At 44.3% G+C, this 60,647-nt stretch overlaps 9 protein-coding genes across 12 annotated transcripts; 6 read left to right on the top strand and 3 right to left on the bottom strand.

Annotated features, from left to right (window-relative positions):
- The first annotated feature begins 3,829 nt into the window (after positions 1-3,829).
- Positions 3,830-5,519, top strand: LOC119554680 (galactose mutarotase). The gene is made up of 2 exons (XM_037865681.1): positions 3,830-4,244; positions 4,420-5,519. Exons 1-2 carry the CDS (start codon positions 3,918-3,920, stop codon positions 5,203-5,205), a joined length of 1,113 nt encoding a protein of 370 aa, XP_037721609.1. The 5' UTR covers positions 3,830-3,917; the 3' UTR covers positions 5,206-5,519.
- A 1,358-nt stretch (positions 5,520-6,877) lies between these two features.
- On the top strand, positions 6,878-8,254 carry LOC119553890 (galactose mutarotase). Its single transcript, XM_037864555.1, has one exon. The coding sequence runs from the start codon at positions 7,012-7,014 to the stop codon at positions 8,113-8,115; it is 1,104 nt and encodes a 367-aa protein (XP_037720483.1). The 5' UTR covers positions 6,878-7,011; the 3' UTR covers positions 8,116-8,254.
- Positions 8,255-8,723: 469 nt separating this feature from the next.
- Positions 8,724-10,461, top strand: LOC119553200 (copper transport protein ATOX1). The gene is made up of 3 exons (XM_037863452.1): positions 8,724-8,913; positions 9,004-9,079; positions 9,903-10,461. Exons 1-3 carry the CDS (start codon positions 8,908-8,910, stop codon positions 10,034-10,036), a joined length of 216 nt encoding a protein of 71 aa, XP_037719380.1. The 5' UTR covers positions 8,724-8,907; the 3' UTR covers positions 10,037-10,461.
- A 2,267-nt stretch (positions 10,462-12,728) lies between these two features.
- On the top strand, positions 12,729-36,183 carry LOC119554884 (ankyrin repeat and BTB/POZ domain-containing protein 2). 2 transcript variants are annotated; one of them, XM_037865973.1, is made up of 8 exons: positions 12,729-13,364; positions 20,270-20,492; positions 30,262-31,674; positions 32,020-32,707; positions 33,315-34,083; positions 34,747-35,110; positions 35,274-35,601; positions 35,665-36,183. In XM_037865973.1, exons 2-8 carry the CDS (start codon positions 20,368-20,370, stop codon positions 35,905-35,907), a joined length of 3,930 nt encoding a protein of 1,309 aa, XP_037721901.1. In that variant the 5' UTR covers positions 12,729-13,364; positions 20,270-20,367; the 3' UTR covers positions 35,908-36,183. The 2 variants fall into 2 exon arrangements, with proteins under 2 accessions (XP_037721901.1, XP_037721900.1); XM_037865972.1 differs by lacking the exons at positions 12,729-13,364; positions 20,270-20,492 and adding an exon at positions 27,237-28,266.
- A 172-nt stretch (positions 36,184-36,355) lies between these two features.
- Positions 36,356-37,131, bottom strand: LOC119554196 (endocuticle structural protein SgAbd-6). 3 transcript variants are annotated; one of them, XM_037864992.1, is made up of 3 exons: positions 36,983-37,131; positions 36,830-36,897; positions 36,356-36,763 (listed from the first exon to the last, which is right to left on the bottom strand). In XM_037864992.1, the coding sequence occupies exons 2-3, from the start codon at positions 36,839-36,841 to the stop codon at positions 36,362-36,364; spliced, it is 414 nt and encodes a 137-aa protein (XP_037720920.1). In that variant the 5' UTR covers positions 36,842-36,897; positions 36,983-37,131; the 3' UTR covers positions 36,356-36,361. The 3 variants fall into 3 exon arrangements, with proteins under 3 accessions (XP_037720920.1, XP_037720922.1, XP_037720919.1); XM_037864994.1 differs by having other exon boundaries at positions 36,991-37,131; XM_037864991.1 differs by having other exon boundaries at positions 36,830-37,131.
- A 4,560-nt stretch (positions 37,132-41,691) lies between these two features.
- LOC119552994 lies at positions 41,692-44,035 on the top strand. The gene is made up of 2 exons (XM_037863012.1): positions 41,692-42,267; positions 42,534-44,035. The coding sequence occupies exons 1-2, from the start codon at positions 41,799-41,801 to the stop codon at positions 43,997-43,999; spliced, it is 1,935 nt and encodes a 644-aa protein (XP_037718940.1). The 5' UTR covers positions 41,692-41,798; the 3' UTR covers positions 44,000-44,035.
- Positions 44,008-50,852, bottom strand: LOC119552993 (alsin homolog). Its single transcript, XM_037863011.1, has 5 exons — positions 48,258-50,852; positions 46,094-46,712; positions 44,900-46,033; positions 44,661-44,812; positions 44,008-44,601 (listed from the first exon to the last, which is right to left on the bottom strand). Exons 1-5 carry the CDS (start codon positions 50,584-50,586, stop codon positions 44,378-44,380), a joined length of 4,458 nt encoding a protein of 1,485 aa, XP_037718939.1. The 5' UTR covers positions 50,587-50,852; the 3' UTR covers positions 44,008-44,377.
- Positions 50,853-51,311: 459 nt separating this feature from the next.
- On the top strand, positions 51,312-54,675 carry LOC119554370 (interaptin). Its single transcript, XM_037865250.1, has 4 exons — positions 51,312-51,456; positions 51,562-53,722; positions 53,834-53,962; positions 54,025-54,675. The coding sequence occupies exons 2-4, from the start codon at positions 51,569-51,571 to the stop codon at positions 54,259-54,261; spliced, it is 2,520 nt and encodes an 839-aa protein (XP_037721178.1). The 5' UTR covers positions 51,312-51,456; positions 51,562-51,568; the 3' UTR covers positions 54,262-54,675.
- LOC119554371 lies at positions 54,581-55,416 on the bottom strand. Its single transcript, XM_037865251.1, has 3 exons — positions 55,376-55,416; positions 55,024-55,318; positions 54,581-54,966 (listed from the first exon to the last, which is right to left on the bottom strand). Exons 2-3 carry the CDS (start codon positions 55,136-55,138, stop codon positions 54,680-54,682), a joined length of 402 nt encoding a protein of 133 aa, XP_037721179.1. The 5' UTR covers positions 55,139-55,318; positions 55,376-55,416; the 3' UTR covers positions 54,581-54,679.
- Positions 55,417-60,647: the final 5,231 nt, after the last annotated feature.

Genomic DNA, 60,647 nt, shown 5'->3' with positions numbered 1-60,647 from the left:
CCAATACATTTCAGTTAAAATTTGTTATATAGCATAAAAATTGTGGGCGCCACAGGCTTGGGCGGTTTGTGGGCGTTAGAGTGGGCGTGGCATATTCGCATAACAAACCTGCGCTGTGTACAAGGCTACGGAATCTAAATCTGAAATCCCAATACTCTATCTTTGATAGTTTCCGAGATATCCGCGTTCATATTTACGGTTTTTTGAAGTTTGTGGGCGTTAAAGTGGGCGTGGCAAACTTCTTTTTGGGTCAATCGATAGGTATTGATGAGAACAATTCATTTCAGTTTAAATTTTTACTCTAGCATCAAAACTGTAGAAGCCACAGTTTTGGGCGGTTTGTGGGCGTTAGAGTGGGCGTGGCACTCTACTGAAACAAACTTGCGCTGCGTAAGAAGCTCAGGAATCTGCTCGCCAAATCTCAATAGCCTAGCTCTCATAGTTTCCAAGATCTCAGCGTTCATCCGGACAGACAGACGGACAGACGGACAGACGGACAGACGGACATGGCTAGATCGACTCGGCTAGTGATCCTGATCAAGAATATATATACTTTATGGGGTCGGAAACGCTTCCTTCTGCCTGTTACATACTTTCCGACGAATCTAGTATACCCTTTTACTCTACGAGTAACGGGTATAATGATTTCTCCATGCGTCAAAGTAATTAAACAAAAAAAAATTGGGTCGAAAAAATTGATTGAAATTGATTAGAAATCAACTATTAACAAGAAAGGAAGTTAGCTTCGGCAAGCCGAAGCTTATATACCCTTGCAGCTATAATTATTAAATTTAAAAACACAAAAAATGATATTCCCAATAGTATAAGATAATATGTCAAAAAACACCGAAGCTATAATTTGTTTCATATTATTTTCCTACCAATTTTCCGATCGTTCCTATGGCAGCTATATGATATAGTCGTCCGATTTTGATAAAATTAAATTCGAAATTCAGAAGTAATTAAAAAATGTTATTTCCAAGCGTTGGAGTTTATATGTTGAAAAACACCGAAGCTATAATTTGTTTCATATTATTTTTCCACCAATTTTCCGATCGTTCCTATGGCAGCTATATGATATAGTCGTCCGATTTCGATTAGTTAAAAAATGTTATTTCCAAGCTTAGGAGGTAATAAGCTAAAAAACACCAAAGATATAATTTTTTTTTATTTTTTTGTCCGATTAATCCTATGGGAGCTATAAGTTATAGTTGTCCGATCCGGCTGGTTCCGACTTATATACTACCTGCAAAAGATATAAGAGTTTTGGGAAAGTTTCAGCCCGATAGCTTTAAAACTGAGAGACTAGTTTGCGTAGAAACGGACGGACAGACGGACATGGCTAGATCGACTCGTCTAGTCATGCTGATCAAGAATATATATACTTTATGGGGTCGGAAACGTCTCCTTCACTGCGTTGCAAACTTCTGACTGAAATCAATATACCCTCTGCAAGGGTATAAAAATAGTCACGTATATTTTATTGTTTGGTTACTATTTAATATTAAACTACCACTAATGGGTAAGCAGTGAGTATTTTATTGTTGAAACAATTGTTATTTTATTGTTAACAATTTCATGAGTTGAGCTTTTGTATTTGTAAATTTTACCTAAAAGTTTTTTTTGTGTACACTATCTAAAATTAACTCATTCGGCCCGCTTCATGAAAATATTTAGGGTTCTACCAACACAAGTATTTTCTATTGTTGCCTCTCGAATTAGTAAATTTTAGATAGTGTATTAGTTTAAAGACCTGTAAAATCGTTTTGCGTCACAAATCGTTAAAAATTAATATCAGATCTTTTGTATGTTGAAGATGAGATAGTTACTACTTTTGTACCATGTTAAGAGGTGTTTTGTTTGACATCAAACGTTTTTAAATAGACAATTAATTATTTGCAAATAAGTTCAGTTGGCTAGCTGGGTAATGGGTCGAGAGATTCGACAAACGTGTTCTTTATTGTTTTAGACTATGGCATTCAAAAAAATTGAATAAAGTATTAAAAAATACCTTTTGGTTCAGAAGTTATGGTGTTTTGAAATTTAGCTATTCATAGCTAAACACATTTTAAATGGTTCCATGACCCTAAATTAGAGCTTGGATACATACAAACCCTGAAAACTGACCATTTTGTTGATTAATTACTTTCAAACGTGACTTTTTACAACAATGTGTTGTATATCAAAAGTAGAGGAATTTTAAGGACTATACAGTTCTGTGCTGCCAGCACTTATTTTAAAGAATCATGCCAGATCATCAAATGAGTGTCGGCCACTTAGTAACGAATGTGGAATGGTGGAATTTGGAACAGGGCGGCTCATTATAGTTTTGAATTTTCTCGCTATTTGGGGACCTAATCGAAAAATCTAAAGTGCAAAATTGTTTAGAATAAGAGATCTAACAGTAGTTTGGGGCAAATCCGAGGCCTTTTAATAATTCGAAAATGCATTTGAAAATTCCCTTACAGAGGTTGTGCCAATATGCACGATAAGCCAGGATATTAAAGGTTAATTCAAACTCCTTGTCTGAAAGTTTTGAGAAAATTATTGTTACAGAAAGCTACTTGTACAATATCGGATTCGGAGTCTCGGATAATGAGTACTGGATCAATGTCGCGAAACTTCATAACGGAAACGTAGGCGATGCCCGTCGAGTTCTATAGCAATTGGAAAGGTGTTTAGATAGTTAATTTTTAATTTTTTTTTGGTGAGGTGGGTTAACATCTCTTGAAAATTGTAAAATGAGCATAAGACAAATATTTGAAAAAGTTGATTTCTAAATAACTGAATTAAAGATATTTTTAACAAAATATCACATAAGTTTATCTTCTATATATATGTCTTTGAGCTCGATAAGTTTCTTTTAAAAATACCCTTATGGATATGTGATCAATTTTAAGAACATTTTGTAACAGGCTACTAGTAGCGGATAATTTAAGTCTAAGAACTAGATATTTTCCCTAATATACCTGTTACTAGTATACTCAGAGAAAAACACCGTGCTAAAATCAAGTACAAACATCCTTGATTTAAGAACGTTCGTGCTGAAAAAGATTTTTTTATCTGTCAACTGTTTATTCTAAAAGTGCTCGGTAACAAGGCGCATAAACTGCGCGAGAGCGGAAAATCGTACGTAAACTTAAGAAATTTATATTATACTGATATACCTCGATTATTTCAGTTTCCAATACTTATTTCTATTTCCCAATTTCTATTTCTGCATGCCAAGTCTACAACATTCTAGCTCTTATGTTTTCCGAGATCTCAGCGTTTATGCGGACAGACGGACATGGCTAGATCGACTCGACTAGTGATCCTGATCAAGAATATATATACTCTTTTACATACTTTCCGACGAATCTATAGTAAGGCATTATAGTAGTTCATAAGAAACTTAATCTATTTTTAGTCCATTCAGTCCTTAAATACATATGGCCATTTATATAGCCCTTTTTAGTCCATTGTTCCTCAAATAAAAGTCAATAGACTAAAATCAAGGAAATGTTTTTTTCTGAGAGTCTACAAACAAATTCCAACAATTCTGTGGGGAGTGGGTATCTCGTAGTCGGGGCACGCGGTCTTTCTTTGGTATGTGCTTCCCAGTCAGTCGCGCCCCTAGGGTAGTATATATTCTTCCTAAGTGGCGATTAGACTGCTGCTCTCTCTGCCCCTTCTGATAACGCTGACGCTGACTGTTGTGGGCGGTAAAAAGGCGGGGGATAGACAATCGACTTCTGACAAGCTGATTGCCCGGTTTGACTTTGAGGGAGAAGCTCGCGACCCGAACGACTTTGGCTAGCTATAATCAGTAGTAAACTTGTAGTAAACAGAGGTGTGCCGGATCGGTGCCTCACTGACAGCCAAGCAGTTGCTGTCAACCGTTTTAGGGGGAAGGAACGAAACCGAGAAGCACCGAAATGTCGATTACCCTTGAGGAGGAGATCTTCGGCCTGGCCGTGAATCCGTTCACCAAGTCCCCGGAAATGGTGCGCCGGTTTACGCTGAAGAACTCCAAAGGAATGACCGTTTCGGTGATCCAACTGGGGGCAATCATCCAGAGCGTCTGCATGCCTGACGCCTACAAGAAGGTGGATGATGTGTGCCTCGGGTTCGACGACATCGCCAGTTACGTGGCCAACAAGGGAGCATACATTGGAGGAACCCTCGGACGAGTGGCAAACCGGGTGGCGAACGGCGAGTACACAGTGAACGACACAAAAGTCTCGGTGACGAAAAACATCCAGGTAAATATTTTAGTTTAATCTATTTTGTAGTATTTCTAAGACCTCGATTTTCGAAACTAAAAAGGAATCAGTAAAAGCAAAGACATATAAATGTTATAGAAAAACTGAGTAATTTCCTGGCACAGGACATTGTTTTTAAGTATACCTAACTAATGTAGAAATTTCATAATTTCAGGACAAATTCCAGTTACACGGTGGTTTCGTGGGATTTGACAGCGTCATCTGGGAGGTTGTGCAGAAGTCTTCCGAAGGCGTGGTCTTCCGACACGTATCGCCGCACGGACACGAGGGCTATCCGGGCAAGCTAACATGCTTGATCACATACCAGTTAGACAATGAGAATCGATTGTGGGTCAGGTACGAGGCTACCACAGATCGCTCAACTATGGTGAATCTCGCGAGTCATGCTTACTTTAACCTGGCGGGTCACGGATCCGGAGCTAAGGGTCTGGCGGAGCACACGGTGGAGATTGCTGCCGATCACATTGTGGACACGGACGAATTGCAGATCCCCACTGGGAAGTTAATCGACGTTAAGGACACCGTCTTCGATCTCAGGTTGCCCGTGCTGATGCGCGACCGTCTGATGCAGTTTGAGGACCGTTTGATTAAGGGCTACGACAACTGCTTCGTGGTAAACGGAGGACAACTGCAGAACAGCGTCGCCAAGGTGGCCAAGATTGTGCATCCGCAGTCTTGCAGGGTGCTGGAGGTCTGGACCAACCAGCCCGGCATGCAGTTCTACACCGCGAACAATTTAACCTCGATAGTGGGCAAGAATTGCACTCAGTATGTGAAACACGGCTCGTTTTGCGTGGAAACGGAGAAGTTCCCCGATGCCATGAACCACCCGGAGTTCCCGTCGATCAGTCTCGAGCCGAACGATAAGTACCGGCACGAGGTCCTCTACTGGTTTAAGGTCGAGGAGTCCTGGAAGTGCTGCTGCAACAACGACCCGTGAGCGTTGCCGTGATTTCTCTTAAATAAAAATGGATAAATACCCTGGTTCCCAACCCCAAAGTCTATAGATTTTTTTATACTCGTTACTCGTAGAGTAAAAATTATCGATCCTTTAAAGTATATAAAAACATATGTTCTTGATCAGGATCACTAGATGAGTCGATCTAGCCATATCCGTCTTTTTGTCCGTGTGAACGCTGTTGAAACTATAAAAGACAGAGAGTTGGGATTTTAGATTAAGATTCCGTAGCTTTACTATTATTAATTGTTAATATTTTGAAGTAAAGTAGATAAAAATGTCAACGTCGAAGTGAACATTATAAGAGCGTGTTTTATGAGTCTCTTGGTTCTTGAATAAATAAGAATGATTCTTAAGCCCTGTCAGATACTTTCTCTACAAATCGAAAACATAATTTCAAAGAAATCGTTGCTCCACAGTAGTGCAAGGCACCTTACACTAATTTTGTAAGAATCTTCATAATAAGTGATAATCTTTAAGATTTAAGGTCTAATTCGAAAATATAACTTTAATGAATGTAATGTTTTTGGATGTAACTACCAAAAATCAATATATTTCTAAAGTGTAGAAGCAGAAAGTGGCTTACATCTAATGAGCATATTCTTATAAAAGATCGATGGTAAAATTTCAGAGGAGTAAATACTCCAGCTCTTGGTGTAAGCCAATAATTTTTTTCACTTTCAAAAGCTGTAGGGGAAGGTGACGAACTGATAAATACACACTAAAACTCTATGCAGATATGAATATTCTATTATGTCAAAATGTTTGTCACGATAGGTACTGGTTGGAAATATAATGGTGCCACACTCATAAGGCGTAACAGAAAAAAACACAAAGTACCAAAAACTGTTGCTAAAGATCTTATTAATACTTGTATATACTTATATGACTTGGTTTCTCACAAATCTTTGCTTTGCTGCTGAAACACATATAACACATGCACGTCACATTTGAGAATTAATGAGTTCGTCACCTTACCCTACTCGTCACCTTGCCACCAACAGTCCCCTATTTTTAGTACCCTCCCCTTCCCTTCCATTTTAGTATTTCAAAATATAAAAATACCTATCAAAAAGCCTGACAAATAGCGTAGAAAAAGCGTATCAAAAAGCCTAGGAAGAAGGCTTGCAAATAGCCAAACAATACTCCTAGCAATAAGGCAAACAAACAGCTTAGCAGACAGACATTCATAAACCCTAGAAAAGCCTAGCAATGGGGCTACCAATAAGCCTCGCAAAAAGCCTAGCAAATAGCGTATACAAAGCGTATGAAAAAGCCTAGGAAGAAGGCTGGCAAATAGCCAAACAATACTCCTAGCAATAAGGCAAACAAAAAGCTTAGCAGACAGACATTCAAAAACCCCAGAAAAGCCTAGCAATGGGGCTACCAATAAGCCTCGCAAAAAGCCTAGCAAAAATTGTAACAAGCCTAGCAGTTAGAGCCAGGAAGAAGCCTTGCAAAAGGCCGATAAATAGTAATAACAAAAAGTTAAGCAACAAGCCTAGCAGAATGCCCTGCCCAACAATAAGCCCAGCAAAAAGTCAAGGAAAAGACGTACCGAAAAGCGTATCAAAACATAGTAAACAGCCTAGAAGCAGCAGCAGATTGTGCAGATTGATGATCTCCACCACGATCTTAGTAGTCTTGGACCTGACAGAAGAGCGTGTGTGCTATTTGAAATTATCAGATACATAAGTCGCCGCAGCAACGCAGTCTAAATTTTAGTAATTTTCCTCTAGGCATTTGGCGAAATCTCACCGAATCCAGCAGCCCTGCAGGCACGTCAGGATGGTGCGAGTGATCGAGGACATGTTCGGCATCGCCGTCAACCCGATGACCCAGAAGACGGACCGGGTGCGGCGCTTCACGCTGAGCACCGAGCGCGGGATGTCGGTTTCTATCCTGACGATGGGCGCCATCATACAGTCGCTAAAGGTGCCGGACTTCAATGGCAAGCTGGAGGACGTTTGCCTGGGCTACGACGACGTGGCAGGTTACTACCGGAACCAGCCCAGCTACTTCGGGGCCACAGTCGGCCGGGTGGCCAACCGGATAGCCCACGGGCGGTTTAAGCTCTGCGGCAAGGAAGTGAGTGTCAGCCGGAATGTGCGGGACCGGAACCACCTGCACGGCGGATTCGTGGGCTTCGACAGCGTCATCTGGGACGTGGTGGGTGTGCACAAGGACGGGGTCACTTTGCAGCACATCTCGCCGGACGGCCACGAGGGCTACCCCGGCGAACTGACCACCAACATTAACTTCTCGCTGAACGAGACGGGCTGCTTTGGGATGCGGATCGAGGCGCGGACGAAAGCCACCACGGCGGTGAACATCTCGAACCACAGCTACTTCAACCTGGCCGGCCAGGGGGCGGGCAAGGATGCGCTCTACCAGCACATGCTGATGATCAAGGCCCAGAAGATCGTGGACGTGGACCAGGAGCTCCTGCCCACCGGCAAGCTGATGCGCGTGCGCACCACTCCGTACGACTTCTCCAGCCTGGTCAGTCTGGGCAAGCGGCTCAACCAGGTGAGCTCGTGCCCGCTGGGCGGCTTCGATAACAGCTTCTGCGTGGACGTTCCGCCCAACCGTGTGCAGTTGGTCGCCAGGGTGGTGCATCCGTGCAGCGGACGGTTCATGGAGGTGCACACCAACCAGCCAGGCTTGCATTTCACCACGGCCAACAATCTCCCAGACGAGGACTGCGGGGACATCCCAAACGTGGGCAAGGACGGGGCCCACTATGTCCGCCAAGGGGCCTTCACCCTTCAGACGGCGAAGTATCCGGACGCCATGAACCACTGCGACTTCCCGCCGATCGTGCTAAATCCCGGCCAGCTGTACGACCACCAGGTGGTCTATCGCTTCGGCGCCTGTCCCAAGCGCGTTTAGGAGCCTATGGGGGGCGAAGAAACAGCACGCCCACTACATTTTGCCACCTTAAATTTAATTAGAAGTGTCGGTCACAGCACGTACATATTTGGCAAGCTTTAGAAATGTAAATAACATATTCTTTATTATTTTATAATAACTAGTTGTTTGATTCAAATCGCTATAGTCGAGGCACTCTTAACCAATTTATTAAACAATTTCATAAAAGTATCGCCTGGCGCCAGGGGCTATTGTGTTGGCGCGGTAAAAGCTTATAGTTTTCGAAATCTCAACTAACGCTCCCATTTCCTATAGCTACTAAAGGAAACAATCGTGCTATCCATTAAACAGAATTTTATTTTCACCGTTAAATATAGCAGATTTTGGCGTGTATTTGTTACACTTTCTTTCGAAAACAAACATGTTTTTTCATTTAACTATAATTTGTAACACGGTACTTCGAACCCAATATGCACATATTTTCCAGTGAGTCTTACGAATTTCGGCCAATGGGCAGCACTGGCATAACAAATTGGGTTGAGTCTCCGCTAAACTTCTATCAAAGTTTCCCCCCTTATCGATGAGTATTTCTAGTTTATTAGGGGGATACTTTGATGGCATATTTTAACGACAGAAATACTTGGTCGCTCTAAAAAGGCAAATAAAATAAATATCTCAAAAGTTAACTGCAAAAGAAAGGTTTTTGTGTGCCACGTCCGGAAGTCATCGACAAAAGCCGTCAAGCTGTTCAACCTACCGCAAGTGTACAAGCACACGACCGACTCCAGAAGTCACAGCAGCAGCAGCAGCAGAATGCCAGTGGGTCCCACTCCTTGAGAACACTCTAAAATCGATTGGGGTGTTTAAACCTTCCATTTTCCACCGTCTTGACTTTCCCGCTTTTCACAGGTGCACGAATTCAAGGTGGAAATGACCTGCGGCGGGTGTGCCAGCGCCGTGGAACGTGTCTTGGGCAAATTGGGCGGTACGTAGCATTAGTGACAGGTATTAGGTTAATTGATGCCTTCTTATCGGTAGCTACGTACAGCCATACGTACATATGTGGGTGAACTTATTTAAAGCCATTGTTCCCCGACAAGCACATTTGTGACTCAGATGTGTTAAAAGTTGTAACTTAAATCTCAACTGACAAATTAGGTAATCTATAATATTTGGTTTTATTACAGTCTTTCGGAAAAGTTAACAAAGGAAATTGAACAACTATTTAAATCTTTATTTTTATTGTTGAACGCGGTGGTGTCATTGAAATCGCTTTCTGTAAAATTCAGGGAAACTTGTATTGATACTTAACTACATTTCCCCGAGCTTCTCGCGAAGATATTTCTGTTACACCATCGACGGTGTGTGGGTACTCCACGTCCAAGAGTTGTTTTACTTCTGTAATTCAAGTAAACGTAAACTGGACAAATAACAATCACTCCTATTTTCTTGTTACAAAATTAGAATTTGATTTATTTCTGTCTACAAACCTTTAATGTAGCTATATACCAAAATAGTCAGCTTCATTTCTTTAAAATCAAATTTGTAATGGAAATATGTACATAATGACAATAGAACTTAAAGAGATATGCATAATATAAAAGAAATTTAAAAAAGATACGTTAACTTTTTATTCATTGCGAATCTTAATTATACTTAAAACCTATGAATATAGCAAATAACAAAATGATAAGAAGTTTAGGCATAATTTAAATGGTACTTTTTATTAGTCCCACCATCGGTTATCAGTTGCGGTTGCCTTCCTTTCGGCGGTTAATAACTAAAGTATGAATTTTGCCACTCCGCAGATAAGGTCGAAAAAGTCAACATTAACTTGGAGGATCGGACGGTGAGCGTGACGTCGAACCTGTCGTCCGACGAGCTAATGGAACAGCTGCGCAAGACCGGAAAGAGTACCACTTACGTCGGAGTGAAGAAATGAGACGAGTTTCTCAGCAAGTTTCAGAAGTACGGCAAACTGAAACTTGAAGTCTAGGGTCTGGACCCTAGAGGATTGAGGGATCTTCCACATTGCCGCTCCGGAACCATTCGGGTTGGGTCGCTGTTCAGTGATATTCATGAGATACATACAAATTTTACTCTTAACCAAAATCAAATATAGGATTGATCTACAAATTTTACACTAGTATTTGCTCTTGCCCAAATTGTATGTAGCTCGTAGTTAACCAATTGAAGTGTTATTATATTATGCATTACTTATGCCTAGATGAAGAATTTCAAATTCAAGTTTAACTAATCAATCTTAAAAGCCAACGTTTTGCCTAAATAAGTAGGTGCCGTATTTAGGGGTACTCAAATAAATCCAATGTAGTTGCCAATAAATGATATACGCCAATTGCCCTCTTATGACTAATCATAATATTACAAATTTTACCATTTTAAAATATCAAATATATACAAGTATGTTTTAATCTAAACAAATTACAAGGTGTTATTCCTTTTATGTGACCATTATAGTGGAATTCTTTCCAAAATGTGGGTTTTTAACGAATATCACAGGGAATTTAGAAATCAATGAAGTAAGTTATTTTCCCGTTAGGTTTATGGCTTTAGAAAACCCAAATATGTTTTACATTCCGATATGTAGCATGAAAATTGTCTCATTGTCGGTCCTAATCTCCACATCAGATGCGGGCACTTAGCATCAGCCTGTGGTGTTCGGAGTCCCAGCGAATCTCACGGCGACAAATAGCCGGTTTATGCCTTATAACGATCGAAGAGGCAGCATGAACACGTCATAAATCTTTGCTTTCGGAAACCCACACTTATCAAATTGAATATTTTTTATTTTTGGTTTTCCATGTTCTGTTTCAGTCGTTTTCTGTAATTTTTTGTGGGGCATGTTCGAGGCGTAACGAAATTATCAATCAAATGCCACCTTGGCATGCAAAGAATGCAGCGCACACAAAGAGCCCAGGCGACTGCACTAATTGAGCTCAGTGGTGGACGTTTGGAACTTTATGTCGTCTTCGGCTACCTGAGGCAGCGGCTCTTGTGCGTTTCGAGTTGCGAGTCTCCTGTTGATTTATGCCCTAACAACGCAGCGCCCAGCGAGGGACGCTCCGCCTGTCACAACACCAGTCACATCCCATCCAGAGACACGTCCTGGCCCCTGACCGATTATAATCCCTCAAGTGTGGCCCGTTGATCAGTTCCAGATAGGAACTGAAGATCTGAAAAGGTTTTTGCTCTTACGCAGTCTCTGTTAGGATCGCATTACCGTTCAAATGGGTATGGTTAGATAAACAGTTAGAACGCCCATTGTTTGCGATAGATTGGAATCTATGTGTAATTAAGATAATATTTGGAAAATCTTAACTGCGGAAGTGGAAAAACAATATTAGATTTTGGAGAAGGTAGCCATTGTGACCAAACTGTAATATTGAGTTAAAGTGCCACTGCATGCTCTTTTCAAGTGCTGATTGCGGAGATCTCTTATTGGATACAAATTTCGCTAAAACGCAGATCTGCGATATAACTATTTATGTACCCTGCTAACGCAACCGATCAAGAACATGTCAGAATTTGGCCACGCCCCACTCATCGCGCCTTTCGGCGGACCAGTCTTCCCGTGTTTTGTTTTCATTCTCTGGCGATTTTTTGTTGATGTTTTTCTTTGCACACTCTGGGCATTGTAGACATTCCGAAAATCGCTGGCGAAATTCTTTGGCGCATGCTTGGCAGCAAAGTGGCCAGTTGCAACCAGTTGGCCGCTCGTTTTTCGCCTGGTCAAGTGGCTGGTGCGTTGGGGCATTGGCAGGACAGCATCCGACGGCCGACTGGTTTGCCATTTGGCGGCCTTCTTGTTCTGCCGATTGTCATGGGAGATGTGAGGCGGACCGACCAGAACAATGGCACACTAAACCGAACTTAGGGCCCAGTTTGGGCCATAAATTCCGAGGCAAACTGTGACGTTTGTGCGGCAAGCAGCCCTCAAAGATACACTCACACAAGGTCGTTCCACTGGCAGTCGCCGTGATTAGTGCGCTTGGCTTCTGGCTCGGCTCCTTGCTGGTCATTGAACCATTAGCGACTCCTACGCTCCTTGGCCATTTGGGGAAGCACAGTAGCCAACTTCGAGCAGTGCAAATTGCAGGGGGAAGCGGAAGGCGGGCGAGGAGGGCCAAAGCCAAACCTGTCGACGCCATGGAAATTCCTACGCCCGAGCTCCTCGGCTGCGATTCGGGCCAGCGTGTGCCAGGCCCACGAGCTTCGTTTCGGCCATAACGAGAGTAGGGCCCACAAAAAGTACAAAATCGCCGAGCGTAAATAACTCATAGATAATAATGGCCGGGCATTTGCAGTCCATGCGCGCAAAACAAAAGACTTAGGACACGAACTGGCCGAAGGAGTCGGCAGTCGTAATGTAACCAGGCCCAAAAAAACCAAAACAAGATCAACTGGTTTGAGATACTCACTCAAAGTGGCTGGCTCTCCCGAGGCCCCGAGAGCTATATGCGCAGAGAGACGAACTCCAGACCTGTTGAGTCCGAGTCCAAGACCTCGTCTATTGCGCGTGCCTTCGGTGGATCGCTGGCTCGCTGGATCGCTCGATCGTTGCTCTGTAAAAATACTTTTCCCCAAAGAAGTCTCAGTTGTGTTTTTGACTTTTCGCCGTGCAGAACGATTCTCCAGCGAGCGGTCGGTTGGTTCGCCTCGTTGGCTGCTGTTTTGTCTCGGCTTGGGACTCAGTCTCCTCATCTCTCTCGCTCCGATTCTCTGATTCTCCGATTGAGCGTGGCCGTGTAATATGCGCGAAAAGTTGTTTTCGGTATATAGGCAGCGTCCGCATACATTCGCAGAGTCAATTTTCCTGTTAGCCGAAAACCTGCCAAAATAAAAAAGAAAAGAATTCGAGGAAAATATAAATAACTGCAGCCGTGTGTGAGTGCGTCTGTGTTGTTGTGCCAGTGCTGTGCGAGTGTGCAGAAATGCCATGCAAATGTTGATTCTGATGCCAATGCTGCTCGCAACTCAGCAGTAGGTGAAAGTAAAGCAATTTGTTTAATTAATTGCACGCAAGCAATTTCCCAAAGTGGGCCCAGATAGGCAGAGCCAAGCGATCACTGTGCCAAGTTTGAGTTAGCAAGCCAAATTAACTGAATAATCGCTGGCGATGGCCTGCCAGTTAAGTCGAGCTTAACCGCCGTCTATCATACTTTGTGTGCCTATTTGAAAACTACTCTAATTTGGATTATTCACTGCATTCGTTGAAAAGGAGAGCTATAATAATTGGGAATATTGGAAAGGTAAGCTGTCGTTTGAGGCACATTCCATATTTAAGACACTGGAAATCCCATAAATTTGTTTTGTTGTTTCGGTTAGTTCTGCAAAAATGAAGTCAAGTAGCTTACCACACCTAAAAACGGAATCCTAATGGGTTCATTCTTGCGCTAAACTGTTCATAAAAATATTGAATAAATTCGCTAATAAAGAGCTACCTATACATATCGGTATGGAATAAATCTATGCAAATGCGAGCGTCTTACAGCGGGTTAAGGGGAAATTATGTTAAAGACCCGCATGGAAAGATCATTTTTGGCTTGTATTTCTGTGTCGCAACCCAATTTCAGTTCGGATTGGAGTTTCCGAATTTGTTTTTTTTGTAAATAGCTCTGACAAAACATTTGGCAATAAGCTGAAAATATGTGTATCTTGCAGATACATTTGCTAGTTTTTCCTTGTTCTGGTTTAAAGTGGACAACCAACAAGCTCGTAAATAGTCAAGCACACAAACACAAACAGCACACAAATGCATATTTATATGTTTGTACAAGTTCGAATGGGCTTATGTATGTTCACCCATGGGTAAACTATTTTTATTGACTTTAGCTTTGGCGTTTGACACCTTTGCGCCTTTGTTTACGATCTGAATGGAATCACAAAAGATAAAGAGAAAGAAAGGGGGGGGAGGTAAAATAAACTCTATGCTAAGCGGTATAAAATTTGTTTGACCATCTCTGATCAACAAGGCATATTACTTGTAAAAGTGTTGCAAAAGTAATTTCATATTTCTGAAATAAAAAGAATGGGGCGAAGTAATACACTAAACAACTTTACTGAAATATAAAATATGGTTTAGCTAAGCAACATTTTAAGTGCCAGTAGCAATTGTCCCTGAATAACAGCCTTTGAACTGGGCCCTATTATTCCTACAAGCGTGTAAAAACGTAATCTATCGATTTATTTTTAAAAACCTATTCGCTATCCCACCCGAGTAATCATATCACTCCAATGTGCTTGCAATAATTTTTTAAAGATAATTGTGAGCATCATTCTTTGATATTTTTGTATTAAATTGCTAAATAAAAAATGTAACTATCAATATACAAACATTAATATGGTTCATAAATCAAAACAAATGCATGATTTGCACTTTTCTTACTGTTTATTCTTTCGATGGTATAGGGCTAAGGATCGATGGTATTAAAATAAAAATATTTTGAAGCGATACATAGATTGTAGCCCTCACTTAACTAAGAACAGAAAAAAGACTAGTTAAGTAATTTTTTTTAAAACAAATATTTTTGTGTCGGAAAAAATATATAAATTGAAATAGGTTTCATTTGATCGACAACACCCAGCAGCGTAGGGTATAGAGTTTTATGGCTTAAATCAGCGAATCAACTCGAGAAGTAGGCTTAGAGACCTACGACCAGGCACAGCTGCCTCGAAGATTTGTGGGGAGCAGGGGAGATGTGGAAGGGCGAGGCGGAGGTTCAGGGGGCCTACAAAAGCCGCTCGTGCCGACACACCTGACAAGCGAGTCAAAAGCAATGGACGGACCACATTCTGTGGCCTGACATTATTGATACATTATAGGGCTGTTTTATAGGGCCTCCATCAAAGAAAAGGGCATCGCAGGGCCGTATTTGTTAGATAGTACGATAGAGAGAACGACCTCCGGCCAAAGAGTGAGCCTGTTTTAATTACCAAATGTTTGTGGGGAGTGTGAGTGGGTTTTGGCCCACTTGGGGCTGTCACTGTCACTTGGTGAAGGGAATGGCCGGGGGCCGGGTGGGGGTCAGGGCGTGGCCTCTTGTCTCCCGTTAAGCCAATTGTCCATTAAGCCCGAGATCTGGGCTCTCTGGTTGCATAAGCCCGGCTGAGAGTATTTTATTTCACTGTCAGTTAAGATGAAAAATTGCTTTTATTATTTTCCTCCGCTTATTGGTATTTTGCCCCTCGCTGACATCACGTGACAACAACAACCACGTCGGCGAACGCTGGTTCGGTGGCATTTTTTCGGTTCGAACAAATAATTTAAATGTCAATGGGCGAGAGGCCGTTCGAGTCCGTCGAATAACCAGCTGCCTGGCCCGATCCAGGCCCGACTTCGAGAGAAGTCGAGACCCCAGACCCGAGCCGCAAGCCCAGTACCCAATATCAACCAGGTGACCCAATTCCAAGCTGGCACTGCAGCAGCCACGCCAGAAATCACTTTCTCTCCGGCCATCAAGTTCTGGCCGGGGCCCCAACTTCGACCTCGTCTCGTTCGCAATTAAGAGAAAATTTAATTTTGAATTTATTAAGGTAAATAAGCCAGAGATGGTAGCCGAAAATGGCGTTCGTGTCTTGCTTTTGACATGAATCAAAATTTTCCACATGCAACCAAACTCAGAACGCAGAGCAGCTCCGGTGGAGATAATTACGGCACTCGACAGTTCTTCAGATGCCACAACAAGATCTCAGGATTGGCCTTGGGTACTTGCCAAAAGAAATTCGAAAATCAAATTAAGATCAACAGGTTCTGGATCCCGCCCTCGGGCAACGAATGCATCTGGTTCGAACAGGTAATTTAGGATGGCCTTTTAATGGGTTGTCTACAGTCAACGTGTTTAATTGATTGATGTTATTATGCTGAAAGGCTCGTCTACAAGTACTGCTTATCATACTTTGGAAATTAATTTAGAACATTATTTGTTTTATAAGTTCTGATTGGTTGCAACTTAATGGGCTTGGGTCTTTAAAAATATTAATTAAGTACTTTTGCTAAAATATGACTTTATTGCTTATAATATACTTAAGTTTGTTCAATAGTATAACAAATACATATAATAAATTAACATAAATTGGAGGAGCTTAGACCAAAAAAAGAAATAATAGATTTCAACAGAAATTATAATATTAAACCCTATATTAATTGATGGAAATCGATATGGTTTCATATTCCAACATTGTTCTTGTAAATAACCTAGAAATTTCCATAAAAATATCTAAATCCCCAGTTCACACATTCCCAGGGAGATTGAAGCCAAAGGCCATCGGGCCACTTGAAATGTGTTCAGTGTTTGCCTTCTACTCGATAGATGGAAACAGAAGAAATTCCGAATGGCGGGCCAAGTATCGGTTACAAAACGATTCAATTTTTGCTGCCTCACGGGGCTAACTCGCAGAGGGAGAGAATGGAATCGAATCATTTGGGGGTCGGCTATCATTGAGTATTTGTTTGTTTTGGGCCATTTTAACACGCGCTTGTGCCCCCGGCCAAAAAGAGACGGGCAGATGCAGATGCCCCAAAATGGGAGAGTTACGGGGAGAGTTACAGGGTAACAAATGGAGACAGTGCCCCAGAAATCAGATACCTTTTATTTGCCACATAGGCCAGCAAGGAATGCCAACGAAATCGGTGATAAATTCACCGATGAAATTGTTTAGATAACAAACTCAGCCACACATTAGTTTCCCCTGGAATTCTGGTTTGGTCTTATGGGGTTTTTGTTGCCCAGTTGCCACCGCAACTATCTATAAATGGCTAATGACAATGGATTAGCATAAGCTGTGCAATTAATCTTTGTAATAAGTGGAAACCGAAGCAAACCAAATCGAACCGAGGCCCAAAGGCAAATACGATCGGCAGATGGGGAAGAAACTACGGGTATTGGAAATTTCAGCGTAGATCTTTTGTGTGATTAATGAATGGAGCGATCCGAAACGATGGGCACGACAAACTCGGTAGGATCCCCGACCTGGCTTTATTATGTAAATTATCTGTTAAGGGCGTAGAAGGCCGCATCTATTAGTGTCAGCTCTGTGGTCACAATCGAAAAAACGCCACCTGGCCGGACTCCGGTTCGGAATCAGAATTAGAATCGTACTTCACACTGGGACTTGGATTCCAGGTTGCAACGTGTCCCACAGATTGCTGCATATTAATGTCCCGGGGCAGACTTCAAACAGTTGGTCGTATGCGCGGCATATTAATTATGAAATTTCTTATGTGTCTTTTTATGCAGCCGTGCGTGTGAGGGTTTTTATCTTTCGGATTGGCCTTTCACTTTGGAATGCGGTAGCTGGCGGAGAAAGAGTTAAAATTACTGAGAGGGCAGCGCGAAATATGCCGAAAAGGTTAAGACTCGATTAGAGAAGAAATGCGCTATAGCTTGGTAAAAAGTAGAATGTTCTTCAACATTTGGGATCAAATTTCGCATATTCAAATAACGTTTAAAAATTAATGAATTCACATAGGCAGATTTACGTAAGAAAATAGTTATTCTACATGTTTTCAGTAACATGTTAAGACAATATATAAATTGATAAATAACTCTGTATGTTAAGTTTATAGTTTCATTTTAACTTATTAGGAAGAGACTACCCGATAATTTTTCGTTGTATCCAATATATATAATTAAAGCGAAAATAGCCAAGTAATCGAATTTTTATTTTTGTAACTGTCAGAATATTAATCGAAATGGTTACACAGAGGTATACTTAATATAGTTCACCTCAACGAAAACCAAGAGAGTAACTAAAATATACATTAAATGACTTGCATAACTGGATGTGATTGGTTCCAGGACTTACAGGAAACATAAACACGCACTCAAAATGTGGGAAATCATTCAAGAGCATCTGAAAAGTTTTTATTCTCTGTCCTGTTTCCTGCAACTCATATAAAACTCACGTTGATATCGGAAATGCTGGATCCAGCCCAATGAGTAACAGAACTTGATCGGATACTTCGACAGTTTGTTAGAGGGCCATAAACTCGGTTATGTGATATCAATTTGCAACGACTTCTCGAGATCAGAGCGCTTTCTCGCCGGAGACATCCCCGTAGCCATAAATCTACCGGCCAGCAGCCGATGGGCTGAGAACAGAAGAATGGAATCGACTATTGCCATTTAAAATGCGGCAGTTTAGCTGCCATTTATATGGGTATCAATCGACGTTCCTTCTCGATGCTCTGTTATTGGGTGTCAAGCCAGGGCTCGGATAATTAATGCGCCGCCTGAAACAAAGACATAAAATAAAACTAACAAAGCCGAGAACGGTTAAAAAGAAATCTCAGATTAGGCCAGGCGGGCGCTACGAGATGACCCCATTTAGCTGGATTCTGATAAGAGGTCGCTTAGCAAATAACCTGAGCGAAGACTAGCGTTTCCCAATGATTTTGGCCAAGGAAAGCTTGAATAGCCTCCCGCAGAGACTGAAAATAAATCGATAAGCACCGCGAAAATTATGTTGATTGTTTGCCCAATATAACAAGGTCAAATCGATCGGTTGGAGTGCCTAAGCTCAAGCTCAACCTCATTTATCACGTTCAGATATATGGGGGAGGTTTATATAATATGTGGGATGCTTAAACGTGATTCATGCGAGAGCTCTATCAGTGCCAATAACTTGTTTTCACCTAATGGCAATGGTATTTTATGGGCTGTCTTATGAGATCTTATAGTTTCTGTGGCAAGAAAGAACCAACACTTTTCCTGCTAGAAATCATCGAATATTTCCCCTGGCAAATCAAGTAAACCAACAAAGACATCTAGATTGTTGTTGCGGCCATATATGAATCATAGCTCCAAATTACTGGGAACCTGCTGGAATACCTGTACTATTATATGGCATCCTCAGCACCATCATCATCGGCATCTCACTCTCCCATTTCCCTTCCCATTACGACTCTTGGACACTTCCGATAAGATCGCTTTCAGCATTCAATAGAAAAGCTAAATAACATACAGCGAAGTTCGGGGGAAACTGTTTTTACCGGGAACGGGGCGATAAGAGAACCAGCTGCTGCAGAGGAAAACGTTTTCCTTTTTTTATGGCCAGCAGAAATGCCTGACATTATGCCGGCAAAAACCTTTTCCAGCGAAATGAAATCGAACGGCATTGATTGCATGCCAATGTGGCTCCAAAGTTCTTGATCGACACCTGCGCCAGACGACGACGTTCCATCAGACGCAGACGGGGCTCCACTCCGACGACGACTGAAATTCAGATCGGATCCAGATTCTGGCCCAGGCCAGACCGGCGACCATTTATAGAGCAACTGGCCACTAGCAAGACGATCAACAGACGATCAACCTGCCATCCCAATGACGCAGAACACGCAATGGCCGGGTCTCCTCCTCCGAGCTTTCTCTGCAGCGAGGGGCAGCGTTAATTATTATGAGCAGAGGAAGTGGCGACGACGTCGGCAGCGACTAATTGCACTGGGGCTCTTTGACTTGGAGGGGCATCTAGCCGGTCGCTAGGCTAGACGACCACTGGGTCGCCCCTGCTTCGCATCTATCCAAAACGGACACAGCTGGAATCAGTTCTTGAAAATAAAGGGGGTGAAATACAATAAATATTTTGTTGAAATATGTATGTAAGCCGCGGGTTATATGCTAAAACGTATTCTAAACAAACGATTCTGAGCAATCTTTCTTATAAAGATACATTTTCCCCTTAAATGTAAGAATACTGTTTTGCCTATAATAAGCTGCCTACATAAAATGTGTTTTTATTTCGGGTGCGAAATGTTGATTAAACGGCAAGATAATGATAATGCATTCCTGAGCATCGTTAATTTGACAACCATATATTTATATATTTAAAAACATTTAATTATAATCTTATTGGAAAGGTTCAGTATAGGGGTTTATAATTTGATCTTAAAAGATGAGTTAGGGAAACAATTTATGTTAAGTAAGCAAAACGTAATATTAAGCTTGCATCTTTTTAAGTTCCCGAGAGTTCGGTGCTTAACTGACGCAGCTTTTAGGACTAAACATCTATCGCGGAGTATTTCGAATCAAATACTGTATATACACAATAAATATGATGCCCCTTTCAACAAAAAACTGGCTACGCCACTGCATCTCTCCTCATTCCCACACTGCATTATTTAATAAAATCGTTTGTTTGTTTGTCTTACAATTTGCAGAGCCGGAAAATGCAGCAGCTGGAACTGTGAACTCTGACTGGGTGGATAGACGGAGAAGTAGCCACGCGCTCGGACTAAGATACGCGGTCGTAGACAGCATGCCCACTCGCCACAATTGGGATACGGAGCGTGTGGGCGTGGCACATCTGGCCGGGGCCCGGGCCCTCAGCCCACTTTGCATAACCGATGCCAACCACGAGATATTGCGGCCGAAGCCGCGAAGGTGAGTTCGTCGCCTGAGTCTTTCGATTTTTAAATACATACGGAATATAGTTTATGCATGCATGGAAATTATGACTTGGCGTTCTTTGATTTACTAGCTTGATATGGATTATTTGTTATTCTAAGTCCTTCAGCTGCATTTTGACCCCTAGGATTCAGATTGTGTAGAATTTGAATTACTATTTCGTTGGTTTCTCTTTCGCATTAAGTCAGTAAGTGCAAATGAATTATTTTTTCCAGGCCGATATAGTTTTTTTTATGTAAATGCAATGTGAATAAATTGATTTTAATTTTAGAGTCCTACTCAGGAACTTGGAAACCTAATAAAAAATTGTTTCAATATTTTTCAAGATACATAAATTTTTTAATTTATTTGAAGCCTAGTTACATATGTGAATAATAATGGGAACTGCAACATGAAACATCTTTTTTAAAGATGAATCTTTCAGACGGAAGAACTTCTATTTGGTGGCGGAAATTTTTTTTATTTATCAAATAAATTTACATTTACATATTTCTATGTGAACATTTCCCAGCTTGATATTTGCTAGGAAGATTCATTCCATCCATGACTGAATTTGAAGTGAAGTGGGGGAATGGAAGATGGCAAGGAGCTAGAACTAGATGAACTAGATGATGAACTTAATTGCGTATCGATTAATTAGGTGTCCACTATTTCAAATTGCCTATGATTGGTTGGTGATTGGTGATTTTCCATTTATCTTTTTAAAAATGTTGCGACATTCTCCCTCTTTTTTCTCCTATTTTTTATATTATCCATTCTCGTTCTTCTCTGTTCCTACACTTTTTATCAAGCTCAAAAATGCAATATTTTTGAATCAAGGCGCCATGTGTTCTTCCTCTTCATGAACATGAGTCATAATTTTCCTGAGCTGGTAGCACCAACACCTTAAGATGAGACAGCATTTTTTCGGTCTGGCAACGCTGCTTTTTGAATTTAGCTGTAAAAAGATTGGATCGTATGTGTTAAGGTTTTATTGATCGTGCGACACCTAGATCTGGTATTTGGAACTTCGCAATTATACGTGGATTTGACAGTGCGCACCATCTAGCGGCAGTATTCTGAAACCGCTCTAGTATGCCGATAGTGTCAATAGAGGGCGCTATTTTAAAAACATACTAAGGTCAGGTCGATCGTGAAACTAAGGAAATTAGGATAAACCAAAATAATCGAAAGAAAATAATGTCCCATGAAAGCGAGTTCATTCAAAGCAATTGTGATTTTGAACAACATTGAACAAAAACTACGTATTCAAAAATGTTTAGGGGAATGGGTATTAGATAATGTTAGCATAGAGTCTATGCTATAGAGTCTATAGTATAGACTTATGAATGCGTAAGCGAAAGTAAGCAGATACTTAGTTTTCGATCCTGGCGGGTGCTATTTGTAAAATCGCGTTTTAAGAAATAACAACTTTTAATGTTTGGATTTTAGATATCTTCAATAAATAGCTTAGATGCTATTCTACAGTTGTAAATTTACGGTTCTGTAATTTCTTAGTCAAAGCAAAAGTTAGTTAAAGTTAAGTTAACTTAAAATTTCGTTTTATTCACAATGCACTCGACTTAATGAACAGGCTTTACAAATGTAAATAAAAATATTTGTCCTAACATTTTTACCGACCACGTGGGTAAAAGATATATTTTTTAACAAGTAATAGGTATAGAACCGAACCACTTAATGCACCAAAAACACTGTTGCGCAGTGTTATTTATAGACATCTCTGACAAGAACGAATTCTTTACTCTGCTTGAGTAAGTGAAATGTCCCCCCCCTCCAGATTTCATACCGGGTTTCAAAGCGCCAGTCAAGACTGTTGGATCTTCCACAACGCCAACTATTTTTGGACTTGGACACTTGCATGCATAATTGTGCACAAAAGCGTGAAGTGAGGTGGTTTTGGGAGGGGAATGACGACTCAGAGGGGCCGGGTTGAACGGACAATAAACTTTTATTCTGGGCCGAAGCGACCAACTTCTTTTCGGAAGTGCTACAAAAACAGCAACGTCGAAAAGAAGTTGGATGGAAGTATGAGGATGAGGCAGAATAGCGGACGCTAGACGATTTTCGGAAATAATAATGGATTGTTTGTGTGTTTCGTATGATCGTGGCTTCTTGGTCGCTAGACCAAACGGGAACGATCCGTCTGCGATTCGTTTTCGCATTGTGAAGCCGGTCAAGGTTAATTTGGAAAATATTAGTGCCAGTTCTCTGGGGCGGTGGAAGCGGGGGTCCAGGGGCAGGAAGCCCGGCAGAAGAAGATTGCTCCGGATGTGTGCCACAAAAAGAAGATGGAGCTTGCTTTACGACCCCAGCTCAGGTAGAGATGAATAATTATTAAATGCGGGCTCGGCCCAGTCACACAAGACTAATTCAATTAAAACGAGACTAGAGCTGGGCCTGAGATACATTTTAGGCCACACAGATGCAGATATATAGGTACAGAGCGAGGCTGCGGCTGAAGGCTTTAGCTTATTTCCCGCAAAGTTCAAGCTCGATTGAGAAATCGTTTGCCAGAGCCAGACAATTGCCGATTGAGATCTGGCCGCCCTCCAGGAAACTGAAATATGACTGGCATTTACGAAACTTTATTGTGGCGCGCTTCTCTCTTTCTGGCAATTAAAAGTCCGAAATGCGAGTAACAACAAACAAATGACAGTTGGAAATAATTCACACAACAAACGAAAGTGAAAATAGCAAAATGTGAATAATTAGCAGGGCCCAACAATACAGGGAATAAAATAATAATAGCTAACGAACTGAAATAGGAAAAATTTACGAAAAATTCGCCACAATTGCCAGCGGCGGCAGCAACAGCAACAATTTGTAGCCAGCAAAGTCAATGACAATGGCCAGGAGGAGGGCAGAGCCATCTGCGAGGGCAACAAACTTGATACACTTACTCGTACTCACAGTACATTCATACCTTTCCCTCGATCCCCGAATCGTACCTTTTGCCCCTATCGCCGGAGCATCTTCAGTTTGGAGGTATTTCGAACGCAGCATTAAAGCTGGCACAAGAAATAATGCGGCGACGTGGGGCAAGTGAAAATGTTGTTACCTTTTTACCTTACCGCCACTTTCTTTACGGCCACAGATACAGATACGGGTAGGCGATACACGTGTCTGTGAGATACTCCCCGGTGTTTGTCAAAATACACTTAGCCAACTAACTAGTCGCCATCAAAACAGAATCGCCCCGGCCGAACACCGCGACCGCCGAAAGATCAGAGAAAATTCGGGGCGCGAAAGTGTGGGAGATTTTCGGGGGCGTCAGCTGTGGCCGGGATGGAGCAGCCTGTTGATGGATCTGGATAGACAGGCGACTAATTAAGTCGAGGAAGATACTGTCTTCGAACGGAAGCAAAGTCAGTCGCTCGCCACGTCTCCATCTGCAGCTACAACTTCATCGCTGCCTCATCATCATCTGCCACTTCGCAGCTTCTCCAATTGGCGATGGGGATGTGGTTGAATGCGGAAATCTCCGCGGACGCCTCACAGTAGTCGCAGCATATTAAACTCTAATCAGCTAGATGCGATGATATGATAGGGCCGAAAGCATTCGGAGTAGGTAGCAATTTGTCAGATGTTGGGGTTTCATAACAGTTACAGCCAATTGCCATGTCACTGATGGTGTCGGGATACAACAGCGTGTCTTGAGTGTATCATTTGGTGGGCACTCGGGTGGGGAGTGTAAACTAACCGAGATTGCCATTAGCCTGATGGGAATAGAATGCATAATTCCACGGCGAATATGTCATTATTATCCTCGGGATCATAGCTGGTATTGGGTTGCCAGTTAATATGCGGTTCTCCTTGCTAACTGACAGCTAAATACGACATACCGAAAAGTTTTGAAAAGTTTCTTAACTCCCCAGTGCTGTCCTACACATCCAGATTTCGTAACACATTTTCCACTGTTCCCAGGCCCAACGAACACATGACTCAGCCCAACAGAAGTTTGACTTGAGCAATCCAAGTCAGTCAAATCACATTTCGGTAAATCTTCCACGGGGATCGGGGAAAATAAGTGAAATGAAAATCCGTTGAAGTGAGCAAGTATGTGGCTTAAGTGTTTCAGCTTGCCTTGGGGCCCAAAAGTATTAACCTTGCTTCGACTTCCATTTCCATGCCATAACGTGCTGATATCTCTGCCCAGCAAGATTATTAATGATCTCGCTGGAAGACCTGGTTCTAATGATCTACAATCTAAAACCGAAAACCATTTCCTGGCTAATACTGTCAGGCATGAAAAACGAAAGTTCCCCAAACCTCATTAGTCGAGTGACACACATTTACCCATTTGGTGGATATATATCTCCGATACTAAAGGGTTGGGCTGGGCCGTATTTCTTGTCTTTACTTTCTGGTGAGTTGCATTTACTGCCTTTGTCCAGTTTTTCCAGCCATTTTCAATCTTTTTCTCCTTCGTGGCCGAGTTGTTTTATAAACACGCGAATATTACATTAAACTTTTTGGTGTAGTTTTTGTGTTTCGGTTTCGTTTTATTTTGGGAGGTCTTTTAAGTGCGGAGTATGAAGCTCGGCCTAATGGGTGTAAGCATATTTATGGTCTGTCATTACTTTTCCGTAAATTAAACTTTTTAATGCGAAAATTGCTTGGGTGTAATTTTTTTAATAATCCACCTGGCTTAGAAACCAAACAGCCGGCGGCCAGCAAAGAAAGTTATTGTATAATCGCCCGAAGGAAGATAGATAGAGCAGCAAACAGTTTTCCGTATTACGAGGGCGTTCCAACGCTCGATTTTCATTTCGGGGCTTCGGGTATTTGGATCAGGCGGCCGTGGCTTTCTAATTGCATTGGCTTTGTGCGTATGTCAGTGGCTGTGAATGGGATCATATTTGGGTCTGTGGTTTCGGACCGCTCCCAATTGCCCATTTACTACTTCATTCTTCATCCACAAAATGGAAGCTTCTGCCGGTGGTCGAGTGCGTGGTTTCGGATCGGAAAAACAAAAGGCTAACCCCAAGAAACCGTTATGTCAGCGCATGAGCTTGTATAAATCATTAGAAGCAGGTTACGCTCGGCAATTTATTTGCTCCACACATGAGATGTATCTTGTAGATGTATCTTAAAGCCTACGCACGTCTGCCCATGCTCAGAACACGGTGGTTTTACTATCTTGGGACCCGAGAATGGAAATGGGAATGGGACTCGGGCCGGGCGATTCCCGGCTGCAAGGAAGCTGGCAAAGCGATCTGATAAGTGCCGAGATTGTATAACCTTCGTGTGCTGGGTGGTGCTGTGGTGCTATGCTCCCTTGGCCCGCCAAACAGTTATACATAATTAAATTCAGTGCAAGGCCCGCCACCAGAGATGGTAGCCACTTTGGCCAGTCACTCTATCTGAGCTGGCTGGGGGTTTCAGTGTGTAATATATGATCACCAAAGTAGTTATTAGAACTTTTAATTGGTGTTTAATCACAACTTTAGATATGTTTAAAATATGAAATGAAAATAAACCTTGAAAGATTTAAAACGGCGATTAAAATATCCAAACCTGTAATGACACTAATCTATGGGTAATGTCTACCACAAAATCTATTTGTTAATTACTCATATATTTACTTAAAATAAGATTATATGAATATAAATGAATAGTAAATAATGGAAACCTACATCTATTTAAAAAGAAAGTGAGAAAAGAATATATTTTGAGAGTCCAGGTTAAGAAATTCACAGTTCTTATTTAATTTTTAATGAAAATATAATATTGTTAAATTTAGGATTTTAAAATTTAGGCATTTTAAAAATTTCAAAGACAAAATATGTAATAAATAAATGTTATTAATGTGAATAAAATACATTAACGATATATAGTACTTATTACCGGTCTAAGGGGTTCCTTCAATGTAAGTTTTTGAAGTTGCCTCTCAGAAGCTGTGCCTGACGGTTTTCCACTCCCCCTTCCATTTTCCCCCGCTGAGCATCACTGCCGCCGATCGCAGTGACTTTTTGAAAATCACCGCAGCAACAACAGGCAAGCGAGAAAAATGAAAAAGAAAACTCACTGATATTGCTCTAGTACACCGCTCGGCGTTCCAAGTGAGCCCTCAAAAGCTGCCTGCTGTTGTTGTTCCAGCGCTGCTGGCGGCTGTTGGAGTGGTTGTTGTAGGCCCATTGTTTTGGTCACACAGCTGAGAAGCAAATGGAAAAATTACCCAAGCCGACAGAGCCGAAGACCCGAAGACCCTCCGTGCAAGGTGGCCGGGCCCGGGCCCAGAGGCCCAAAACGCGCTGTGAAAATAAGGAAAAACAGATATCGCCGCCGACAATGACTGGGCAGCGCAGTCGACGGCGACGCAGACGCAGCAGCAGCCGGGGCTCAGGCCAAATCCGAGCTTCCACTTCAGTCGAGCTTCAGTTCCAGCCGAGGGCGAACGGTATCGCGAGTTTTGGATATTCGGCGGGTCCAGTTTTCGGAGGTTCGACTTTCGGAGTTTCGGACGCGGCTGGATGAACACCAGCGCAACGATAATTTATAATTTGCATAATTGCTATTATTACCAGTGCGACAGTGAAATGGAAAACACGAAACTAAATGAAGAAACGGCTGACTGTGTTTAAAGAAAATTTGAAAAATATCAAAAGACCACGGAGAATTAACTAAACAAAACAAGTGAATCAAAACTTTCTGTTTACACGAATTCATTTTCAAACAGAGCTGACGAAAAATAACTAAGTTAATGTTGGTAACGAAGTTCTATCCAAAAATACAACTGTTTATCCAAAGTAATAATATTAAATGAAATTCCGTCAAAGGAAGCAACATTAATTCCAATCGATAATGATGGGTATACCCAAAATCATACAATACATAAGTTAAATTAAAATGCAATAAAATAATTATATAAAATTCTTACTTCGTTAAAAACACAATTAAGTAATCCCTAAAAGGGGATTTTCTCCACAAGTATATCTGTAATGAAACCAAAGCCAAACTAAACGAGCAGCATCATGTATTGCACCAAAGATTGCACCTGCAGCCTGTGCCGCGAGTTGCGAGGCTACAAGCCGAGTGGCAAGAAGACGGCTCCTTCCGCCCCCACTTTGCTCAGCAGGATGCTGAATGACAACTTCATCCTGCGACGCCGGGGCATCTCGCTCAAGAACTTCCAGCCGCAATCGCTGAGGAACAGCGAGATGTTGGCTCAGCAGATGCCGGTGCCACGCCCCCCGCAAACGCCCTCGCCCACGCCCATCGAGGAGCTGCCCGACTGGGCGACCGAGGACTCCTCGCCGGCGAAGAAGCCCAACCACAAGGTGGTCATCTACTTCGGGGACTCGATCCACCGCGGCCAGCAGTCGCCCCTGCCCTCGCCCAAGGAACTCCACTCGCAGCTGCTGCAGGAGATGTCCCAGAAGCTGAGGAGCAGCGTCACGGAGCAGGGTCCACCGGAGGCGGGGGCGAAGGAGGAGAAGACCGCGCGCGAACCGGAGACACCGACGACAGCCCCGCCAGCGGATGACGAACTGCCGCCCTACATTGAGAGCGTGCAGAATGGCGTAATTAATATCAGAATTGAAGGCAATTACCGGCGAGCCAGTGCGCTGGTGGAAACGGTGGCAAAACCCACTCTGGCCGTCGTGGGTCCAACGAAACCCGATGCAGCCGCCGGCGATAATGACGATGGTGATGAGGATGATGATAGCGACGACCCTGGCCAAGATGAGGCGGAGACGGATTCGTGCGACTGGAGCTACGTTCAGGAGTGGCGGAGGGCCGCGAAACGGTACTGGGAACTCTTCAGATCATACTCCATTATTTATTTCCTCATTCCCCATTCCCATTTTCCATTTCTATTTCTATTGCACTGCTGCAATTCTTTTGTGAAAGTCGGGGGAAAAGGGATTTCTTCTGGGCGTAGAATTGGGTCTTCATTTGATTGGCAAAAGGGAAAGGATCGTGATTTTGGATTAAATGGGAGTCCGAATAACAGACAGACAATCGAATCCAGGTCGAAAAGATGTACAAATTGAATTCTCCTCATAAGATCGACTTTTAATTGCAAAACGGAAAAGTTAATTGATTTACGTTTATCGGATTCACTTTGATATAGAGTAAATTAGGGATAATAAAAAGAAGCTTCGATGTATCACTCATTAGCTTCAGTAAAAATAATACCAAAGTATTTCCGCTAGAAAACTTGTAAGTCAATCATAAGTAACTGGTGAAAGATCAAAAAATAAAATTTCAAAGTCTAGACTATTTAGCTTGTTCATTTTAATGATGGTCGTTAGGGAAGATGTTTAATTTTATAACTCATAATGTTTAGACAATGATCGTAAAGGCTTGTCTTAAATTTCCATATGAGCCTGTTGTTTAATAGGGATCAAGATCTATAGAGAATTATTAACTTTTCTTAGGAGTATAGAATAGATTTTAAATTACAAGAGGTAAGGATTAAGAACATATTTTTTTCTTTTAAAAAAATAACAATTTAGAAAACCCCTAAAAACCAACATTAAATTGATTAAATTAAAAATCATTTTCAACCGATAAGATTGCTAAAGGTCATCGCTCGATAGCCAAAATTTCAAGTTTAGAATTAGATCATAATAACAGTACTCCGAAGAAATTCAAAGCTCCACTCATAAATCGTATTTAACACAGAACCTTGTTCAGGCTTTAAAGATCTGTATTAAAGATATATTGTCAAGAAAGACGATAAAATATACGTCAAGCCAGCTCAACATCTAAAATTTGGGTCAATCAGAGCTCAAGTTACAGCATATGTCAAAGGGATGGGCAAAATTTGAATGATAATAATGTCCAAAAAGAATAATGATTCAAAAGAAGACGGAGACAACTAACTTTTTCGCATGCGAATGAGAAATCGTAACTGGCTTTTAATATCGCTTTGTATTTGAAGTTGGCCAACCCAGATAGAAGATGATAATCATGAGAAGAATCTCTGTTGCTGTATATACTTACATTTTTAAGTATTACCCATTTAATCCATAGAGAATGGAACTCATATTCATGACCTATTTTGTGAAATTACTTTATTAAGTTATTAAAATATCCTAAGGTATTTATAATGTTTTGCAAAGGCTTGTATGCTGGTTCCGACTGCGACTACTTTTAATTAGGTGTCACTGCTCTCAAGTTCGGCTCGTGACTAACTAGAAGATAGTCAAGTTTTTGTGAACACAGATTAGCGGCAGTGTGACATCTCCTTTAGCTACCCGTTAGTAAAAGCTTTTGTTTATTTTGACTGGGGTTCTTTTGTTTCTGAGGAATTTTAATGAGTTGCATCATTTATGGGGCTGGAAATGGGTCAGACTTAATTAGGAATGCCATGAAAAATAATGAAGTTAAGAATTATTAGTTATTACAGAAAACAAAAATACTCATAGGTACCGAACAATTTTCTTGACGTAGCTTATTTTTCCATATTTTTGAGTTAGCCATTTTCTAAAAGTCTTCCATTAAATGTGCCTACATTAAATAACTCATTACTATTAAAGCTGCAATGTTTTAAGAAACCTAATGAACTTGAAGTTTTGAATGCTTTTTTAGTTTTTAAACTTGCTGAAACAAAAAAAGATTTGGGAATTTAAGGTCAAGTACTTAGACTTGAACTAAATCTAAGACAACTTTAACTTGTATTAATTTATTAAATTGTATTCACCGCTTCCCAAAAACGATCGATCGGGTATAAATAAGTTTATAAAATTTATATATCCTTAACCAGCAGTCCACTAACTAACTTCCTTTCTTCCAGACCCACTGGCAACTTGCCGCCCAACTTTGGCCAGCACCCGGCTCCCAGCCAGATGACCGGTTTGCCCCCCGTGCCCCCGCCGCAGTTGCAGTCGCCACCCCAGCAGCAGCACATACAATCCCTCTCGCAGACGCCTCTGTCACCACAAAAGGGGCTGGCGGTGGCCATGGCCACTCCGGCACCCCGAGTCTTCAAGGAGCTGGCCCAGCAGCCGAACAAGGGGATCCCGCACAAGCTGGTGACCTCCTCCAGTGCCGGACAGGTGGCCTTAACAGGCCAAATGCCCTCTCCAGTATCCGCCTCGAAGGCTCTGATTCCACAGCGGGCGGTGGCGGGTCCTGCTCGCCTGACCGTGCAGAGTACGCCCGTGAAATCGCAGCCACCCCAACTGAGTGGGAGCCTGAGCCACAGCCAGAGCCAAGTATCGCCCAGCCGAGCCACTCTGGGGATCCCCACGCCGGCCAGGACCCACCAGCACGACCAGTTCCGGGCTCTGCAGCGGGTACAGGAGTGCCACAGTTCCTCGGACGAGAACCGCAGCTCCGGACACGCCAGCATGTCGGACACCGGGGGCCACAGCTCTTCTCCTGCGGGCGGGATGACCTTGGGTCCCCTGCCCGAGGATCGCCTGGCGGCGGGAGTGACCAATAGGAGCACGCGCTCACGGCGCCATCGTGGCATCATGCCGGCTGGAAAGGCTCCTTGGAGTGGAACCGGACTGGAGGACATCAAGCTGGCCATGCTGACGCTGCGCTCCCAGACGAGCAGCAGCACCTACAGCAGCCTGAGCGCCGGATCGGAGAGCTCAGAGCCTGCCCGCCGCCTGGGCAGGTACTCCTCCCTGGAGACGGTCGTGACCAGCACCAGTGCCGACGAGTTCGTGTGGGTGGACTCGCACAACCGGCTGGTGGAGCTGCAGCACCCGCCCTGGAGTCAGCCGTGCATCCTGAGGGTCCTGCGGAACGGACGCTGCCAGCAGCAGGCGGAGCACCTGGCCGTGGAGGCGGTCTCCCGCTTGGGCTACCTGCTGCAGCGGGCGCTGGTGAGGATCGCGCGCGAAATCCAGCGTTTCTCGGCGGGAGTGGGCCTGTGCTCCAAGCAGGAGGTGGCCGGAGCCCTGCGGGTCGTGCTCAGCTCCTCGCTGGCGGACTCCTGCACGAAGGCGTGCCTCAGAGCCGCCGCCATGTTCGCGGTTCCCGGCGAAAGCGCCCTCAAGCAGAGCAAGTCCGCCCGAGCGGGCCTCCAGTTGTCCGTGGGTCGCTTCTACCGCTGGATGACGGATGCCAGGCTGGGGAAATTCATCCACGAGTATGCTGCCGTGTATCTGTGCGCGGGAATCGAGAATCTCCTGGAGGAGATTGCCCTGCAGTGCAATGGAAGCACGGCGGCCGCCTTGGATCAAAGTATTGCCAGGTACTTACTCTTAGTTTTATTGGCTGCAGCTAGCGTTAGCGTGATTTCTTTTTCTAAATGTGCGCGATTATAGTGGCATAGTAGATGTTTGATCTCAATGTCTCTAGAAAACAATTTGGCTGTTTTGGCGCAACCTCAGTCTGATACCAGCCAGGCTTCTCTTGAGGTCTTGCATTTGGTAGGCCATTGAATTGACATAGAACGCCTATAGGAGTTCTCGTATACGAAAACACGACCTTAAGTCGAAAAATTTTGGTACACTTTAATAAAATGCGTTTTCTTAGTCAGAGAAATAAATAACCCACTAATTCAATCTATTATTTCATTTGTGATGTATCGATCCAGTTCCGGCGATGTGTGGGGCCTGCTGCAACCGTTTGCCCACCTGAACGCCGGCAGAGTGGCTAGTGGAGCCCTGGCTCTGCCCAGATGGGCCAGTGTGGCCAGTCTGGCCACCTGCGTGGGCAGTGTTAGGGAGCTGAAGGAGAAGGCCCTGCGCACCCAGCAGGAGTTCCAGTTGGCCGCCGCCCTCTCCGGATCCGCTCTAGCGGCCCTCTTCTACTTTATGCGCTGCTCCCAGCTGGAGCACACGGAACTTCTCGCGGCCTCGGGCTGCAATTCTGGCCAGGCCCACGCAGCTCCTCCGGGGGCGGGAACCTCCTCCGCGGGCCACCACGTCCAGGAGTTGTGCTACGAGCGGGCCTACGTGGTGCTGCCTCCGCTGGCCGAGTGGTTGAGAGTGGCTGCTGCCCACGCCGAGCATCGGAACGCCCTGATGATCGATAAGGACGACGTGATGCAGGCGGCCAGACTGCTCCTTCCCGGAGTGGACTGCCCCATCAGGCCGGTGGCTCATGACGAGGAGCTGCCCACGAAGAAGACGCACTTCAACAATGCGCCCGCAGCCAGTTCTACGGGAACGGGAACAGGCAGCAGTAGCTGCAGTTCGCCGGTGGTCAGTGGAATCGGGATCGGAATCGGAGAGGACACCTCCGAGCTGGGCAGGCGAGCCACCATCGGAGTGGCCTTCAAGGTGAGTGATGTTTGTATACAAACATTCTGTTTTAACAGAAACTGTTGTAGTATGAATCAAGTTAGTAATTTGTAATGGTGTCAGACTATCTTTTTTAAGAAAAGAGTCTGCTAATCAAATTCTATTATAGTTTATCCATATACTATACTTTTTGAAGGTACCTTCGATTAGGAGAATGGTTTATAAAAATATGTTTTTCGAATTCGACTTTGAGTTTTGGATTTACTGAATAGAAAATGAAAAACACTTTGGTGCATTTACTTAAATATATTGAAAAAAGTCTATGCTAGTGACGATATGAGCTAAAACTCGATATTGAAACATGCCAAATTGGATACTTGCTAGTATCGATTAAAAATCATCATATTAATTCGAATAATTAAATAGATAAGTATTTTGTTTTAGTTTCTTTGGCATTCATGGGACTTATTTCATACTGGTGACGACCTAAATTCGTAGTAGTTGAGAGACTTTTGCAGCACCTTGGCAAAATGTAAAATAAGTTCAATAATTTGTTATTTTTGATATCAGAATACCCTAACCATTGATATGCACTCCTTTTCAAGGATCTCCTTACTATAAATTTTAACTGGCATTTCTTCCGTAGCTTCTTCTGACTGGTCGCGCGGAACTGTTGGCCCAGGCCGCCCAGCTTTTACCGCCGACCACGCGGTACGACACCCAAAACAGTGCCGGACTGACCGCCCTGATGATCGCCAGCATCCGGAATGACGAGGTGGCTCTGCACGCCCTGCTGGACGCTGGATGCGATCCCAACGTGGAGGTTCCGCCTGCCGGGAGCGCTGGCCACCCGGCCATTCAGCCGGACACGCAGCACTGGACGGCACTAAGTTTCGCCGCCAGCAGGGCCAACTACGTGGCCCTGAGGATCCTCTTGGAACGGGGCGGCAAGGTGGAAGGCGGGGCCAGGAGCAGCGAGGAGAAGTGCACTCTGACCCCCCTCCAGTTGGCCGCCGGCACGGGCAACCTGGAGATCGTGGCCTTGCTGCTGGCCCACGGGGCCAATGCCTTCCTGTCCACGCAGCAGAAGGATTCACTGTGCTTCGCGGGATCTGCGCAAAAGGGTTGCTTCTGCGCCATTTCCGTGGCTGCTGCCCACGGACATCGATCGTGTCTCCGCAAACTCCTGACCCACCCCGTCTCACCCGGAACGCGAGATGTACTCTCGCTGGAGGAGATGCTGGCCGAGGGCGATGTGGGTGGGGTGAGGGGAGGAGGAGCCGGTGGCCCCGGAGGAGCTGGGGGTCCCAGCAGTAGCAGTGGCAACAGCGAGGACTTGCTTCCGCTGCTCAACAAGACGCAGATCAAGCGACTCCAGGAGGCCATGTACCACAGTGCCGAGAACAACCACTTGGGTAAGTGCAGGCTGGTGGGGTAAAAGTGATAATGAACAAACAGGGTTAGAATGCCAGCAACATTGAACCTTGCAAATTGCATAATTTATCTATATGATCGATCGGGAGACTATATCCTATAGTTACCTTAGGAGTCATAGGATAAAATATTTTTGCCTTTACTTTGTTGTTAAATGTTTAATATTTCAACATAAAACCTGCAAAGGTGTTACAATAGCTTCCGTTCTTGATTTAAGATAACTCTTCGCCAGAATATCCTTATACCACCGAAGATGTACATAGGTTAAACATATATAAACCTTTTAGTAAAGGACGTTTTCGCCTTCAAAATGTCGTCATATACATATATTTCGATCACAAAATTAACAGAAACAATAAGTAAGCTCTACAGTCATTTGAAATTCAAATTAGGTAGATAGCAATGACCGATTAAGTGATTCAAGCGGTTTTTAATGATTTTCTTGTATATTTGTTTTGATTAAGAGCGTCTTAAAATTAGTTAAAAATACAATTCCAAAACAGATAAATTCGTAAACCGATGAAACAGTTTTGTTTACAAGCTGCTTGCTTGGATGTTGAAAGGAGATATATGGTTGAGCAAATTTAAACAATTGTTGTTTATTCGCATACCAATAATAACTCATTTGCTTTCTTGGCGTACAGATATAACCATTGAGCTGCGGAAACTAGGTGTTCCATGGACTCTGCACTGCTGGATGCACGCCCTTTCGGCGGCCCACGATTTGCGACTGGATGCGGTCATAGATCAGTTGCTCCAGGACTTCCTGCAGGTGTGTCCCGACGACTACAGCGCCCAGTTTGTGAGCGAGTGCCTGCCCCTGCTGTTCAACATATTCCGGAACAAGAACGAGGGCACCACCCTCCTGCTGGCGGACATCTTCGCCACCTGCTTCGGCTGGGAGACACTGCCCCCGGTGAAGGAACAACCGCCGATGCAGCCCGTCCAGGGATCCCGCATCGATCCCAAGTTCGTAAACAATCCGGAACTCAGCGATGTGACCTTCAGGTGGGTGAATCAGACTATACGGTAGGAAAAAAGTGCTTTAAAACCACTGCTGATAAAGCTATACATGCTTTGAAGATCTTAAATAAGAGAAACCCGTCTATCATTATTTATTGAAAACTAAAATAAAGATCAGTGATAGAATAATGCGTAATTTTCATTGCAGAGTGGAGGGCAAGATCTTCTACGGACACAAGATCGTCCTGGTCACCGCTTCGCCGCGCTTCCAGAGCATGCTGAGCTCAAAACTAAGCGAGGCCAGCTCCACGCCCACGGTCCAGATCAACGACATCCGCTACCACATCTTCCAGCTGGTGATGCAGTTCCTCTACTGCGGCGGCTGCAGCTCCTTGGACGTGGCCCACGGCGATGTCCTGGAGCTGATGGCAGCGGCCAGCTTCTTCCAGCTGGAGGGATTGCTGCGCTACACGGAGGCACGGTGCTCGGAAATGGTGGACGTGGACAATGTGGTGGCCATGTACATTCACGCCAAGGTGGGATGGCAGATCATATATTCTCATTTTGACAAGCATCCTAAAGGGTTTTTGATTTCCCAGGTCTACAATGCCTACCGCCTGCTGGAGTACTGCCAGTGCTTCCTGCTCCAGAACATGGTGGCCCTGCTCACCTACGACGACTCCGTGAAGCGCCTGCTCTTCGCCAAGAAGATCCCCAACCACGATGTGCTCGCCGGATTGCTGCAGACGCTCCAGAACCGTTTGAAGACCCGCAAACCCAACTCGGGCGGTGGCCTGGTCAACTCCTACCGGTCGCCCCCGGCCACGCCCGTCAAGAAGTGAAGGAGCCACGGCCCCACTTTCTCGACAGAATCCAATTCTTATTTATTGCATTGTTTTTAATTTAATCTTTGAGCTTTTATGTATTATAATGATTCCCCCGCCCGATCCTGACGTCCTTCGCCCTGTCCTTAGTTGTATTTTTGTATTTTCAATTTGTTCAGCGCACTGTTAACCTTTACGAACCCCAGGATGGCCGAGCAGGCGGTCCTCTAGCTATTATTTTGTAGTTGAAATTGTTTCTGCATTAAATGAAGAAAGTAAAATTATGTTCACCAATTGGTTTATTATGAATGGTCTGCCAGGTGGCCAGTAATTAATGGACGATTATCGAAGTACGATTTGGCGGAAGCTCTTGACCCCTTCATCATAATTTGTCAACAATATAACCTATGGTTTTTTCCCCAAGTTTACAGAAAACATTAGAAAATTCAGTTCCCTTTCCGCCATTTGTTTATTAGACCTTAGGGGGCTTAGCGTAATCAAGATCTGGCTGCGACACCTGCTCGCTGACCTGTTTGGCGGCCAAGGAAATCTGAGGCAGGATGGCTCCGCCCTCGGGCACGAATCCGTGGTCATCGGCCTTGTAGTTGACGGTTACTTCCTTCCCGGTGGCATCGAAGTAGGAGTAGGAGCCGCTGATCTCGAGGTACTCATTCTCGGTGCCCTGGTTCCTGACCACTGCCTCCTCTCTGCGGTGGGTGCCGTCCTCGCCGAGGTATGAGAAGTTGTAGGATCCGTCCTCGTGCTTTTCGTGGGATGACTCGAGAATGGCCACCGGCGGCTGGGTAGTGGAGTTGACGTGGTCCACTGGAGCACTCAGCACAACCGCCAGGCAAAGAGCCAAAGAGATGATGACCTGGCAAGATGATTTTGGAATGGGGTAATCCTCGAAACGGTCATCTCCCGATGCTGCAATACTCACAATCTTGATCATGCTGCTGTCTGGATGGGGAGCTGACTTGATTTGACTCCGAGTCGGCGAAGACAGCTCTTTATATCGCCAAAAATGAAATGGAATTGGAATTGCGGTCGCCTTGCTTACCGGTTATCGGCCAATATCCAGACTCTTACTTACATACGTACAATATGTACATTATGAATCCACGGGTATTTACTTGAAACCCGTTCTAAGAATTAATTAAAGAGCAAGCTTCTTACCCAGGCCCATCTTCCATCCCATCCCATTGCAATTTCGAATTTCGGCCTGCAATTTGAGATTCTTAATTTATGTTCGACCCCGGGTAGGGTCTTATTCGCTCATCTGCGATATCATAACATTTAAATGAGTAAAATATGAATGCGAGAGAATTTGAGTCTGGACTTATGAGTTACATTAAAAATGTATACCACTTTATCATGAGCTTACTAAAATACATTACAATTAATAAAAAAATGCCCTGAAACGGTAGCCCTATATTTTCATCTAGTGTAATATTCTTTCCAGTTGTGAAAAATAATGCCTATTAAATGTATCGATGCGGTTGCCCTCGCTCCTTCTCACAAAGCTCTTCAGTTCGATTTCAGCAACCTCTTCGATTTTCTACTTTTTGGGCATTTTCCAGATTCGATTTTTCTCGAACGAGAACATGCCGGGATCGGTTTTTCCGCTCGCAATTGTTTACACGAAAACTATAAACAAAGCAAACACACGGCGTCCGTCGCCGCGTTTGCCCTCATTGATGTTATTTTTGGCCACTGGGCATGAGGCAGCACTAAGTTCTCCATCCTCTCCAGCCGACCATATTATACGCGTTCCACATAGCAGCCGGTCAGATGAAGATGTTGGTGGCCAACGGGATGGAGATGGGGGTGGGATGAGGGGGAAGATGGTCGGCGGATGGGCCTGGGATGGGTGGAAGGGTGCAGCCATTTCGGGCAGGGGCAGAATACTTAAAGGTGCCACATACGCATCGTTCGATTTGGATGCGGTCGGTTTCTTCGCGTTTTGTTTATGCAACAATAAATTTTACATTTAATTTTCGTTTCATTTGGAATGCTACAGCAATGTCGAAGAATGCCCCGATTTGGATCTGAATTGGATCTGCTCCCGGCGGGTGAAGCAATTTGTTAAATTTCGCGTACCGGGGGAATCTGGCAAGTATTGTTTCTTTGTTCGGGTTGTGAAATAATTCATCATTAATCGAAATTCGAAAATTCCGATTAAATGTTGAGCAATTGAAAAACTGAAATCAAAAATTACTGAAAATATGAGTACTGAAAACGATTTCCATTTTCTCTTATTTTGGTTCTTGATTTCAAAATGTTTTTGGGCCATTAGAAGCCCTGAATTTAGTTCGTTTTATGAGTTTGAATACGTGTTCCCTATTTTTGTAAGTTAAGGAAATTAGTCATTGGGTGTTGCCCATTTGGTTCGGAATTCAATAAGTAAAAGATAGGTATACGAGTTTTCATATAGCTCTAAACTATCAAAAACTCTGCAGAAAACATTAAAGAATCTATCTTTAAATTTAATTAGGGTTCTTCGCCTGGCTTGGGAATATTTTTGTTGGCTGCTAATGATGTTCATGATAATGACTGTAAATGAGCCGCAAAATGAGTTGCATGCGTCGTTGGATCGGTTGACTTTGATTAGTCCGATAAAATATATCCTCAAGTATGCCAGTTGGTGGGAAGATACTTTCCTATATATGCACTGGTTGATCATTTGCCAATCGTTGAACAAACTCATAGTAAATACGCCTTTTTCCCTTTCCTGTCGTTGTTTAAATGAAACGCCAGTAAGCGGAAAAAGACAAATCGACTAGAATTTAGGTATACACTTTTAGCATGTTCAAGACACACCGATGCGAACACATGGCACCGTGATGAGATTGGTTCTTGTGCCTTGCTTGCTTAGAAATTGAATTAATTTAATTTGGTTCGATTGATTTATGGACCAATCTGTGCTCTGGAAAACTGTGCCAAGAGGCGGCTGGGCTGCTGATCAGCGCCGCTGTCTAATGATCGAGAGTCTATATGCACGGGCCATACGAAAATAGCTTTATTTTTATAACTGTGTGCTGGTTTGGTTTCTTTTTTTATGGACTTCCCCCACATACGCAATGGACGGGATGGACGACGACGATGATGATGCTGATGGCATCTGCCAATGCACACAGCTGTCTTCCGATGCCAACTATGCGCACATACGTATATATTTATAAAGATATCTGGCCAAGGAAGTTGTAAACCACTCGGGAGGAGGCTGCCCATTAAGTTGTGATTTGTTTCAGGGGGCTGGCAATTAAGAGCGGCATCCACCTACTCCAAAATCGGTCTCCGCGCGGAGACAAAGGCCGCGAAAGATGAAAACGAAAACGAAAATGTGGGAAAATTCAGCCAGAAGCTGCACGGCCAAGGGTGGCGGCTGGGAAAGCCGGGAAATCGGTGGGGCTGGGATAAACAAAAACGACGACATGCCAAATGAAACGGGCAGCGCAAAAAGCGCAAAACTTTCGGCGGTCGGAAAACAAAAAGACAGACAGCCAGAGAGGAATATGTGCGGACGTGCGAGTATGTATAGGATAAATAAATAAAACTGAAAACTGAAAACGGAAAATTATGAAAAACAGGCGGCCGTAGTAGGTTGAAGCGTTCGCCAGCGACACGAGTGGATTTTTGGATTTTTAAATATTTTTAGCCAAACGGCAAAAGCGAATATTTTGCCAGTCGAGTGGGATATTGGAAAGATGAAAAATTATCGTCACTGTGTGTGTGTATCTGTGTGGGTGTGGTTCATCTGGGTACTTGGCAACAGGGGCCGAAAAACGCCCACTTCCGTGCGAAGTCTTTGAAGGAGATCCTGTTGTCGGAACCCTAATTGCCGGCACTGATCGCAACTCATGTCAATTGTAATACATATACTTTATAATGGCTTTAAACGGCACACCGTGGTTTTGATTTCTTCAGGTGCTCAGGTGGGGGAACTTTCCTTAATTACTGTGTGGTTTTCCGATCGCTTGTGGATTGTCTTGAAATCTTAAAAGCGAACCGTACACGCTGACGCTTCGCGACGCACTGCACCTACGCTCCAAAATTTTGAAAACTCAAAGACATTTAGAAAATTCTATTCACGAAATGTGTGGGGGAGGGAGCGAGACGGCACTGCTCGGGAAGAAAGAGAGGGCGTTAGAAGATTGAAAAGAGAGGGAGCGAGCGCCCGATGAATGGCTGCTCTCAAGTGCAGATCAGAGCGGTCCGATCGCGAGCCAAGGAGCCAGGCAATTTATGCTGCTGCTCGATGGCAGCAGATGGGCAGCCCCACCACCCACATCCCACCACCCACCAACCCACGCCCCATGGCATAGAAAAATCCGTGTCTAAAATCGGACAAAAAAAAGGAAAGGGGGAAACGAATCGATGAGTGCAGTTCGGCGTCAAAGTTCAAGCGGTTTTCGCAGTCGAGCGGGAAGAATTCTACACTTTCCACAATGCGATGATCGGCTGCTTAGTCTAAACATGGCTGCGGCCACACCCAGTCTTCCAGCCGTATCCCCACCCCGGGTCCGTGTTCGTGTCCGGGCATGGGGGTACGGGCCTTAGTCTTAGTCAGCCGGTGTATCCGTCAGTTGGCGGGTGAAAATAAACAACAAAGGGGGAAATACACAAAAAAAGGAGAGCAGCGAATATGAACGTTTTTATTCTCTAAACATTCCTGGATGTTTATGTTTTCCCTTTTTCCTCGAGCGGAACTCGGGGTGCTCAAGTGCTGGGCCTCCGCTGAAACAAGATTCCGAATAGATTCTAAAACGCTTAGTTAGGGCTCCCTCTTTTCCGAAACGGAAAACCGCCTCCTGCTTTTCCATTTAACTTTCTCTCACATTGTAAACATTTCACTTGACGCTTGATGCTAAATTTAACATTTTCGCCTTCGGGCAAAACAGGCAAATAAATTACGGAAATAAACAAAAATGAGAAACAGCAGCGGCAACAAAAAACTAAAGTTACCTGCGCTTCGAATTGCGGTTTCTTTTATCACTGGAGAATTTATAAAAAGAAAAAACAAATTGTTGGGTAGAAATGTGAAATGCATGGGTGGCAAAAGGGCAGGAAAAACTAGACATAAACAAAGGCCTGGGTTCGGAGGAGGTCGATTTGGTTGGGACATAACGCGGATAACTAGCTGCATCCCAGACGAAATTATGTAATTGCATAGCTGCTCTTATGACTGCCACCTATTACTGAAACATATACGCAATGGTTAAATCATCGACTTAGTCTGCAGCTACTGGAATAAACTAGCTGGGGGAGTAATTCAGTGGAAACGCTTAAATTATGTTTGCTTATATATATGTACTTACCATGGACAATATGTGTAGATACATTTTTGACCAATATGTATATTTGTATCATCATCATCAACCCAATCCGAACTATATTGCACTGCTAGGGCTCTTGTTGGATTCGTTCGTACATCAAAGCACAACCTTGTCAAGACGATGTTTATGTAGCTAGATGCCCGCTCCTTAACAATTCATCCAATTTAGGTACAACTCATTATGTTTACTTAATTATATGCAATAATTCAAATTATCAGTTTTGGAATAATATTTTCTTAGGGAGTTAAATTCCTTTTCTTAAAATATTAAACTTAAAGCTCGATGATAATGTAATTTATAATTATAGTAGGTAGACTTAATAAAGGAAAGGATGAATTAGTTGTATTCATAAACTGTAAAATATCTTACGATTCAGTCAAATCAAATTATTCTATATAACATATTCTATATCGAGAACTATTTTTTATGCATATATAACACTAAGTTTTTTCTATCAACCTTTGAATGGTAAAACTTTAAACTAATTGGAATTTTACAGTGTCACAGTTTCTCTATTAAATTCGACAATCTCACTGTTGCTTATTCTTTCTAAATTTCCTATCAAATTGAGCCATGGGCGAAAGAGAGGATCATTACGAGGGGAAGATCTCGAGCGTCGAGTCGTTAATGGACACCATGTTCAGCCGACTGCGCATCATCGCCGTGGATGTGGAGAAGTTGCAGAAGGCCAAGGAGAAGCTGGGTAACATGCAGCGGCGGAACACTTTCTACCACCTTTTGGGCCAGGATGACGACGGCAGCTTTATCCGGGGCGGAAGCGAGATGTTGGACCTCCGCTCCAAGTATTCCTTGGTCTCGGGCTTCAACCACCAATATGACACGGGTTCGGAGGAGGAACTTGACTTCGAGGAGTTGAGCGAGGACCTGTGCCAAATTCCTTTCGAGGAGGATCGTTGGCACGGCTATTTCAAGGGATTCCAGATCCTGACAACTCCACTAGCCCCCGATCCCAACGAAAACCGCAAGTGCGTCGAACTTTCGGCAATGCTGAACTGTGATACTGAACTCAAAAGTTATCTGCGTAAGTTTGCAAGTTGGTTTTGCTCATAAATTGCAATCGTTCAAAATAAGGGTATCTCGGGAAGTTTGAGATTGTCTCTAGTTCAGCCACCAAGGTCATATTAAACACGTTATATAATCTAAAAAAATAATAATTGTTCATTTCTGCCATTCCACTAGAACTAGAACCAAAGAAATGATAATGGATTAGAAAATCAAAATGCACCTTTTTGGTCTATTGCATTGTAATACCATTATCCGATTCTCATACATCCCAATCCTTTTTAGTAAGCGGAGTCCGTTGCTTCCTGGTCAATCTTTCCGTGGGTACCCAGCATGACAACCAGAGCCTGATTGTGAAGCTGCGGGAGGCGGAGATCAGTGTTTCCAAGGAGCTGGGCTTTCCGGTGGCGTCCTCAGTGATGGTAAAAATTTCGCCGCGGCACCAGTTCACCGGCGGTTTCAGCACTCAGTTCCGCCAAGAAGGCAAGACGTCCGTCGAACTGGTGCGGGGCCAAAGGATAATCCTGACCGTGGATCGGGAGTACTCTGACCGCTGCAGCTCGGATGTAATATATGTGAACGCGCGCTTTTTGATCGTCGATGTTCAGAGCTTGGACTTCATCCTGATTGGCGAAGATATCCAGCTGATGGTGCGGAGCATCCACGCGGACCACCTCAAGTGCTGTGTGGCTAAAGGAGGGATGCTGTACGCCCACATGCCCGTCCTGTTTCCGGCCAGGTGCCGTCGATTCCGGGTTTCGTACGAGGAGCTGGAGGACCTGACCTTCGCCCGAGAGGTCGGCCTAAATGTGGTGGTGTCGCATATTGTGGGCACTCCGAAGTACCTGGACGATTTGGAGCACGCGATGACCGTCATGCACTGCGATGGCATGCGGCTGTACGCCAGAGTGGTTCTGAACGAGATCCAGGGCTGCAAAGGGGAGCTTAACTGGGCCACCAAGCGCTACGACGGCTTCCTGGTGGAACTGGCCCAGCCGGCGATTATTCCGGACATCATGCACCTGTGTCCCGACGCCGAGTGCTTCATGCAGCTGGCCTACGCTTCGAAAAAGCCCATTATCTTCGATCCGCAGCTTTTAGACGAGCAGAAGCTTAGGGTGGACCCGGCGCACTACTACTACACTTTCTACTATCCGGACAAGTACGTGGTGAAATGTCCCCAGCCGAAAAACACCATCTACTTCAGCTTCCTGCAAAACGCCATCTTCCAGCAGATCTGCCCAGTGGCCCTGGCTGGCACTCCGTATTGCGATCGATCCCACACTGGAGCAGACAGCCTGGCGAGAGCCGTAGTAACCGCCTCCATGGAGGTTCATGCGGTGTCCATCGTCGTGATCGGGGTCACCACGCGAATGGTGCAGAAGATCGCGCACTTCCGACCGCAGACTCCCATCCTCTTCGTCAGCCACATGCGCTCCGCCGAGGACTATGTTTCGATGTACCACAACGTCACAATGCTCCCATTTCGCACAAAGTGCTTCATTACGCATCGGCGAAACGTCTTTCGAAAGGCAATCTATGCGTTGGCCTACTTGGTGAAGCGGAAGATCGCCCAGCAGAACGATCAGGTGATCCTGGTGTATAACTACGAGGAGGGCACTACCTTTCCCGAGAAGTATGTCATTTACAAGCTGGACAAGACGAACTTCGCCCTGCATATGGCCGACATTCTGTTTACTGTGGACCAAGACCAAAAGCGTCAGACCCTCAAGGATATCGAGGCCATTTAGATCCCATATATGTGTGTAGATTATTTATTTGGTTTGGTGAGTAATTGGAATGTTAATGCGTTGACCTAGAATATACAAAACAGATACATACATAAATATATAGATACACATTTTCTACACAGATATAACCATTAGCTTCTGTACAGATTTTATACCCGTAATTCTATAAGGGAATTTTGTCTTCGAAGGTATGTACAGACTATAAACGGGAAATGTACAGTTGCGCTTCAACTTTATAGTGCCCCAAAAAAGTTAAATATTTTCTTTTCGGGATTAAACGATTGCCTAGCCTTAAGAATCTGATAGGGGGAATTTCGATTGATCGAATTAACAATGAGGAAAACAATATAACAACTGCTATCTTAGGGCTAAGAACGCTCAGGGATTCTTTTGCAGAGCCCTTGAGGTTACGTGCTCGTAGGCAGCCTTCAGAGTGGTGTAGCAGTAGCCCGCCATTCCATTCATTTCGGCCTGGAAATTGGGGCCACCCGTCAGATCGTCCAGCAGAGCCAACTCCGCACCCAAGTGGGGAACCGCAGCGCGCAGCATAGTAAGCATGGTGAGCGGAATCATGTTGTCCGCATTGAGCTGGGCGGCATTGGCTGTAAATTAATGAAATTAATGAACACTTTCACGGAGTTCTATGTGAATAAAAACTCACCAGCCATGGCGTGCTCGTAGGCCTCGGTTAGCAGCTGCGTGCTGCGCTGTATCACAGTCAACATGTCCTGGGGACTAAACTTCTCCTGCAGTTCCTTTAACGTCTGGACGGACTCCTCAAATTTGGGGTCCAGCATCACATTGTGGAGGAAACTGAAAACAAAATACAGTTTAATATTATATTTAACTCAAAATGTCATTAATATAACAAAATAGTTGAGTCAATAGTTATTATTGTACCTCTCGTGGCCCATAAGTTCAACGAGCTCCTGGTCCTTAAGTTTCTCGGCAAGATTAAGATTCTGCCGATACATTTCATCCTTCCGGCTGTATTTATTGGCGTACAGTACAAACAGGGTGGAATATATACCCTCCGACAGAACAAGTGGGTAAAGCAGGGTAATATGCGATATAACCTCCCTGCTGCCCTCCATGTGGCAATATTCCTCAGGCAGTGCTGGAAACATCTTGCGCACAAACCGGTAAATGCGGCGCGATATGGACTCCCACTCTCTCATGGCCTGCTTAGCCAAGATCGGGGTGGGTTTTACCTTCCAATAGCCATACGAGTAGTGAAAACAGTTCGCTATGCGATCGTTCAAAGCGTACAGCGGATGATGCCGATCCTTGAAGGCTTGCTCCAGGTACAAACGTATAGAGGACACATCCTGCTCCGTGAGCACCGAAGCCATTCCAAAACTGGGCACCTGTTCCAGCATTGCACTTGTCGTGGATGTTGTTGAGGTAATTGAGCAATCACTGCTGTTTATGTGCTTCGAGATGCTGTTATTGTTGTGACTTAGCTTTGTAAAACTTTCGTTGAGCGTGCTGGATTCATCGCCATTGAAAGTGCTGTTTAGAAGGCTTTGGTCCAACTGAAAACTGGTCAAACTACTGGTGTCCAGGTCCCGAGATGTATTGTGGCCCATGGAAAGCAAGCTATCCGCCCTATGCAGTCCACCTGGCTTGCTGTTAAGAGTCTCTTGGGAATGGATGCGACGTGGTGGGAATCCCAGAAAGTCCAGCGCCGATGCAGCCTCCGTTTGCAGCTTGCTTAGTGTATTTGTGGTGGTCCGTGCCTTTGCCAGTGGAGAAGACGTTTTCTGCGGAAGCGGCAGACTGAGCAAGATGTTGTTGAAGTAGTTACCGGGCTTGGCTCCTTCCCGAGCCCTCTGCTTGCTCATGTACACCGATATGCAGTTCCAGATTTGAGCCGTGCTTAGTGAGGGTTTCGAGGATTTTCTGAGGGTGCCTCCTGATGAATTGACATTGGAACTGCTGCTGGTGGCCGTACAATTAGCCAAGTCCGATTCGAAGTTGTTGAACAGCGAGCGCCACTTGCGATTGTGATCCACCACTTGGCGCCCAAGGGAACTAAAGATAAATATAATATTTTAAGTTTAAAAAAAGATCGATGTGGTCTTGTTGACTCACCTGGGGTATTTAGGAAAGCGCCGATTTAGCACCAGTTCGCCAGCCTGAATGCGCACTGTCTCCCAGGTGCCACTAAGCTGTCCGAACATCTTGTTGCCGATTAGCTCGCAGGTGTCGTCCGCCTCCCCGGTCGCTATACATCCACTTCCGCCACCGGCATCTCCACAGGGCATGTAATACTCGCCCCGTCCGCTGGGGCCATGGAGCGTAAGTTCGCCCTCATAGTAATAGTCGTTCTCAAAGACCGCAACTCCACTGCCCATCAGATCGTCTCCGGAGAAGCTGCCCTCGAAGTAGTCGCCGCGGTTGGTGATGCAGCTGCCGATTCCAGATCGTTTATTGTCCGCGAACATCCCCATATACTTGTCCCCGCTAACCAGGTCCTCTATCACACCGTATCCACTGCGGGCATTGGCCTGGTACTCGCCCACGTAGATGTATCGGTTGTTTCGCATCATCCCGTGGCCGTGGAACAGACCCTCGCAAAAGTTTCCCTCGTAAACTTCGCTTTCAGAAGTATCCTTGCTGTGGATTTCGTAAACACCATGGCCGTGGAAGCGACCACCCTTGAAATGGCCCACATACAGACCCGATGAAGGAATCACCATCTTGCCATACCCTGCGAATTGACATTGTGTAAATATTTTTATTACAAACAGTGACATTAAAATAATTTGTAGGGTCGGCAGTGAATTCTTTATCAGCATCATACGACGATATTGACAGATAGATCTTATTATAAAACTTAATATATAGAAATTAGACAATTTTCTCTTTCTCGATACATCATAGTACTCTAATTTATCTTACTTCATTATTAGAAGCATTCGCATTTTTCGTCTTACATTTTACACCCTAATTAGAATTAAATTTATTTACCAGTTACTTGGTGAGTAAAAGGGTATAGTACATTCCTCAGAAAGTTTGTAACATGTATAAGGAAAATTTTCGGATCAACGAAGTATATATATTCATAATCAGGATCACTACCCGAGTTGATTTAGACAGGACATTCTGTCTGTTCGTCCAAAATCTTGAGAATCTCGGAAAGCTACGAAGTTGTGATTGCGGATTCTAGAGTTTTGCAGCGCAAGCTTATTTCAGCAGTGTCACACCCACAAATCACATTTATAAAGATTTTATCAGTGTAATTTTCAAGTGTCAATATCCATCGGCATCCCGAAAATGGTTTGAATTTTAACGTTAGTTAACTAGTTAACTTGGTCGAGGTACTCGACTATGACGTTCTATCTTGCTTACACTGGTCCTGTTCAATTTCGCCATATCGTCCCTAGTTATACCCGTTACTCGTAGAGTAAAAGGGTATACTAGATTCGTCGGAAAGTATGTAACAGGCAGAAGGAAGCGTTTCCGACCCCATAAAGTATATATATTCTTGATCAGGATCACTAGCCGAGTCGATCTAGCCATGTCCGTCTGTCCGTCTGTCTGTCCGTCCGGATGAACGCTGAGATCTCGGAAACTATAAGAGCTAGGCTATTGAGATTTGGCGTGCAGATTCCTGAGCTTCTTACGCAGCGCAAGTTTTTTTCAGCAGAGTGCCACGCCCACTCTAACGCCCACAAACCGCCCAAAACTGTGGCTCCTACAGTTTTGATGCTTGAGAAAAAATTTTAACTGAAATGTATTGATCTCGGCAATACCTATCGATTGACCCAAAAAAAATTTGCACACGCCCACTTTAACGCCCACAAACGGCCAACAAACTTCAAAAAATCGTAAATAAAAACGTGAATATCTCGGAAACTATCAAAGATAGAGAATTGAGATCTCAGATTTAGATTCCGTAGCCTTGTACGCAGCGTAAGTTTGTTACGCAAATATGCCACGCCCACTCTAACGCCCACAAACCGCCCAAGCCTGTGGCGCCCACAATTTCCATGCTAGATAAAAAATGTTAACTGAAATGTATTGATCTCGTCTATCGATTGATAAAAAAAATTTGCCACGCCCACTCTAACGCCCATAACGCTTAAATCTGTCTACCGCCGGTAGGTGGCGCATTTCAATCTCGCTTTGCTGCTTGCATATCTCCATTTCCTTTTGGTCCCTTTAGCTGAGTAACGGGTATCTAATAGTCGAGGTACTCGACTATAGCGTTCTTCCTTGTTTTAACTTTAAACTTTTCAAATAATTATCTTACCTTCAATGACTCCATAATGTAGCTCCCCGCAGTAGACACTGCCGTCCGGATACTCTAGATAGCAGTTTCCGTGAAGGACGCCCTTTCTCCAGGTACCGCAAGCCTTTACCCGGGAAAACTTCGAATGCTCCCGGCTAAACTCGTAACCCGTGGAGCGAGAACTCGGCACGGCACTACCGAGCGGTCTGCCCAAGGACGCAACAATGCTCGATTGCAGCTGGTCTAGCCACACCTTGCGCATTTCCTGCGAACGCGTTGTCACCAGGAATGTCTTTTCCGGCGTTGTCAAGCGCAGGCACAGGTCGCCTTCGGTCCACACCCACAGGGTAGTTAGTGGATAGGAGTAAAGCGAGTTGCCGCCAACTTGACAGAGGAAGTCTGAGAACAGAATGAAGCTGTTGCTGGATATGCTGATGCCAGAGGTGACTAGTTTCAGTGGCACCAGGGCCGACGTGAGGATCACCCTTCGTTGTCGCCTTCTGAACTGAACAATTCTGGGGTTCCGATCGTTGCTGCTCCAGAAATCTCTGGTGTTCACGGCCAGCTCCTGGCTGATGCAACTGTGTCGCGCGAATTCCGACCAAGCCACTCTGTGTTCTCCGTACTCTGGTTGCGACCTCACTAGCAGCTCCATAAACTGAACAAACAGCTGGTAGATACTGAAGGGTTGCTGAAACAACCGTGTGACGTAGCTCTCCTCGTTGAGCTCAGGCAGTGGGCTGCCAAGTCCAGCAATGGCGGCCACTGCCTCACCAAATCCATTCACCGAGTACACATCGCAATAGGCCTTCGTGTAACCGGAGAACAAGTCGATGTATTCCTTGTAGTGACAGATGAACAGCAGATCGGCGGCTTGCACGAAGTCAGCCCGGTAAAAGCCCTCCAACGAATGCAAAGTCGCCACAAGCAGGCACAGGATTCGCTCCCAGTTCACCAACAGTGGACCGAGGATGCAAAGTGCTTCTAGCTCCGATTGCCGCTGCCAGATCTCCAGGGACTGGACTGCCTGACGGTGCTTGAGCAGCAGCTGCAACTGTGATTGCAGATGACTCAAGTAGTAGTGGTACTGGCGCTGGAACTGCCTTTGGTTTTGCAACGTGTATCCGCCGGAAGACATGAGCAGTCGTAGTTGCCGTGGCCACGCAGCTCCCAACTGAAGCTGGAGGAGGGTCTGGGCATAAGTGCTGGATTGCTGCAGATGTCGCATTGGAGGAGGTGGCTGAAGGGATTGTATTTGTCCAGAGGCATTTAGCAGTAGCGTGTGATAGTCGCCGCAAGTCGCCTCTAGCGCAGAATTTTGTTCTATGGGTAATGACGCCGAGTTATCCGATATGGTGATCTCCATGGGCGAGCTCACATCCTCACCCAACTGGGAATGACTGTTTAGGCCCCAGTGATAAAGCCTTCCGTCAAGGGTGCGGGCCACCGTATGCTCCAACCCGGCTGCAATGCTGCAAACGCCCATGCTGTCCAGTTTCTGCAGGCGCATGACATTGGCTCTTCTGATGTGATCCCCGGTGCCGAGAAGCCCATTGTTGGAGGCTCCGAAGGTGAAAAGTTGGGTGTGGAGCAGAGCGTAGCCTTGATGGAGCAGGTGTCTCGTGTTGGCAGCAAAGCTGCGTTCTGAGTTGTCGCTGCTAAGGGATTTCACAGAAGCCCGTTCGTCCTCGGGCTCTTCTTTTCCACTGGCCACAGGAAGCTGAAGCACATCGTCGGCCAGGTTGTAAGGAGCAACAAGCATCACAAAGTGCTCGTTTCCGGCTGCAAGGTCTAGCAGTTCCTTGCCCTCTTCGTAAAGACGCATGTGGCGGGGCTGTTGCTCCGCCTTGAAGACCTCTCCGCAGCTCCCCATGACATACGTTTCTCCTGCAGAGCCGACGAAGACCACGCCCTCGGCGGAGCAACAAACCCGCCGGATGCGAACGCCCTCAGCGAGCAGTTCCAGCGGATCGAAGCCGAGGGTTTGCCAGGCATGCGGGTGACCCACATCACGACCAGATGCCGTGGCCTGGCGCTGCACAGAGCCGTTGCAAAGAACAACGAAGAGTTCTCGGCTGCCGGAGCAGAAGTCCATGTCCACCACATCGGTGCGCAAGAGTTGTATGTCCAGGTGCTCGCGGTTGGCCTGCAGCTGGGCAGAGTAGAGGGCGTGGTCGGTGGTCAGGAGGAGCAGGCCCTCGCCAATGCTGCAAATCCGCGATGCGGGAGCCCGCTGCAGAGGAGGCAATCCGCGCCAGTGGAGCTGCAGCGTCCTGCCCTCGTGGTAGATGGCGAAGCGCTCCCGATCCTCCTGGCTCCCGGATGCCGAGTCATCCGCTGCAGTGGCCATGACGCGCAGTGTTGGTGGGGATTTGACCAGGGCCAAAGTTTTGTAACACGACGCAATTGCACGATTCGCCTGCTGGCCGTTCTCACATGCTGCACGAGCTCCGATCTCCGCTAGGCACTATTGGCACCATCAAACATCTTACGCCGCGAAATGGAACTCAGTTTTGGATGTCACGGTAGAAAAATGTCTGTTTTCACTTGATTTTTACTTGCTAATAAGAATTCATGTTTTTGTGATGGTTTCTTGGTCTGAGTGTGGCCAGCGGTTTTGATGAACAATTAGAATTTGTTAAGAAAGGGTATGTATGAAATCGGCATTAGGGCTACTCTTCAAACTGTTAAGATAAGATAGCTTATCAGTCTGTAAACAGTACCAACCAACGAAGATCAAAGTGATCGATGTTAAATTAAGCTAATACTTAATAACTTGTATATTTTATGGAGTTATTTGCGTACTTTTGCTAAGCTGTTTTTGAGAGAGTCAAATTTTGGGTAGTTGCCATATCTAATATTTTTTACTTAACTATTGAAATAATGTTTTGCCCTATGTACACTTACGATAGCATTCATATAACATAGCCAACAATAAATAATTAATTATTATTTATTTTATAATTTCTAATACTACTTGATTTCGTCACGCCACTAGTTAATACATTCAAGTTCAATTGGTATTTTTCTTGCGACCCAACATTTTTTGTTATTTTAAATACGGTCATACTTCTATTGTTATCAGCTGTTTTGTTAGGGAAAAAAGTTTTCTTCAGATTTTGTTTACTCGCTTAAAATGTAGTTTTTTCGTTTAATTGTTTCCGTTACTCAAATGTAACATAAAAATTAATCCTAAGTAACAGTGCTGCAACATAAACGGGTACGTTTTGGAGGTTAAGTAAAGCCGTTTTGCCCAATTAGCATCCGCCTACAAAACTAGTTTTTGGCCACGAACTCATCCCCCAAAATAAAATTATCTGTACAGCTCGGCAATGGATTCAGACTGCGAGGGCGCTGCAGCGTTGGCTGATGACTCCGGCCACTTTAGCTGCACCAGCGACGAGGGTGGGGGCGAATCCGGGCAGAGGACGGAGCCGGATCGGGAGCAATCGATGTTCCTGGTGCGGCAGGAGCTCCTGCGGTCACGCAGCGAAGTAGAAAGACTCTTGAAATCGGAGCAGTGGTATAAGCAGGAGCTGAAGTCCCAGAAGCACAGCAGACTGGAGACCCTGGAGAGGTTATACGCCCAGGAGCGCAAGTATCTGATGGAGAACCAAAGGCTGCAGCAGGAATCGATGCGGCTGCACTCAAAGTGTGCCACTCTGGAGAAGCAGCAAGAGCAGGGATCCCCAATGTCCCCTGGTACATCTTCATTCAAGGCGGACTCGGAATCCCCCGACTTATCCTTTGAGGCCAAGCAACAGGAGGCTCGCCTGCGGGATCAGCGTCAGTTGATAGACGTGCTCCGAAAGCAGAAAAAGATGCTTCTGGACGATATTCAGAGACTCAGCCTGGAGCACGACGAAAAGCTGTCGCAGTTGCAGCAATCCTTGGCTGGCATGGAACTGGAGAGCAAGCACATGACGGGAAAATGCAAGCAACTGCTTGACCTAAAGAGCCAAATGGAGCACCAGCTAGAGCTAAAGAGCAGTGCACTGCGCAGTGTCACCGCCGAGCGGGAGCAGCTCCGCCAGGTCATCGCCGAGCTGAACGAGACGCTGCAAACGCAGGAGCAATTGCTAGCAATCAAAGAACAAGAGTTCCTTGATCTAAAACAGTACTACCAGCAAAAGTTGACCAGGGAGAGCAGCATGGAAATCATGCACTCTTATAGCTTGAAATATCATGAAGAGATCAACAGCAAGACGAGTGAAATAGCCGGCCTGAAGAACTCTCTTAACGAGCTTCAGTCGGAGCTAATGATGATGTCCCAGTTGAAGGAACAAAGCGAGGAGCAGCAGCGTCAGCTGGAACAGTTGGAGTTCAAGTTGGAGGCTCAACTTTTGGAGGAGGCCCAGCTCCGCCAAAGCGATGCCTTTAAGCTGGAGCAGGTGGAGAATTTAACAATTTCCTTGGCTTCCTTGCAAATAGAAAAGGAATGCCTGAAAGAAAATTTGAAAGAGGCGCAAAACACTCTAAAAAAATTAGAACAGAAAGTGCACCTTCTTCACGGACAGTATGCCGAGATGTGTTTAAGGTGCGAAGAGACCAAGCTGCAATTGGAAGTAGAGAAAATGGAGATTGGCAAGTTAAAGCAGCAAAGCTCCGTCAAGGAAAGTGAGTTAACGAAGAAACTCCAAGCGTATGCAGATCAGTGCGATGAGCTTAGAAAAGCCTTAGCCAAAGCGGAGTCCAAAATGGATGACCAAAGCAAGAATGCAGAGATTTGGCAAGAGCAGCTGAAATCGATCGAACGATCGAGACAACAAGAAATCAAACAGTGCCAAGCAACTCAAACGGACTTTGAGGATCCGATATTAATCCAACGAATCGAGACTTTGGAACTACAACTGGCCGATGTTAAGATCCAGAAATTACAAACAGTTTCGCTACTCCAAAGACTACTGCAGCAGCAAGACGCCAAGATAAAGAGCACAAACGAAATGGAAGCAGACTGGATACAACTTTTAGATGCCCTGCAAGCTACTCAACTCTTGGAGCAGGAAATGCGGGTGGAGCTTCAGCGTAAGACGATTGAACTGGAGCAATTAAATGAACTGTTTGCTGGGCAAAACGATGAACTGCAGAAGCTCCAGCAATTGAGTCTTGCCAAGGACGAGCAGAACCGGCTGGAGTTACAGCTGCTGAAGGAAACATTCCAAGAGAATCTGGAGATTCACTCCGCTGATTCGATAAACTTACAGAGGCTACAAAGCCAGGTTAACTCCTTGCTCGAAGAGCGGGAGGAAAGTACGCGAGAGGAACGCAAGGCAGTGGAGTGCTTGCGATCTCTCGGTCAAGTTCTCGAAATGGAAACGGGAAGAAGGCTGCCACACATAAAAAGCTGGCCACAGTTGGCTAAACTTTTGCGAAAGGAACTGCGAAACGGGAGAGTGAACCACCGAAAGGCTGAAGAATTACCAGGGCTTAAAATAAAGCTGGCGGAGATAAGCGGACGGCACAAACAAGCGTTGTCCAAAATCGAGGTAAGAAAGGTACACGTAGGTGCCACAAATATCGCAAAAATCGTACCCCTTATAAACAATGTTTGAAAGATTTGAGAAAGACAAAATAAATAAATATTTATTTTTTCGAAGTATCTGGAGCAAACATTGGCAGCGGAGCGAGCGCGTTTTGAAGCCTCGGATTCGGGTAAATCGACGGCCAGCTCCACACCCCAGGAACCAGCCCATGAGGTGGCTAATCTGATTGATGACTACAAAAAGGTAACTAGCTCCACTTAAAGTTGTAATCTTTCCATAATTATAACTGATTTGTCTCGTCGCAGCTCGTCCAACAAACCGCCAATGAGACCTGTCGCCCTCGTAACAGCTTCATATTGGAGCTGATCGAGCGGAGTCAGCGTTGCCAACCGAATTTGTGCCAATTAAGCGAGGATGTCACCGCATGTCAGGCTGATATGGATGAGCTCAGCAGGCTGCTAATAGCTGGTCGGAACCAGAAGAGAGTGGAGGTCATGCCCTCCCTGATGGAGGAACTTCGAGCGGTGGCAGAGCACTCTTAGACTATCAAAATGTAATTTTCAGTCTAATTTTCACAAATTTCATAAGAAGTACTTAATATTTTTACCTCGAATTTTGTTAGTTTGTGAATTGTGCAATTACTCAATTAACATTTGTGTTTACCCTAGTCCCATTATCTTAATATCCTCTTAGATCCTACTTAGTAAAATTATGGAAATATTCATTGTTTGTTTTTTTATATGTTACCTTTATTTATTTGTAAAACCTTTTTGTTTAATTTAAAACTTTCCAACTTCTATACGAACGTTACATGCCAAGTTAAAAATCTATTTTTCCTAAATTAAACATATATAAACCATATTTGGTTGTCACAAAATACATATTTATTTTTGTAGTCGATAATATTTAGAAGTTAAATACCATGTGAAGAATAAAATATATATATTTGTGTGAAACCGATTATAGCTTTGGAGGTACGAATGGGCACCTGGGAATCGTAGTACCTTCAATGACCGTAATGCTCTCTTTTTCCGAATATCGCGTGTTTCCATCTTCGTCCACTTCTAAAAGTTTCTCTGTTTCGCCTTTTATAGTTCGCGTTACACCACACCTGGGCTTATTCTTGTTATCCATGCATAAAATAAGAAGTTCGGTGTGCAGTTTTTCAGTTGGCTTCAAAATCTTAGTCACTGTACAATACGATGTAAACTTTTTAGGGCAGGTTACTCCGGCACATTGCCATCCATCTAAGGACAAGTAAACGTTGAAATACATACGAGCTTGCAGATAAAACCAATATTTACCCTTAGTTTTTTTTACAGTCGCTTTATTCATGTTCTCATTTAAGTGTCCATATGAGTCCACAGAAATAGATAAACTAGCCACCACTACTAGTAACAAGGGTAGACAAGCGTTCATAGCTGGTCCTTGCTGTTTAAGTTTTTTATAACTGATTGGTGTAAAGCAGATTCTCTCATTTATTCGATTTTCTTGGTAAGAGTTCCGTGTAAGTGCTGTGGTAAATTAATTTCGCTAAATATTCGTAGCATTTAAAGGGTTTAAAAGTTGGGCAAATGCTAAGGACAGAAATTGTAGGCCCTAAGAATTTGACTGTCCATAAATCACACGTTTGTTCTAATTTACGTTTAAACCTACCTATGTAAGTACTATCCAAAATAGTTCCTTAAATGAATCAGGAAAAACGCCTTCTAAGCAGGCAAACGTCTTGCAGGCCTCTTCCATCAATGATGTAAGCTGTAGCAAATCGATTTTGTGGCTTCATCTTCAATCAGAGACGGCGGCAGTCTTTTTCTTTTCTGCTCGAATATATTAAACGAAGGCATCCGACACCGCCCTTGGCATTGTCAACGCCTGGAATCGGATCCGGAGGGGCTCGTAGGGGGAGGGCCGAACCACTTGGGTATTGATAAATGCGTTGAAAACTAAGCGACCGCCCAGTGGATTACCACCTCCCTACGCCAGGCTCCCCGATCCTCGGAGAGCACCTCCCGCAGCCAGCTCGCGATGAGGAGCAATCGACCACAATCGCTGGTCAAATTCAATTGGCGCAATTTTTCATCTGTGGCTCCAAGGGATCCAATCTGGCGGATCCTTTTGGGCTGTTGCTGCTGCCGTCTATTGTTGCTCTGGGCCTTGGCAATTGTTCTCGGCTCTGGATCTCTGGAGCTATGGAGCTACGGAGCTGCCGAGCCCTCGGCTCAAGGTTGTTTATTTTGAAAAATCACCATCACCCGATCGTGGCCTGTGCCGACGGCTGGGGATTTAATTCTACTCTGGACATTTATAAATTGCATTCAATTTATACACAACACGAAAGCGTGATTTTTACATTTTTACAATCTAGCGAATAATAGATCAGCGTCGTATTATTGCCGACTCCTCACTGCAATGCTCTTCGTAGCAATCGATGCTTTTTGAGTCTTCAGCCTGTGGCATGAAGAAGGTTCCTTTACTTTTTGGAAAGACGGAAAAGAATTTGCCGTATTTATTATATCTTCTAAAAATTGGTTTAAAACTAAATATGGTTTTGGGCATAACCAGGAATTATGACCAAACCTTAGTTTTGGGTTAGGCATTGCTAGCATTTATAAGAAGATTGGTATTTTCGGCCCAGACCTGGTTTTATAAGTCCAAAAAACATGGTACCTTTTGTTATTTATTTATTATTTCAATAATAGATATTGTGGTTCTACTGAACCAAATTCCCAACAAAACTTTAGTTTCTTTTATCATAGATTTTTAAAGATTTATAAAAAAACTGATAATATTTAGATATTTTTAACATGATAAAACATGTTATATGTATATTTCAAAGTCATTTGTAGTAAAACCCCAGAAGTATTTTCAAAAATGCGTTGGAAGCGATTTAAAGTCCCCATTTATTCCACTTGACTGCTGCACGGGATAGATCCCCTTTGGGGCTCTATTATTTAAATACAATTTCCCTACCTCATGCTGGCCCTTGAAAACTTCGGCCCCAAAGATGGGGCATCGTCTCGTCCATTTGATTCGATCAGAGTGCTTTTTGTTGTACTTTTCTTTGGCTCTTTGATTTCGGTTCTGTGTGTTGAGCAGGTCGCTCATTAAAGGGGAAGAAGTAGGCGGGAAGAGGGGCTTCTGGCCAAACAAAAGGCATAAACATTTAATTCTCACCAAAGCGATTGATGCGGTCGAAGGGGCAGAGCGACGATGTCGAGCTCCGTCCGACTGTCGGTTTGTCTGGGGATACGATCCTTCTTCTCTCCCAGCCAGGGTCTCAAATCTCGAGAGCCAGTCCTAGTGCCAAATTGCAAATGCAACTTGTTAACCTTGAAAACCGAGCGGACGGATGGCCCGGCGGACAGATAGTCAAGGAGCCTGAACCGCAGACCCCGCACAGTATGAGGCATTTAGTCAGACGTCGTCGTTGTTGTTGGTGGTGGCTGTTGTTGTTGTTGTTCTTGGTGATACCACTGATGCCGCTGTTGTTGTCCGTCTGCCGATCACTCGTTTGTCTAGCTGCTGCCCCCCGCTTATGTACAGCTACACTTAAAGAAATACCTCTTAAAATGTTAGTTCTTACCATAGGATGGAGGCTCCAATAAAGCAAATGTAAGCTGAAAAAAACCTTCAGATCATAAGATTTAAACCAAATCATAACTATTTAACCAACAAATTCCCCATATTGCTCTTGAGATGGTGAAAAAAATTCGTTCTTTAATCCTTTAATTTTTTTAACCTGTCGAATAACTTGTCATTTTTTAAAACTAAAACTAAAATCTTGTAAGTGTGAATCCCGATTCCCGGTTGATCAGTTGGTATTTTTTAGATAATTGGCTACCATCTCTTTATGGAAAACTAAGCCAAAATAGTAACGTGATTCATAGTCAACACTATATAACATTCCTACATGATTTAGATGTCATAAAGAAAATATTAAATTTCATTTGGCTTATACCTAGTTACCAGCGAGATTCTGTGCTCTGAAAAGATGGTTTTTATATTTTAAGATTTTAAATGTTTCAATTTTAATGATTTACTTAAACACTAAGATCTGCCAATCAATACTTAAAGGCTTATCCAAACAGAGCAACATAAAATGTATGAGCTGACATTTCTTCTCTTCTTTTTGTCAGTGCACTTCGCATATTGAATAATGCGTTTATGGCCAGATGAATGACACTTCATACATGCGTCCCTGGAGCTGCAACTTGCAACTGGCAACTGGCAACTGGGCTCAAACGACTGGTAACGCAGGCCAGGAGGGTAAGGATGCCGGGTCTGCCTCCTGGTGGTGCATATTTCATGCGTAAACTTTGGCTTGGGCATCCGCCACTATTCGTCATTTGTGCCGGGCCATGTCAGTGCTGTGTTTGAAAGAAATTCGTTTAAATTGTCAATTGTCTGGGGTCCTACGGCTGCAACTCCTGCTGCTGCTCCTGCTCCTGCTCCCCGGCCACGAACTGGTTTCCAGCCACTCCTAATGAGGCGCATCAGCGGAAAAAAACGGGAGTAAGGAGCGGGGAGCGAAACGAGGTGGCCCGAACCCTTTTAGCATTCAGCCGTGATGGTTGGTGGCCCCCACAGTGGACCTGGATCTCAGGGCCTCGGTGCGTTTGCATTTAGCTGGCCAGGCACATTAAAGTCGAGTCAACTTACCCACATTCGAGCGGCATGTTTAGTGCCCTGCCAGTGGTTCCCATTCCCGAAGCTACTCCCTGGAATCCATCCCATCCCATCGCACTCCCACCGGAGGGGCCACTTCCATTCTGATTTGGTTTGAGATTCGGATGCGGATCGGATCCTGCTCACTGGGTGTTGCAATGTCATTCCCTGCATTTTATACACTCGCCGCACTTTACAGCCCGGCCATAAATAAACTTGTATCTTTAAGATAGAAATAGCCGTAAAAAATCAGCAAATGACCCCGAATCCCTCGGTCGCCTGGAACCCCCCACGTCTAAGCCGCGTGAGAGCTTTTAGCCAACTCGAGACGAACTAGAACCGATCCCAGGGAACCATCAAATGGGAAAGACCCGGTCGGGCCATTTGGAGCATCTGCAGAACATGTGTAAGTTCCATATTAAATTTTATATTTAGCGCACGACTTTGTGCGCTTTATTTTCCCTTTTAGAATTTTGCATACAATGATACCGCATCCCTGGGAGATGATTTGAAGATAGCACGGACGAGATCGTGATTCAAGCGAACAATCGCGGTCATTAGGAAATTGGCTTTATGCGACTGCCGAAACATTTAAAGAGACTTAACCCATTTATAGAACCGAACGTAGAGTGCTTACTTTTGCAGGCCTTAGAATGATGAATTTCGATCATAACCCTCTTAAATCATTTTCCCTGCTCATATCGAGAGCCATTTAATATCCAAAAGGCTCGGTTTCCCTCTCCGTATTTTTAATTTAAATACATTATTCATAAGAACGTTATTATCGCTCTTAACAAGCCTCCCAACTGCCTCAAGTGGCTGCCGGCCTTTCTTTAAGCATAAATCATAATTATATTCAACTTTTTACATCTACCCCACCCCTTCGGGTATTATAAACACATCTTTTGGGAGGATGAAACATCTCAATGAACCTGTATCGTGGGCGCATTTCAATTTACCTTCCAACGCTGCTGGAACACTTTGACCCAATTCATTTCAATTCAATTGAAACATTTCTGAAGCGTTTAAAGACCAACCATAAAAGGCCGTTGAAATGGGTTTTTGTTGGCGAGAACTTGAGTTGGTAGTCGGTTTGTGGCAGATCATAAAAAATAATTAAGAAGTTTGTACTTGGTGCGATCTAGAAGTACACGCAGTGCTCTTTGTTAAGCCTGGTATGGTGATTTGTGGAAAGTTTTGTACATTTATGCTGAGCTGATAACCTTGGTAATGCATTTTTATGAGAAAGTTTAGGCCGCAACCATACATACTTCATTATTACACTAATATTTTAAAACAGTGAAATGAAATATTCCTCTTTAAAAATATCCAATATAGAGTATCCCCGCTTCGCTACTCCAGTCACTAATTAAAACTCTTTCGGCTCTCTTCTGGTTTTCATTATTTGGACCATGGTTATTTAATCAATGGGGCTCAGTTGCGTGTAGTTCACATAAAAGGGAAGACACTCCAGCGAGCGCTCAACTCGAGACTCAGCCTCACTGCCTCCAGATTGGTACATTGATCTTGGCCCATTACGACATAGTGGAAAGAACCGTTAAGATCCGCGGATAGCGAACGAAATCAATGACCCAAAACATTTTTGGGTTGCCCACATTCTGTTGTTTTGATTACGTCAAATGGGATGCCAGCTGCTCCAATATGAGGCTGCGAGCTGGGCGGCTTTCGATCGATAACTATGCAATGCATTAACATTTCTCGATCCCGGGGCAGGGGATCCGAAAGAGCCAGACCCAGAGCCAGAGTCAGAGCCACAGGAACGAGACAAAATGTCAATGGGAGAGTCTTGTTGCCGGCCTGGCGTCTCACCAGACAACATGCAAATAGCAAATAGCAAATAGCGCATAGCAAGATGCCAGAGCCCAAGTCCACGACCAAGTCGGGCTGAAACTGCAGCCCAAGGGGCCCATGTGGCCATGCAATTTAGTCAAAGGCCCTAACGGCATTTGAGCCAAATGCGTTTACGTTTACGCATCCGCTATAAACTCGTATGCCGGGTTCTGCTGCCACAGCCGCTTGCCGGTTCTCTAAGCCGGGACCTCGGAGCAGAGCTGTCGTTCTAACCGATTTAGTGCTAGATCTTGAAAATAAAAAAGGGAGTCATTGAAAAAAATACAAAACATTCAGTTATTTTAAAATCGCCTTAAGTCTTAAAAGTTGAAATCTTTCTTTCCTTTAGATCTTTTTTTTGGTTTTAAGTTTTTGCTTTTAAAATCTTAGTTTTTAGATAGAGGAATTTGTA

This window comes from Drosophila subpulchrella, chromosome 3L, assembly GCF_014743375.2.
Source record: "Drosophila subpulchrella strain 33 F10 #4 breed RU33 chromosome 3L, RU_Dsub_v1.1 Primary Assembly, whole genome shotgun sequence".
Classification (NCBI taxonomy): domain Eukaryota; kingdom Metazoa; phylum Arthropoda; class Insecta; order Diptera; family Drosophilidae; genus Drosophila; species Drosophila subpulchrella.
The sequence above is the reverse complement of the archived record's forward strand: the minus strand, read 5'-3'. Positions and strand labels throughout refer to the sequence as shown.

Coding starts and splice junctions, on each gene's coding strand:
- LOC119554680 (XM_037865681.1), top strand. CDS start 3,918: ATGTCGATTACCCTTGAGGAGGAGATCTTCGGCCTGGCCGTGAATCCG. Junction 4,245..4,419: donor CGGTGACGAAAAACATCCAG/GTAAATATTTTA, acceptor TCATAATTTCAG/GACAAATTCCAGTTACACGG.
- LOC119553890 (XM_037864555.1), top strand. CDS start 7,012: ATGGTGCGAGTGATCGAGGACATGTTCGGCATCGCCGTCAACCCGATG.
- LOC119553200 (XM_037863452.1), top strand. Junction 9,080..9,902: donor TGTCTTGGGCAAATTGGGCG/GTACGTAGCATT, acceptor GCCACTCCGCAG/ATAAGGTCGAAAAAGTCAAC.
- LOC119554884 (XM_037865972.1), top strand. CDS start 27,491: ATGTATTGCACCAAAGATTGCACCTGCAGCCTGTGCCGCGAGTTGCGA. Junction 31,675..32,019: donor TTGGATCAAAGTATTGCCAG/GTACTTACTCTT, acceptor GTATCGATCCAG/TTCCGGCGATGTGTGGGGCC. Junction 35,111..35,273: donor CTCAGCGATGTGACCTTCAG/GTGGGTGAATCA, acceptor TTTTCATTGCAG/AGTGGAGGGCAAGATCTTCT.
- LOC119552994 (XM_037863012.1), top strand. CDS start 41,799: ATGGGCGAAAGAGAGGATCATTACGAGGGGAAGATCTCGAGCGTCGAG. Junction 42,268..42,533: donor TGAACTCAAAAGTTATCTGC/GTAAGTTTGCAA, acceptor AATCCTTTTTAG/TAAGCGGAGTCCGTTGCTTC.
- LOC119552993 (XM_037863011.1), bottom strand. CDS start 50,586: ATGGCCACTGCAGCGGATGACTCGGCATCCGGGAGCCAGGAGGATCGG. Junction 46,713..48,257: donor ACATTATGGAGTCATTGAAG/GTAAGATAATTA, acceptor GTCAATTCGCAG/GGTATGGCAAGATGGTGATT. Junction 46,034..46,093: donor CGCTTTCCTAAATACCCCAG/GTGAGTCAACAA, acceptor ATTTATCTTTAG/TTCCCTTGGGCGCCAAGTGG.
- LOC119554370 (XM_037865250.1), top strand. CDS start 51,569: ATGGATTCAGACTGCGAGGGCGCTGCAGCGTTGGCTGATGACTCCGGC. Junction 53,723..53,833: donor AAGCGTTGTCCAAAATCGAG/GTAAGAAAGGTA, acceptor ATTTTTTCGAAG/TATCTGGAGCAAACATTGGC. Junction 53,963..54,024: donor TGATTGATGACTACAAAAAG/GTAACTAGCTCC, acceptor GTCTCGTCGCAG/CTCGTCCAACAAACCGCCAA.
- LOC119554371 (XM_037865251.1), bottom strand. CDS start 55,138: ATGAACGCTTGTCTACCCTTGTTACTAGTAGTGGTGGCTAGTTTATCT. Junction 54,967..55,023: donor GACTGTAAAAAAAACTAAGG/GTAAATATTGGT, acceptor ACTTGTCCTTAG/ATGGATGGCAATGTGCCGGA.